Source organism: Salvelinus fontinalis, chromosome 10, assembly GCF_029448725.1.
Source record: "Salvelinus fontinalis isolate EN_2023a chromosome 10, ASM2944872v1, whole genome shotgun sequence".
Lineage (NCBI taxonomy): Eukaryota > Metazoa > Chordata > Actinopteri > Salmoniformes > Salmonidae > Salvelinus > Salvelinus fontinalis.
In genome coordinates this window covers 7,846,513-7,905,660 of record NC_074674.1, presented here as the reverse complement: position 1 = coordinate 7,905,660, position 59,148 = coordinate 7,846,513, and the positions used below count along the sequence as shown (strand labels likewise).

Below are 59,148 nucleotides of genomic sequence, written 5' to 3'. Positions count from 1 at the left end.
AAGAACACCATCCCAACCGTGAAGCACAGGGGTGGCAGCATCATGTTATGGGGGTGCTTTGCTCCAGGAGGGACTGCTGCACTTCACAAAATAGATGGCATCATGAGGTAGGAAAATTATGTGGATACATTTAAGCAATATCTCAAGACATCAGTCAGGAAGTTAAAGCTTGGTCGCAAATGGGTCTTCCAAATGGACAATGACCCCAAGCATACTTCCAAAGTTGTGGCAAAATGGCTTAAGGACAACAAAGTCAAGGTATTGGAGTGGCCATCACCAATCCCTGACCTCCACCCTATAGAAAATGTGTGGGCAGAACTGAAAAAGCGTGTGCGAGCAAGGAGGTCTACAAACCTGACTCAGTTACACCAGCTCTGTCAGGAGGAATGGGCCAAAATTCACCCAACTTATTGTGGGAAGCTTGTGGAAGGCTACCCAAAACATTTGACCCAAGTTAAACAATTTAAAGGCAATGCTACCAAATACTAATTGAGTTTATGTAAACTTCTGACCCATTGGGAATGTGATGAAGGAAAAAAAACTGAAATAAATCATTCTCTCTACTATTATTCTGACATTTCACATTATTCAAATAAAGTGGTGATCCTAACTGACCTAAGACAGGGAATTTTTACTTGGATTAAATGTCAGGAATAGTAATAGGTATATTGCCCTCTCTATCTTGTAACCTAGATTCATTACCAAAACGGCCCCACGGTTGGGTACTGTCCATTGTGTTAATACAGCGCAGCAGAAATTGGTCACAGATTTCAAAAGCACTCAATTAATTCTGCTTATATAATCACGCTATACCACAATAAACAAAGTTAAAATGTTGAGACTTTTGTAATATGTAGCCTGTTATCGCTGCTTTGTATCAGCACAATGGACAGCACCCTACCTCAAGGCTGTTCTGATAATGAATATAGGCTGCAAGATAGATAGGGCGTTTCACCTATTACAAACAGCCAGTATGAATGCAGCCGTACACACAGCTCTTACCAAAATAATGCAAACTAAATGCTAAAAGTAGTAGCCTAGTTATTCATGCATGCAAACGAAAATACTGAATAGCAGTTTGGTTTTGAATGTGGACAACTGCGAATGCGAACGAATGGAACAGAACAAAACAGTGGTACCAAGTAGAAGGCCTAAAACAAAATACCAGATTAATAAAGGCATTACAAAATCTATATTTATGCTAGTTTCATTAACAGTAAACAAATGCAGTAAACAAGAAGTGAATGGAGATCTAGACAACCAAAATATAGCCTACAGCCTACCATAGTGAGATGCAGCCTACTACAGTGAGATGCAGCCTACCACAGTGAGATGCAGTCTACTACAGTGAGATGCAGCCTACTACAGTGAGATGCAGCCTACAGCCTACTACAGTGAGATGCAGCCTACTACAGTGAGATGCAGTCTACTACAGTGAGATGCAGTCTACTACAGTGAGATACAGTCTACTACAGTGAGATGCAGCCTACTACAGTGAGATACAGCCTACTACAGTGAGATGCAGCCTACTACAGTGAGATGCAGCCTACTACAGTGAGATGCAGCCTACTACAGTGAGATGCAGCCTACTACAGTGAGATGCAGCCTACAGCCTAATACAGTGAGAAACAGCCTACAGCCTACTACAGTGAGATACAGCCTATTACAGTGAGATGCAGCCTACTACAGTGAGATGCAGCCTATTACAGTGAGATACAGCCTATTACAGTGAGATGCAGCCTACTACAGTGAGATGCAGCCTATTACAGTGAGATGCAGCCTACCACAGTGAGATGCAGCCTACCACAGTGAGATGCAGCCTACTAGTGAGATACAGCCTACAGTCTACTACAGTGAGATACAGCCTATTACAGTGAGATACAGCCTACTACAGTGAGATGCAGCCTACAGCCTACTACAGTGAGATGCAGCCTACTACAGTGAGATGCAGCCTACTACAGTGAGATGGGGCCTACTACAGTGAGATGCAGCCTACTACAGTGAGATACAGCCTACATCCTACTACAGTGAGATGCAGCCTACTACAGTGAGATGCAGCCTACAGCCTACTACAGTGAGATGCAGCCTACTACAGTGAGATGCAGTCTACTACAGTGAGATGCAGTCTACTACAGTGAGATGCAGTCTACTACAGTGAGATACAGTCTACTACAGTGAGATGCAGCCTACTACAGTGAGATGCAGCCTACAGCCTACTACAGTGAGATGCAGCCTACTACAGTGAGATGCAGTCTACTACAGTGAGATGCAGCCTACTACAGTGAGATGCAGCCTACAGCCTAATACAGTGAGAAACAGCCTACAGCCTACTACAGTGAGATACAGCCTATTACAGTGAGATGCAGCCTACTACAGTGAGATGCAGCCTATTACAGTGAGATACAGCCTACTACAGTGAGATGCAGCCTACTACAGTGAGATGCAGCCTACTACAGTGAGATGCAGCCTACTACAGTGAGATGCAGCCTACTACAGTGAGATGCAGTCTACTACAGTGAGATGCAGCCTACTACAGTGAGATACAGCCTACAGCCTACTACAGTGAGATGCAGCCTACTACAGTGAGATACAGCCTACAGCCTACTACAGTGAGATGCAGCCTACTACAGTGAGATACAGCCTACAGCCTACTACAGTGAGATGCAGCCTACTACAGTGAGATACAGCCTACAGCCTACTACAGTGAGATGCAGCCTACTACAGTGAGATACAGTCTACTACAGTGAGATACAGCCTACTACAGTGAGATACAGCCTACAGCCTACTACAGTGAGATGCAGCCTACTACAGTGAGATACAGCCTACAGCCTACTACAGTGAGATGCAGCCTACTACAGTGAGATGCAGCCTACTACAGTGAGATATAGCCTACTACAGTGAGATACAGTCTACTACAGTGAGATACAGCCTACAGTCTACTACAGTGAGATACAGTCTTCTACAGTGAGATACAGCCTACAGCCTACTACAGTGAGATGCAGCCTACTACAGTGAGATGCAGCCTATTACAGTGAGATACAGCCTACTACAGTGAGATGCAGCCTACTACAGTGAGATGCAGCCTACTACAGTGAGATGCAGCCTACTACAGTGAGATGGGGCCTACTACAGTGAGATGCAGCCTACTACAGTGAGATACAGCCTACATCCTACTACAGTGAGATGCAGCCTACTACAGTGAGATGCAGCCTACAGCCTACTACAGTGAGATGCAGCCTACTACAGTGAGATGCAGCCTACTACAGTGAGATGCAGCCTACTACAGTGAGATGCAGCCTACTACAGTGAGATGCAGCCTACTACAGTGAGATGCAGCCTACTACAGTGAGATGCAGCCTACAGCCTAATACAGTGAGATACAGCCTACAGCCTACTACAGTGAGATACAGCCTACTACAGTGAGATACAGCCTACTACAGTGAGATACAGCCTACTACCGTGAGATACAGCCTACAGCCTACTACAGTGAGATGCAGCCTACTACAGTGAGATGCAGCCTACTACAGTGAGATGCAGCCTACTACAGTGAGATGCAGCCTACTACAGTGAGATGCAGCCTACTACAGTGAGATGCAGCCTACTACAGTGAGATGCGGCCTACTACAGTGAGATACAGCCTACTACAGTGAGATACAGCCTACAGACTACTACAGTGAGATGCAGCCTACTACAGTGAGATGCAGCCTACTACAGTGAGATATAGCCTACTACAGTGAGATGCAGCCTACTACAGTGAGATGCAGCCTACTACAGTGAGATGCAGCCTACTACAGTGAGATGCAGCCTACTACAGTGAGATACAGTCTACTACAGTGAGATACAGCATACAATCTACTACAGTGAGATATAGCCTACTACAGTGAGATGCAGCCTACTACAGTGAGATACAGCCTACAGTCTACTACAGTGAGATACAATCTACTACAGTGAGATACAGCATACAGTCTACTACAGTGAGATATAGCCTACTACAGTGAGATACAGTCTACTACAGTGAGATACAGCCTAATACAGTGAGATACAGCCTGCTACAGTGAGATACAGTCTACTACAGTGAGATGCAGCCTAGTCTACTACAGTGAGATACAGCCTACTACAGTGAGATACAGCATACAGTCTACTACAGTGAGATACAGACTCCAGGCTACTTCAGTGAGATGCAGCCTACAGCATACTACATTGCAATACAGTCTGCTGTAGTGAGATACAGCCTACAACAGTGAGATACAGCCTACTACAGTGAGATACAGCCTACAACAGTGAGATACAGCCTACTACAGTGAGATGCAGCCTACAACAGTGAGATGCAGCCTACAACAGTGAGATACAGCCAACAGCCTACTACAGTGAGATGCAGCCTACAGCAGTGAGATACAGCCAACAGCCTACTACAGTGAGATACAGCCAACAGCCTACTACAATGAGATACAGCCTACAGCAGTGAGATACAGCCAACAGCCTACTACAGTGAGATACAGCCTACAGCCTACTACAGTGAGATACAGCCAACAGCCTACTACAGTGAGATACAGCCAACAGCAGTGAGATACAGCCAACAGCCTACTACAGTGAGATATAGCCTACTATGGTGAGATGCAGCCTACAGCCTACCACAGTGAGATGCAGTCTACGGCCTACTACAGTGAGATACAGCCTCCTACAGTGAGATACAGGCTACTGCAGTGAGATACAGGCTACTGCAGTGAGATACAGGCTACTGCAGTGAGATACACTCTACAGCCTCCTACAGTGAGATACAGCCATGCACAGCTGTCTTGACAAATAAATAGGCCTATCAGCATCATGAACAGCACCCTACACACTAAAGCAAGATTTTGATAAAAAAAAAAAAAAAAATCAGCTAAATTGTTATAATTTAGCCTTTTAAAAAGAGTTGCAGCTTCCTTGAACTTCCTGAGTAAATTGATCATTCCATTCGCCTCGAAGACCCCCCCCCCCCCCAAATGCCAGTTGGATTAGTTGAGCTTAGTTGTGATTTATTTAGTTGTTGTTTTTTAAAATTATTATTTTTTATTTTTTATTATTTTGCCCCAGGGGCCACATTCGGTCTTCAACTAGGTCCGGAGGGCCGCAAAGGAAATTGGTTCTATTTCATTGCAGTCAATTTGCAAAAAATAGTCCTCAATCCATTGTTTTTGGAATTTTCAATGCACCCTGACTGTTTATTATTAGCGAGATGGACAGTCAAGAAACTGTACACCTGCTCGTCGAACATCTCGTTCCAAAATCATGGGCATTAATATGGTGTTGGTCATCCCTTTGAAGCTATAACAGTCTCCACTCTTCTAGGAAGGCTTTCCACTAGATGTTGGAACATTGCTGCAGGGACTTGCTTCCATTCAGCCACAAGAGCATTAGTGAGGTTGGGCACTGATGTTGGGCGATCAGATCTGGCTCACAGTCGGCGTTCCAATTCTTCCCGAAGGTGATGGGGTTGAGGTCAGGGCTCTGTGCAGACAAGTGAAGTTCTTCCACACCGATCTTGACAAACTATTTCTGTATGGACCTCGCTTCGTGCATGGGGGCATTGTCATGCTGAAACAGGAAACAGCCTTCCCCAAACTGTTGCCACAAAGTTGGAAGCACAGAATCGTCTTGAATGTCATTGTATGCCGTTGCGTTAAGATTTCCCTTCACTGGAACTAAGGGGCCAGAACCATGAAAAACAGCCCCAGACCATTATTCCTCCTCCACCAAACTTTACAGTTGGCAGGTAGCGTTCTCCTGGCATCTGCCAAATCCTGATTAGTCCGACGGACTGCCAGGTGGTGACGCGTGATTCATCACTCCAGAAAACAAGTTTCCACTGCTCCAGAGTCCAATGGTAGCAAGCTTTACACCACTCCAGCTGACGCTTGGCATTGAGCATGGTGATCTTAGGCTTGTGTGCGGCTGCTCAACCATGAAAACCGATTTCATGAAGCTCCTGACAAACAGTTCTTGTGCTGACGTTGCTTCCAGGCGTAGTTTGGAACTCGGTAGTGAGCGTTACAACCAAGGACAGAAGACTTCAGCACTCGGCGGTCCCGTTCTGTGAGCTTGTGTGGCCTACCACTTCGCGGTCCTGTTCTGTGAGCTTGTGTGGCCTACCACTTCGCGGTCCCGTTCTGTGAGCTTGTGTGGCCTACCACTTCGCGGTCCCGTTCTGTGAGCTTGTGTGGCCTACCACTCCGCGGTCCCGTTCTGTGAGCTTGTGTGGCCTACCACTTCGCGGTCCCGTTCTGTGAGCTTGTGTGGCCTACCACTTCGCGGTCCCGTTCTGTGAGCTTGTGTGGCCTACCACTTCGCGGTCCCGTTCTGTGAGCTTGTGTGGCCTACCACTTTGCGGCTGAGCCGCTGTAGCTCCTAGACATTTCTACTTCACAGTAACAGCACTTACAGTTGACCGGGGCAGCTCTAGTAGGGCAGATATTTGACAACTGACTTGTTGAAAAGGTGGCCTCCTATGACGGTGCCACGTTGAAAGTCACTGAGCTCTTCAGTAAGGCCATTCTACTACTAAGGTTTGTCTATGGAGATGGCATGGCTGTGTGTTCGATTTTATACACCTGTCAGCAAGGGGTGTGGCTGAAATAGCCAAATCCACTAATTTGAAGGGATGTCCACATACTTTTGTATATAGTGTAGGTCCATTGACTGTGCACAGTGCTTATTAGCAAGCTGGACAATCAAGAAACTGTTTTTAATCATTTTAAAGTATACTGAGTTGGTCTCGCACCCCCCCCCCCCCCCCAAAAAAAAAAAAACATTTAAAGAAAAATACAAAATATATCTACTGCATGTTTTTGTTGTTGTACTGGACCCCTTTGTTTTGGGCTGTACGTTTGACACCCCTGGTTTAGAACATCATTCATAGTTCTCTCCTCCCTACACAGAGAAGAGCAGAAATCCACCAAAGAGGCTTTGGTTAAAGTCGTTATCATAGATTGCCATGCATGCGGGAAGGCTCACGTGCACCTGATCCCGTCTCCAGCTATAGAGCAACTGCATTAGATGGATACTCAAAACCAGCGTTTTCCTTCCATTCTGCATTAAACATTATTTTCTGATTATTCTTGGACATGCAGTCTCCTCACCATGGAGACTGCACAAGGTAAATCTGATGTAGTAGTCTCCTCTCACTGGTGCTGTCAAGAAACCTGCAACATAGAGAAAAGTAAAGAAATCACCACCGTCAGTCTCTTATAGACACTGAAGTAACCTAGTAAAATACTGCAGCAACAACCAGCCATAGGCGGGATTCAAACACTATGGCACCACAGCACCACCTTTTGGACAAAATGGACTCCTTTCCTTTGGATGAGCTACTTCTATACTCCTTAACATGCCTGCCAAACAGGGGCCTCCCGAGTGGCGCAGTGGTCTAAGGCACTGCATCACAGTTGCTAGCTCTGCCACTGGATCCTGGTTCGAGTCCAGGCTCTGTCTCAGTCAGCCGCGACCGGGAGACCCATGGGGGGCGGCGCACAGCTGTCCGGTTTAGGGGAGGGTTTGGCCGGCAGGGATGTCCTTGTCCCATTGCACTCTAGCGACTCCTGCGGTGGGCTGGGCGCATGCACGCTGAAATGGTCTCCAGGTGTATGGTGTTTCCTCCGACACATTGTGGTTGGCTTCCGGGTTAAGCTGGCATTGTGACAGGAAGCAGCGGCTTGGCTTGGTTGGGTTGTGTTTTGGAGGCATGCCTCTCCATACGGGAGTTGCGGTGATGAGACTATAACTATACTACTAATAGTTATAATTGGATACTGAGAAAAAGGGGCAAAAAAATGTGTTTTATTAAAAAACTCAAAATAAAACAGATCATGAAATACACTTTTGATGTATATTTTTCTTATGTTGACCAATTTAAAACGGGATCTTCTCCAGAACCACTGGATCGATTGGCACCACATTTAGTTTATAGCATCTATGGACCCACGTCTTTAAAGCACATTATTTTCCCAGACTGTTGTTCAAACATGGCAGCTATAAGTCATTGAGCTTGCATGCATGTTTTTCCCTGTCAAACATCGCCACCATGGGGTCAAACATAACCATACTCTACAGGTCAGCTAGACTCACATCCCAGAGCACGTGTGCCAAAGTCTAGGATGTTGAGTTGAACAGATTAAGATATCTAAATATGTGGAGGACCTGATTGTTCTTGAATATGTTGAATCAGGCCTTCATGGTCGAATTGACCAGCAAGGGGACCCTCAGCATTACGCAGACATGCCCTCACTGTGGCCATTCCTATAAATGGAACAGGAAGGACACTTCAATCAGGTTGGTGACATTTGACCTGGTCAAAGGTTGAAACAGTTTTCAGTTTTGTCCCAATTCACTTTCATAACCTAGCCTGGTGGACCCAGCTTGATTGCAGTGAGGGCAGTCTTGACTGTTTGGAAGAAATTTTGTTCTAATATGAATAACTATGTCTGATTTATTTTCATTTATGTGCCAGGTCACGCCCACTTAAAAAAAAAAATTGTCCATAGCTGCCATGTTATTTGAGGTACGAGCTTGGAAAATATTGCGTTTAGAGACCTTGGTCCATAGATGTTATACAGTGCATGCGGAAAGTATTCAGACCCTTTGACTTTTTCAACATTTTGTTACGTTACAGCCTTATTCTAAAATGTATTAAATTGTTGTTTTTTTCCTCATCAATCTACACACAAAACCCCATGATGACAAAACAAACAGAAACACCTTATTTACATAAGCATTCAGACCCTTTGCTATGAGACTCGAAACTGTTTCCATTGATCATACTTGAGATGTTTCTACAAATTGTTTGGAGTCCACCTGTGGTAAATTTAATTGATTGAACATGATTTGGAAAGGTAAACAGTTATCTGTATAAGATCCCACAGTTGACAGTGCATGTCAGAGCAAAAACCAAGCCATGAGGTGGAAGGAATAGTCTGTAGAGCTCTGAGACAGGATTGTGTCGAGGCACAGATCTGGGGAAGGGTACCAAAATATTTCCAAGTCCCCAAGAACACGTTGAAGAATCTCAAATCTAAAATATATTTAGATTTGTTTAACACTTTTTTGGTTACTACATGATTCCATATGTCTAATTCATAGTTTTGTATAAAATAGTAAAAAATAAAGAAAAACCTTCATCATTCTGAAATGACAAGCCAAAAAACTAGGCTAAATAATAGCTAACGGCAACAAATACAATTGGGTTTCTCTCAGCGTCGCTGCTTGAACCCCTAAGTATTCTCCCCGTGCCAGCATGTGGCCAGTTTAGTGTAGTCATTAGCCTACTTGTGGCTGGGTTGTAGCACTTGCCGATGTTGGTGAAGAAGTTACTGTACTTCAGAGTAGTGTCAGTGTTGAAGGGCCCGTATCAGTCAAATCAGCATAGAATGCCACCTTTGGTCTCTCTGAACACAAAATAGTAAACACTTTTTGATTTGTACTGGCAACTATGTTAGCATGAAGCACACAACCTGCACTATATACTAAAGCAAATAGTTCAATCTACATAGTAAGCACTTGAGGAAGGACTCGAGGCCTATTCTGAGAGAAAACAGCAATATGGTGAAGGATGGTGTTGTGTTGAGTCCATGTATATATTACCTGCATTCACACTCTTCAGCTCATCTACCTGGCTCTCACTAGCACTCAGTCGGTTGTCCAGGGCTGACAGTTCTGCTGCTCGGGCTGGAATAATGGGAAGAGTTTTTGTACTTTGTAAATTCATTTTAGAGCTTATAGAATTAATCAAATTCACTTTTTGTAATTTTAGTGCACAGTCGTTTTTTTAAAATTGTGTATGCATTGAAAATACACTGAAAACATCCAAAATACATCATCAATACAACTAAAGTCCACAATGTGAAGTAAAATGGTTTTGACATTGAGGTTAAAGGGGAACTGGACCCAGTGATTTAGCCTAGTTTTTTGGCTTGTTCCTCAAGAAATGCTGTTAGCCATGACAGAAGCCAAAGGTGAGTTGACTTGTGGGTGTGGTTTGACGTGGGTATTCCATCTGTCAGAACATTGCCTGCAGCTGTTTCCCCACAATCAATCACAACAACAACAACAACAAAAAGTCCTGCAGGTGGAGTTCAATAACTACAGGCAGATGTAGCGTGAGATGCCGGAGGAAGCTTTGAATTGGTCAGTAGCCGACAGAGTAATATGAGAAGAATTTAATTGATGAATTTATGGATATATTCTAAACTGAGTGTTTTGACAACTTTCAAATGTAGCATCAGGTTCATATAGAATAAACAACCCTTTACATAATACCATAGAAGCAGTATTCTGCTAAAAAAACAATGTACACCTTTCACCTTTCCTTATCAATCCCAGCCGATACAGATGCTGTACCTATCAGCATTTTGTGTGGTGGTAATGTGGCTACTTTGGCAAACATGTCAGAGTGGTCATAACTTCCTGTGTGGTGGTAATGGGGTAACCATGGTAACATGTCAGAGTGGTCATAACTTCCTGTGTGGTGGTAATGGGGTAACATGTCAGAGTGGTCATAACTTCCTGTGTGGTGGTAATGGGGTAACCATGGTAACATGTCAGAGTGGTCATAACTTCCTGTGTGGTGGTAATGGGGTAACATGTCAGAGTGGTCATAACTTCCTGTGTGGTGGTAATGGGGTAACCATGGTAACATGTCAGAGTGGTCATAACTTCCTGTGTGGTGGTAATGGGGTAACATGTCATAGTGGTCATATCTTCCTGTGTGTTGGTAATGGGGTTACCATGGTAACATGTCAGAGTGGTCATATCTTCCTGTGTGTTGTAATGGGGTTACCATGGTAACATGTCAGAGTGTTCATAGCTTCCTGTGTGGTGGTAATGGTGCAACAATGGTAACATGTCAGAGTGGTCATACCTTCCTGTGTGGTGATAATGAGGTTACCATGGTAACATGTCAGAGTGGTCATATCTTCCTGTGTGTTGCTAATGGGGTTACCATGGTAACATGTCAGAGTGTTCATACCTTCCTGTGTGGTGGTAATGGGGTTACCATGGTAACATGTTCATATATTCCTGTGTGGTGGTAATGGGGTTACCATAGTAACATGTTCATATATTCCTGTGTGGTGTACCATATACAACAGGAGTTCCCTGATCCTGATGCAGAATACACAGCCTCCCCGTATTGACTGATATCATTCAATTCAATAAAAAAAAAAAATACAATACAAGTAAAAGTTGTGTCTAGTAAAGATGGTATGCCAAGTACCAGGTTAGAGACATCAGTATCAAGCTTCTCTGTTAGTCTGGACTTCATCACATCGTCTTGCAAGTCTCCAAGTGCTGGCACCATCGAAGCATCTGTAGGCACATACACAGTCACTGTTCTATTACCAATGGCAGCTAGGGTAGGTGATATCTGACAGACAAACATATACCATGTTAAAAGTTTGAACAGGTCAGACTAAACCTACCTAATTCTGGGTCTCCCCGTCGACAACCGTTGGTGAGCAGGAAAGAGGTGAGACTGGAGGTAAGGTCTTTGCCAGCACCCCATTGATGGGCATAGCAGCATACATCAGCTCCTGGCCCTGCATCAAAGATACTGGTCAGACACACACACACACACCTAGCCTGGTGGACCCAGCTTGATCGCTGCGTTTACCATTCCAGTGAAATAGAATGGTAAACACAGCAATCAAGCTGGGTCCACCAGGCTAGGTTATGAAAGTGAATTGGGACAAAACTGAAAACTGTTTCAACCTTTGACCAGATCAAATGTCACCAACCTGATTGAAGTGTCCTTCCTGTTCCATTTATAGGAATGCCCACAGTGAGGGCATGTCTGCGTAATGCTGAGGGTCCCTTTGCTGGTCAATTCGACCATGAAGGCCTGATTCAAGCAGTCTCCTCTGAACAGTTGATGTTGAGATGTGTCTGTTACTTGAACTCTGTGAAGCATTTATTTGGGCTGCAATTTCTGAGGCTGGTAACTCTAATGAACTTATCCTCTGCAGCAGAGGTAACTCTGGGTCTTAATTTCCTGTGGGGGTCCTCACGAGAACCAGTTTCATCATAGCGCTTGATGGTTTTTGCAACTGCACTTGAAGAAACTTTCAAAGCTCTTGACATCTTCCGTATTGACTGACCTTCATGTCTTAAAGTAATGATCGACTGTCGTTTCTCTTTGCTTATTTGAGCTGTTCTTGCCATAATATGGACTTGGTCATTTCATGTATATTTCATGTATTTCATGTATATGGCTGCCACCCACCCATGTGCTACAACCCTGTAATTATAGTGCAGGGGGAACTGGGGAGAGAGGGTTGAGGGCTAAGGGGGGCAGGGAAGGGAGGGAAGGGGGAACGATTTATAGAGAGGGTCTTCTGGGTGGGGAGTGACCAATGGGTGGGCTTCCCTGTGTGTCCTTTTTTATTTAACATCCATAGGCTTATCAACACAAAAGAGAACAATTACATTTTTGTAAAACAACGGCAACACTAGCTCTTCTCTCATTGAATTGGAAAGGCCTTAATATTTCTATCACGACTTCCAGCTGTCTTGATATTCTAGCAAGAAACCATATTGATGTAGAAATGCTCCAAGGACAAACACCTGCTCCAAAAAGACACACATAGAATAGAGAACAAACGGGCTGCTTTTTCACCAGCCTTAAAAAAAACAAAGTGTGTAATTATAACGATACATAAGAAACTCAAAATCACCATCCTTGGTAAAGACGAAGACCAAGAAGGCAGAATCCCTTTCTTTGAATGTATCCATAATGTAAATAAAATGGCCTTTATGTATGTGTATACTCCAAATTAATATGATCCTATGTTTATTCTGTGGACAACATATTGCTATAATTAACTGAATTCCAACTGGTTATAGGACAGACATGAATGTCATTCTGGACATGCAGGACAGATCTAATAAGACCAATTATAATCTAAGGCTCTCCAACATGTACAGCAATATACTCTCTGATTAAAACCTCATTGATGCCTGGCGAGCTCATAACCCCAAAGCAAAAGGGTTCACGTTCTATTCAAACAGGAACCAAACATTACCCCCAATTGATTTCGTACCATCTACTCCTCATATGAGCCTCTGATCATCATACTTATTACTGCCAGATGTAAAACCCTGGTCCTCCAGCATTCCCAACAGTACACAGTTTCCCATCCCTGGTCCTCCAGTACCCCCAACACTACACAGTTTCCCAACCCGGGTTCTCCAGTACCCCCAACAGTACAGTTTCCCAACCCTGGTCCTCCAGTGCCCTTGACAAACACACCTCATTCAACTCATTGAGGGCTTAATGATTAGTTACAATAAAACTGTGCAATGTTGGGGGTACTGGAGGACCAGGGTTGGGAAACACAGTCCTAGAAGAGCCACAAGATGGAGCTTTAATGTTTCCTTACTATAAAATCATACTTTCTGTGAACAATTTTAAACTGAATTGAATGAATTCATAATGATTAACAGAAATTCAGTGGACGATCCTCTTATTTTAATGGGACACCATTAAATGTTTCATTAAAAACCATGCAGCTAGTTTTTTTCAAAGTCAAGACAGAACTAAATCTATTGATGAGAGAAAGCAGAATATGCCATCCATTGAGTTAGACTCAACCATTGTAATCGACCCAGTGGCTAAAAGCTTAGCAGTAATGATCAATTAGCAGATATTGCAACTATTGAATCTGAATCAGGTGAATTACTATCAGAACCCAAATTAAATCAACCAAAGAGTCTCCTGTTTCTATAAAGAACTGTATGCCTCTGAATGTAAATCCACACCGAGCCAGATAGAGTACTTTTAAAAGGATATAAGAACTCCTCTTCTCTCAACTTAGGAAGTCGGCTTGCTGGGTGGGAGCCTATGGATAACATGAAGAGCGGCAAATCACCTGGTTGTGACAGTATTTCTCCTGAGGTCCATTTAAAAATGTTGGAACCAATTAGGTCCACTGTTAATCATTTCAAACTAACACAGCCGTTCATAAAGGTTCATTTGGAAGGGATGTGAATACAGCATGAATTTCGAAAATGATGTCGTCCCGTCTTGAAACTTACCCAAATTGGTACTTCTGGACCAAAGCTGGTTTGTTAAAAACTATTATCCTCAGATAACCTGCGTCGTCTTTTACATATCTAACATGCTTCATCAGAAACCAACGCTCCATGGGCAGCTCTCTCTCTGGAAGCAGAAAAAGCTTTTGATAAACTAGAACGGTCATATCTTTGGTCAGATTTGAAACATATTGGACTTGGCTCCAATTTCATTAATGATTCTTCCACCCCTGAATGAATATATAGATACATTGGGTGTCTCCTAATGCCCTGGAAGAAGTGGTCTTCACTGATAGATCTCTTAACGTAAACTACGCTTTGATCATATTATTGCTCACACAATTCCTGTTTGGCGCAAAGTTGAAAAACAATGTAGCTGGGAATCGAAATGGCATGCTCATACTCCCAATTTTTCACAATAATGCTTTCTAATCTGGAGGCATCCCTTTTGCATCCCCCCCAATGACCCAAATGTGGAATCCGTAACCTTTCCGATATCATGGACACTAATGGTTTGAGAACATTCCAAGATTTGAAAGACACATACACATTACCATGTAACTCATTTTTTCTCTGTATTTACAACTTGGGTCAGCTATGTTGCAACACTCATTACTGAGTTCCAAGCTGCCTCTGGAAGCAACGTCAGCACAAGAACTGTTCATCGGGAGATTCATGAAATGGGTTTCCATGGCCCGAGCAGCCGCACGCACACAAGCCTAAGATCACCATGTGCAATGTGAAGCGTCGGAATGGTGTAAAGCTCGCCGCCATTGGACTCTGGAGCAGTGGAAATGTGTTCTCTGGAGTGATGAATCACGCATCACCATCTGGCAGTCCGACGGATGAATCTGGGTTTGGCGGATGCCAGGAGAACACTACCTGCCCCAATGCATAGTGCCAACTGTAAAGTTTGGTGGAGGAATAATGGTCTGGGGCTGTTTTTCAAGGTTCGGGCTAGGCCCCTTAGTTCCAGTGAAGGGAAATCTTAACGCTACAGCATACAATAGCATTCTAGACGATTGTGTGCTTCCAACTTTGTAGCAACAGTTTGGGGAAGGCTGTTTCCTGTTTCAGAAATGGTTTGTCGAGATCGTTGAGGAAGAACTTGACTGGCCTGCACAGAATACTAAACTCAACCTCATCAAACACCTTTGGGATGAAATGGAATGCCAACAGGGAGCTAGGCCTAATCGCCAAACAGCAGGGCCCGACCTCACGAATGCTCTTGTGGCTGAATGGAAGCAAGTCTCTGCAGCAACATTCCAACATCTAGTGGAAAGCCTTCCCAGAAGAGGCTGTTACAGCAGCAATGGGGGGGGGGGGGGGGGTCCTACTCCATATTATTGCCCATGATTTTGGAATGAGATATTTGACAAACATGTACATCAATACTCTACCTGCATTCACCCTCTCCTCCCTGTTTCTATTGGTAAGAATCATGTCTTTCTTCTCATCCAGCAAGAATAGCTGGATCTCTTCTCCCCTCTAGTGGAACATCAGAGTGTTACAGTGCAGACACAGTCATCCCCTCCCAAATCCCTCTCTACCCCTTCGCCCTAACCCTTTGATATAAGCAGTGTGGTAGTGGTGGTGATTTGCACCATTTCTTATTTCACCTTACAGATCTGCAAACATTGAAGTGTTTCACACTCAATTTGATTACCAATATCAGCAAAACACATTGATCATGAATCTAACTTGTTAGCCTAGAGTTGTACAGCTTAAGCACAAACATGTTTAAAGTACTTCATAAATATTTGATTGATGGATGCGGTCCTCTCCTGCTTCATTTGGACTCGCACTTCCTTTTACTATTACCATTGGTGACACCAATTCATCCCCAAAAATCAATCTGTGTTTGGTGTGGCTGCCAAGGGTACAGCAGGTAGCCTTGCGGTTAGAGGTGGAGGGTTGCTAGTTTGAATCCCGGGTCTGCCGGGGAAATAATCTGTCGGAAAGTGAGCTGCCTGCCGTTCTGCCATTGAGCAAGGCACTTAAACCCCCCCCCCCCCTCCCACAATAACAGCTCCGCACATCTCTCCTAAAACCTGTAGGTATGGGTCTTTCAGAGGGGTTGATAAAGACAGAAGTAAAATGTTAGTTGGATGTATAAGAAAATAAAAAAAATATTAAAAAAAAAAAATCGGTCTTCTCAAATGTATTCCAAACATCAACACAAGAAACATAAATCATTAGACAAGAGTTGTACAACTTCATGACTGTAACCATCAAGAACTGTGACAATACACGCAATGCTAGTGTATATTTGTTTTATAAGCAACAGCGAAGACCTTTGACAGCATTGATTCACTTATGACAAAAAGCAAAAAGAAACTGCACTCAAAACACTTAATCTCAGAAATCAGACATTGTGACTCGCTTTTGTTTGGCATGTCCCTCCCTGGCTGTGTCTTAATAGTGTTAGCTAGCTTCCTTCCCTTGTGTCCTTTCCTCTATGGCCACTGATCTGACAGGGCATGATAGGTGACAGCAACACAGAGGAAACCTCCACACGGAGGAAACCTCCACACGGAGGAAACCTCCACACGGAGGAAACCTCCACACGGAGGAAACCTCCACACGGAGGAAACCTCCACACGGAGGAAACCTCCACACCTCTATAAATTGACTAGCGGCAATGAAGGAACAGAATCAAGGTTGTGAAGAAGAAAAACACAGTCCAGTGTAGTGTTTTACAAAATCAGCCATAGTAGTAGCTCAAGGGCACATCGACAAATGTTTCACCTTGTCGGCTCAGGTACTTAAATCAACGACCTCGTCGGCCGTTTACTGGCCTAACTTAACCGCAAGGTTACTTGCCGCCCTCTAAAAAGGAAAAGAGGCAACGACAGAGTGTTGAGAGACAGCCATATAGTGCCTATTTCCCAAATGGCACCCTATTCCCCCTTGTATAGTGCACTACTTTTGACCCGAGCCTGATGCTGGCCCTGGTCAAACGTAGTGCACCATATAGGGAATAGGGTGCCACTTGGGACAGATATGGGTGATTACAGTAAACCTATAGATATGAAACAGTTCTGAGGTCATCTATGAAAACAAACAGTGAAAAACAAAAACAAACTGATGTGACACATCATCGGCCCTTTAAAACCGATGAACACATGAAAAAGGAGTAGTGCGAGAGAGGGAAAGGAGGATAGGGGTGAGAGGATGGAAAAAAGCAGGAATGGTTAAGTCAACAACAGTAAAGAGAGTTTCTAGCTTCAGATAAACAACAAAAGGAGTTAACATTATAAAACCCAACAACACTATTCTACACACATAAATAGGTATAACCATGAGAAATGAAAAACACATGTACACAACAGTTATGCTGAGAGTGCGCGTGTGATATCTTGCCATCCAAAACAACTCCATTTCGATTCAAACCTGACATCGGTTAAAGGAAAATTCTGACAACAGATCTGACAATAACTTATTTATGTTACAATAAAAATGACTAATAAATGTAGGGTTTAAATGTGATTTTGACACATGGTTTAAATACATGGCTGTGTGTCTCTGTACGTGCAGGTGTCTGCACCCACACAAATGCCAAACCAACCCCCAACCTTGAAAATGTTGCATAATCTGCCAAGCAGTGTTCTGTTAGTTAGGATATCTGACCATGTAAGACATGGCTCCCATTCAAAAACCACAGCAAAGGTTGGGTCCAGACCATTTCAACTCAGCAAATAGGCATTATAATCTTATTATATTTCTGTGAAATGGAATTGACCCCAACCCTTAACCATGAGTTACTACATCTAAAATCTACTTCCTTCACAAGCACAAGCCACCTTCTCTCTCTCAATTCTCCTCCTCCATATACAGAATGTCTTCCCTTCTTTTCTAGAGATGGAACCTTCCTCTGAGCTAAGCGCTGACAAGATGTCGTAGAAATCAGAAGAGAAATGGGCTTGTCTGCCAGCTAAACCCACCCCAGAGGTGTTGGATCTAAACCCACCCCAGAGGTGTTGGATCTAAACCCACCCCAGAGGTGTTGGATCTAAACCCACCCCAGAGGTGTTGGATCTAAACCCACCCCAGAGGTGTTGGATCTAAACCCACCCCAGAGGTGTTGGATCTAAACCCACCCCAGAGGTGTTGGATCTAAACCCACCCCAGAGGTGTTGGATCTAAACCCACCCCAGAGGTGTTGGATCTAAACCCACCCCAGAGGTGTTGGATCTAAACCCACCCCAGAGGTGTTGGATCTAAACCCACCCCAGAGGTGTTGGATCTAAACCCACCCCAGAGGTGTTGGATCTAAACCCACCCCAGAGGTGTTGGATCTAAACCCACCCCAGAGGTGTTGGATCTAAACCCACCCCAGAGGTGTTGGATCTAAACCCACCCCAGAGGTGTTGGATCTAAACCCACCCCAGAGGTGTTGGATCTAAACCCACCCCAGAGGTGTTGGATCTAAACCCACCGCAGAGGTGTTGGATCTAAACCCACCGCAGAGGTGTTGGATCTAAACCCACCGCAGAGGTGTTGGAGCTAAACCCACCCCAGGGGTGTTGGAGCTAAACCCACCCCAGAGGTGTTGGATCTAAACCCACCCCAGAGGTGTTGGATCTAAACCCACCCCAGAGGTGTTTGACAATCCAGGCAGGTCATCGTCACAAATGTCACCCTAAATGAACTAAATAGGGCACTGGTCAAAAGCAGTGCACTAAAACGGGAATAGGGTGCCTTTTGGGATGCTCCATAACAGGAACTAGTGAACGAGGGATTGCATATTTAATGTTTGTAACGTGAAGAAAACTCTTTAAAAAGCTAAGTTAAAAGCACGTCAACGATCTAAAATACTAAAAACAGAAAACCGTTGAAATGACAGTTTGAAATGATAATGGTTAGAAGGCATAATGTGATGCAGGACACATGTTGCTCTGGAGACGATCAGTTCGACCATGCTACAACAATAAAACGACTGAGTAAAGTAAGACATTAATCAGCGAAGGCAAAGTATCACACCTGAAGCCTGGTAGCTTGACAGACATGACCCTGGTCGCTGAGAGAGTATATTCTCCTAAAGGCACACTGTAGTGTAGAGTCAGTCATATAGGATAAAATACCTCAGTCAAATCTATGTCACACTCTACCAGGCATCCCTTTAAAAACCAAACATTGAAGTAAAATACATCCACAGAACATGCACACAGCACCGTCTGTGATAATATACACCCACAGGCAGTGTAACTAGGGCTGCATCAAATAAACCATAACGGAAAACTGGAAGGAAAACTTGTAGTGTTGTGATGTGTCATCTGAGGAAAACAAATCTTTCCAAAGCACAGTCTTTTCTGGAGTGTCACTGGGAGTGTGTGTGTCAGTGTGTGTGTGTGTCAGTGTGTGTGTGTGTCAGTGTGTGTGTGTGTGTCAGTGTGTGTGTGTGTCAGTGTGTGTGTGTGTCAGTGTGCTCCTTTTGTCAGGCACAAAACATAGATATATGCCAAGTAGGCATATCTTGGTATTAAGGAACAAGAGTCACAACCAATGTCCCGCCTCCCTGCGTGTCATCCAATGGCACTTAGCCTACCCCTGTTTCAATCCAATGGCGGTTGGATCACACTTCCTCAAAAAAAGCCATCTGAGCCATGTAGGCAGAGTTTCTCTGAAAGAACAAAGAACAAAAATGTTTGAGAAAGAGAAAAATAGCTGCTTTTTGAAATGCTAGTATTCACACACTAGCATTGCTGGGAATTAGCTTGCAAAAAAACTGAATAGCCTCCCGCGAGTCAGAAGAAAAATTCAATCTTACACTGTCGATTGTCTGTAGGCTTGGTCCTTATGCAGGGGGGAATTTGAGAGAGAAACATCTAATGTAACATATAATTTAATGGTTGTTGTAGACCCAAGCAGTTCCTCAGTGAACTGTGTTCCTCTCACCTTACCTCATGTCAAAGAAAAAGTCCCCCACAAGTTCTTGTTTTTTTGTGCAGGTATGTCGTACACGCGGGACTTTTGGAAAGTTTGTTAACTTATACGTTAGATGTATTTTTCTCCATTCCCCAGTAAGGACCAACCCTATGGACAATCGACAGTGTAAGATTAATATAATTTCTGGCTTGCGGATGATTATTCCGCTTTTATATTTTGAAAACAAATTCCTACCAAACATGTTTTACCCTTTGATTGTTAAGACATTTAAATTGTACATTTTAGTATAACCGAGGAAACAAACTGCTTTCCTATCAGATGCTATTTTGGGGCAGGTAGGGTGGTTCTAATATTACTATGGGGCAGGTAGGGTGGTTCTAATATTACTATGGGGCAGGTAGGGTGGTTCTTACATTACTATGGGGCAGGTAGGGTGGTTCTTACATTACTATGGGGCAGGTAGGGTGGTTCTAATATTACTATGGGGCAGGTAGGGTGGTTCTAATATTACTATGGGGCAGGTAGGGTGGTTCTTACATTACTATGGGGCAGGTAGGGTGGTTCTTACATTACTATGGGGCAGGTAGGGTGGTTCTAATATTACTATGGGGCAGGTAGGGTGGTTCTAATATTACTATGGGGCAGGTAGGGTGGTTCTAATATTACTATGGGGCAGGTAGGGTGGTTCTAATATTACTATGGGGCAGGTAGGGTGGTTCTAATATTACTATGGAGCAGGTAGGGTGGTTCTAATATTACTATGGGGCATGTAGGGCGGTTCTTACATTACTATGGGGCATGTAGGGCGGTTCAGGGGGGTAGCCGCGGGCCTCGTTGCGGAGGCTGTAGACCCCAGCTTGCTGCTGCTGCTCCTCCAGCTTCAGAGATTCAATCTCAGACTTGAGCTCCTTCAGTTGATCCTGCAGGTGTTTACTCTTCTCCACGTACTCTAGTCTGAGGGGGGGATGAGATAGCTTCGCAAGGTCACGAGAAAAGGGAACAACATTTTGCAAAGAAATGTGGTCCCGGGTGGCTCAGTTGGTAGAGCATGGCGCTTGCAACGCCAGGGTTGTGGGTTCATTTCCCACGGGGGGACCAGGGTTCAATTCCCACGGGGGGACCAGGATGAATATGTATGAACTTTCCAATTTGTAAGTCGCTCTGGATAAGAGCGTCTGCTAAATGATTTAAATGTAAATGTAAATGTCCCCTATTACCTATGTAGTGCACTACTTCAGACCACAGACCCTTGTCAAAATTAGTGCACTATTTAGGGAATATGATGCCATTTGGAGGGAACCCAGCTCACCTCTCCCTCTCTATCTCCATTGACAGTCTCTTCATATCAGAGTCTTTAAAGTCGATCCGCATCGATCCGGATCCCAGAGCTAGGTCTCCTCCCTCTGGGGGAGGAGGGGGGGTGGAGTAGGCCGCTATGAGCTGGAACACAGAAAGAACAAGAGGCGCCAGTTATAGGGGCCAGGAAAAAGGAAGGATGTGGTTTTGATAACCTCTGTTGTAAGACATGATCAATATGGTTATGGTGTGGAGTGTACTGAGTATGTTGTATTAGCTGTGATTGTGATAATGGTGAGCTCTAAAATGATGGTTCAGGTACCGGGTAAGATGTCTTGGTTAGGGTTATAGTTTTCTGTACCGGGTAAGACGTCTTGGTGATCTCCAGGAGTTTCTGCTTGGCTCTCCTCTCAGCATCCTTGGCCTCCGTAAGGTCCTGCTTCAGATGGTCCGCCTCCTTCGACCTGCAGAGAGGAACCGCTACTTACTGCGCATTGACTAGTCAGCGATGCACAAAATATACAGCAGAGCTGGGCTGACTTTTATAACCAAGAGCGGAAAGTGGATGTTTAAACTTCTCCACTGTTTCGGTCCTGCATCTATCACATTGGTGCATAATGAAGCACACCCTGAGCAGACACTGAGTGCATTGTCTTAGGTTAAGCTCATCTGAAATCTCTACCATTCCTCCTCCTGCGGCTATTTTAAGCTCATCTGAAATCTCTACCATTCCTCCTCCTGCGGCTATTTTAAGCTCATCTGAAATCTCTACCATTCCTCCTGCGGCTATTTTAAGCTCATCTGAAATCTCCACCATTCCTCCTGCGGCTATTTTAAGCTCATCTGCAATATCCACCATTCCTCCTGCGGCTATTTTAAGCTCATCTGCAATCCCTGCCGTTCCTCCTGCTGCTCGTGGCTACATTTGACCTTTACTACTACTTATCCTCTAAACTAAAACACTAATAATAATAACATGAACACTGACAGTAATATCTGTACCTCCTCTCTGACTGCTCCACCAGTTTGACGGCCAGCTGCTCTGCCTCTCTCATCTTCTGCTCCATCAGTCTCTTCTCCTCCTTGGTCTTGAGGGCGGTAGCCTCTATCCTCTGCCTTTCCTGCTCCGCCTCGGCAGCCTTGTGGGCTAACAGCTTGGCTTCCTCCTCGGCGATCTGGGCCTTCTCCGCCAGCAGATCTGCGGTCTCCTCTGAACGCAGCTACAAACAGACACAACACCTTCATAAGCAGACATAACACTTATAAACAGTTCATATACATTCCTAAGGAGACCCCGCTCTCATGGATCAGACGCCACCCTTACCAGCGCCTCATTGGCCAGCCGTGCCTCGTCCTGCAGCTGGAACAGCCGTCTCTCCATCTCCTCCTTCGCTCGCTCTGCCTCCTCCCTCATTTGCTTCTCCCGCGCAAGGATCTGACGCTCCACCTGCAGATGGACAGGCAGTTCAGCCAATCAGAGAACAGAAAATATCACTCGCAACCAATCAGAACGCTCTGCCTGCAAACGGATAGGCAGAACAGCTAATCAGAGAACAGACTGGCTAGCAACTGACATGAACAGTGTGCTATGTTCACAACATAGTATCTTCTTATTGAAAAATACTGGCAGCTATGTCTATACAGAAACACTGTATATCTTTGAAAACGACACAAATACAGGGGTGTGGTAGAGTGTCTGTGGATGTGTTGAGAGCGGACCTTCTTGCGAGCCTTCTCCTCCTTGGCCTGAGACTTCATCTGCTGTACCTCGATGGAGTCCACCTTCCTCCTCCTCATGAACAGGTCATGGTTCCCAATGCACAGCTGCAGAATCTGAACACACATACAGGCGCAGGCAAACACACACGGGTTAAAATGGGCTTTTACCAGATAAGAGGATAAAACTGGCACCAACTCTGACTTCCTACAAACAACAACAACCTACCAGTTTGTTGACTCTCAGTTGGGAGGAGTAGAATTTGAAAACATCTTTCTTCTTGTCCAGAGGTTTTATTGTGAACTGTACCAGGGGAGAGGACAAAGTTAATAACATGGTATCATCTGTGTAGTAGATGACCAGACCGCTGCGATCAGGTTTACTTCATGTAAAACATAAAAGTGAGCTTGTGAGAGTGGGCCGGTTTAATGTGGCTAGGTAGCCATAACACCAGAGATGTATTTTTAATTGGATGAAAATTAAATAAATAAATAATAGCAGATTCACCGTGGTTACCTCCTTCTCGCTGTAGGAGATGTTGCGGATGCCGCTCCAGGGGAAAGACTTGTTGGGGTTCAGTTTGCTGTTGGGGCTGTAAATATGAAGGCCCTGGGCATCGACACCCAGTAGCAGGTCTGTGTCTCGTTTATTTTGCTGTGGAGATATCACAATATAAAACATTCATACATGTACTATTCATTTATAAACTCATGCACGTCTGTGCCATGATTCATTTGCTGTGAAGATAACGTATTATAACATTCATACATGTACTATTAAGACACTGAACAAAAATATAAACGCTACATGTACCTGCTGGTCCCATAATAATAAAGCTAACATATGGAATTGTTTTAAGATGGTCATACCAAGGATCATTTCGCTATTTGATTTAGAATTTATGGACCCCTTAAGGTATAAAAAAACAAATATGTAAACATTTTTGGATGAAACATTGAATTTGGCCTTTATTGCCATTAGCCCTATTAGCTTCATAAACAACAAATAGTCCCCGAAAAAATCTACAGGAAGTTTGTTCTGAAGTGTCTGTCCTATATCTGAGAAACATAAGAATTATCAGGAAACACTATATTTATATATATATATATTTTTTTACATGTATTTAATTTTAGGCACTAAACTAACTCCGTATATACACACTACATGACCAAAAGTATGTGGACACCTGCTCGTCAAACATCTCATTCCAAAATGATGGGCATTAATATGGAGTTGCACCCCCCCCCCCCTCCGCTGGTATAACAGCCTCCATTCTTCTGGGAAGGCTTTCCACTAGATGTTGGAACATTGTTGTGAGGACATTCTTCCATTCAGCCACAAGGGCATTAGTGAGGTTGGGCACTGATGCTGGGCAATTAGGCCTGGCTCGCAGTTGACGTTCCAATTCATCCTAAAGGTGCTCGATGGGGTTGAGGTCTGGACTCTATGCAGGCCAATCAAGTTCTTCCAAACAGATCTTGACAAACCATTTCTGTATGGACCTCGCTTTGTGTACAGGAGGCATTGTCATGCGGAAACAGGAAAGGGCCTTCCTCAAACTGTTACCACAGAATCATCTAGAATGTCATTGTATGCTGTAGCATTAAGATTTCCCTTTACTGGAAAGAAGGGGCCTACCTCATCCACCAAACTTTACAGTTGGCAGTATGCATTAAGGCATCTGCCAAACCCAGATTGGTACGTCGGACTGCCAGATGGTGAAGCGTGATTCATCACTTCAGAGAATGCATTCCCACTGCTCCAGAGTCCAACGGCGGCGAGCTTCACACCACCCCAGCCGACGCTTGGCATTGTGTATGGTCATCTTAGCTTCTGTGCAGCTGCTCGGACATGGAAAACCATTTCATGAAGCTCCCGAAGAACAGTTCTTGTGCTGACGTTGCCGCCAGAGGCAGTTTGGAACTCTGTAGTGAGTGTTGCAACCGAGAACAGATTACTTTTACGCGCTACTCGCTTCAGCACTAGGCGGTCTTGCTCTGTGAGTTGTGTGGTCTACCACTTCGCGGCTGAGCCGTTGTTGCTCCTAGACGTTCCCACTTCACAGTAACAGCCCTCACAGTTGACCGGGGCAGCTCTAGTAGGGTAGAAATGTGACAAACTGACCTGTTGGAAAGGTGGCATCCTATGACAGTGCCACGTTGAAAGTCACTGAGCTCTTCAGTAAGGCCATTATATTGCCAAGGTTTGTCTGTGGAGATTGCATGGCTGTGTGCTCGATTTTATACACCTGTCAGCAAAGGGAGCGGCTGAAATAGCTAAATCCACTAATTTGAAGGCGTGTCCACATACTTTTGTATATATAGTTGACTTCCCTTCATTTGGAAGTAAGTGTTCATGTGAGACTCACCTTTCCACAGAGGGGTCATATTAGTGTGTAGCCCAAACTGTTCAGACGCTACAGACAGAAGTTGGCAGAAGAGGCTGTACCGACTTCAGACGAGTCCCGTGATGCTTGTAGGGGTCGTAGAGCAACACTGAGAACACCATCGTGTTCTTAAGACTCAACTTTCCACAGAGGGGTCATAATAGTTCAGGGTCATTATTACCATACGGAAACTATAGACTTTGTTTCGTGGTCTGACAAAACACCGCTCTAGCTAGCTCTGCCACCTTTCACCACAGATGTGGAAGGGCGATATCGGCAGATGACGTGGTTTGAGACGCAGCCCATGCAAAAAAAACATCTCTAGCTTAAACAGACAGGTGTGTATTATGTTAATTCGATTTCCAAAGGACCCTGGAAAAGGGTGCAACACCTAATTTCTAAGTATTTGAGAATTTACAAAAAAATGAGGCCCGAATCAACTACTTCTATTGGAAGTATGTCAAAATATTTTCTCACAATTTCCTATTAATAACGTAATACTTAAAAGTATTTTCAAAATACCTGGGTTAAATGCAAGGGAGTCTATTTCAGTCAGTGTATGAGTATTTTCAAATAATATCCAAAGTGTATTTCCAAATACATTACAATAGTCAACTACTTGTGTTTTCAAATAAAACACATCTTAATAGTTATTTCCAAATGTGTCAAAGTAATTGTAATACCATAGATAGTATTTGAACCCAGGGTCTGACGGAGTGCGTACATCAATACAAACCTTTGTTCTAGGGGATGGGCGAGCGAGGATAATGTAGAAGAGATAACTGGTATAATGCACCCAAAGTGTAGTTTAAATCAGACAAGGTTTCTTTGTCCAATCTTTGTCCAATAATTGGGGGTCAAACAGCAAAAAAACATATGACTGTAAAATACCTTCAACTGTATTGGGCTGCTGAAGGTTGTATCGGGCTGCTGAAGGCTGCGTTCTTATGTCCTTGAATGTAACACAGGCTATGTGTTTGTGTGATTTTATTGCATTCAGATGTGCCTGGCTTTATTGACAAAGTTCCTACGAAGATAAATAAAGGTCTAAATTAGTTTGCATAGTACACTGACAATGTGCCCTTGAGCAATGCACTTGACCCTAATTTGCACCAGTGGAACCGCATGGCTGACCCTGTAAAAACAACATTTCACTACACCTCTCCAGTGTATGTGACAAAATACATTTCTTAAATTCAACAAGGATGGGCAACTCCAGTCCTACTCCTGGCCTGATTGGTGTCACACATGTTCCCCCAGCCCTAGCCAAAACAGCTGATTAAACTAACTATTCTATACTGGAGATCGTGATTGGTTGATTATAAGACTCACGTGTCTGTCAGCTAAGGCTGGGCAAATTAGGCCAGTGAGTTGCCTGCAGCCCATTCCTGTTACACAATATGAAATCACCAGAGGGTAACAAACTACTGTCTGATTGAAAGGTGTAAGAAACGTGGTGGAAACTCCCTCTATCCCATGCCTTCACCAATCCAATTATTTTAAATTTGTGCGAAGTAGTGAACGAGTGTACACTTCAGGAGAAAGGAGATATTATTGGGATGCAACCAAAGTAAGAGAGAAGTGTTTGACTGAAGGAGTAACTCACAGTGATGGCAAAGTAGCTGACTCCATACATGTCCAGGTCCTGAGCTATCTTCAGGTAGTCCATCTCAGCCTCATCCCTGTGAACAGCACACATACCAAACACATCAATCATTAGACAACACCGTCTCTGGCCCAGCAACAAGTCAATGGGTCATGTAGTTCTGTATCTATGGGAGAAACATCCGACTCGTCTGGTACTGGTAGATATTGCTCTATAGCTGTGTTTCTCAACTCCGGTGTTCCAGTAACCCCAACAGTAGACATTGTTGCCATAGAACCACCCCCCGGATTCTATCAATCAACTAATCATAAAGCCCTTGACAAGTTGAATCAGGGCCATGTTCAGCAGCCAAACATTATTGAACTTTGCAGATAGAAATGCCATGAATGGCGCAGACGTGAGTCCTTATTCTACATGTCAGAGATACATGTTAGTTCTACATAACATTTCTGTCTGAACGTTCCAAAACGCGGTGTGCTGCCGAACGCTCCTCAGGCGCGTTTGTCCTGGGCTACAACAATAATGTGAACCGCTGGGAGAACTTCAGGACCGGAGATGAGAAACTCTCTGCTTCTCTATAAGTGTAGTAGTAGCTGCGTCAGCTGGTCTCACCTGGCGATGCCTCTGTGCTCTGCGTACCAGGCTGTGATCTTCTCCTCCCACATGTCTGCAGTCATCTGGTACTGCATCAGAACCTGTGGAAACAAACAAATAACATGATCTCACACACATCAAAAGATGACCACATACACAAATATCACACACACTTATTTTTCCATAGTGGTATTACTTACTCTTTTAGGTAGGAGCTCATCCTGGGCTAAGAACCCCGGCTTGTGAAAGTTTGGTTCATAGTCCCCATACTGTAGGAGAGAAAAATACATTCATGTAGATGACAGCTTTCGAAATCTACATCTGGAGAAGCCTTGAAAACCCAGCCCATATATTAATATCAAGACAGGATATTCACACTGAAAAAGCCTTTCCTTACCTTGGCTTGAACAGCGTACGACGCCAACAGGACAGAGGCTTCAGGAGAACAGAAAATCTCCTCGTCTAATATTTGCTTTTTCACCTAGAGGTAATTAGACATTAACCCATCCCGTTCTCAGCAGAGACACTGGGTAGTCTGAGAACAGTCGGCACGACAAGACTCCTCAGGACAATTAAGCTACAGTAGTAAAGTCAGAATATAAAAGAGCTGAATCCCAACTTGATATATATACACTAGAGGTTGACCGATTAATTAGGAATGATTTCAAGTGTTCATAACAAATCGGTAATCGGCCATTTTGGACGCGGATTATATTGCAATCCACGAGGAAACTGCGTGGCAGGCTGAACACCTGTTACGTGAGTGAGCCTGCCACGCGAGTGCAGCGTCAAAAGGACCTTGTGGCTGCAAGGAGCCAAGATAAGTTGCTAGCTAGCATTAAACTTACCTTATACAAAACAATCAATCTTCACATAATCACTAGTTAAATACACATGGTTGATGATATTACAGGGTTAACTAGCTTGTCTTGCGTTGCATATAATCAATGCAGTGCCTGTTAATTTATCATCGAATCAAAGCCTACTTCAACTTTAGCAAAAGCTCATTGCTGAAAAAAAGCACAATCATTGAACAAATGTACCTAACCATAAACATCAACCCCTTTCTTAAAATCAACACACAGAAGTATATATTTATTAAACCTGCAAATTTTGTTAAAACAAATTAATGTTAGCAGGCAATATTAACTAGGGAAATTGTGTCACTTCTCTTGCGTTCAGTGCAAACAGAGTCAGGGTATATGCAACAGCTTGGGACGCCTGGCTTGTTGCGAACTAATTTTCCAGAATTATGACATAACATCGAAGGTTGTGCAACGTAACAGCAATATTTAGACTTCGGGTTGCCACCCGTTCGGAACGGCTCCGTATTTCACTGAAAGAATAAACGTTTTGTTTTCGAAAAGATAGTTTACAGATTTGACCATATTAATGACCAAAGGCTCGTATTTCTGTCTGTTATTATATTATAATTAAGTAAAATGATTTTATATTTGATAGAGCAGTCTGACAGAGCAGTGGTAGGCAGCAGCAGGCTCGTAAGCATTCATTCAAAGAGCACTTCAATGCGTTTGCCAGCAGCTCTTAGCAATGCTTGAAGAACTGCGATGTTTATGACTTCATGCCTATCAACTCCCAAGATTAGGCTGGCAATACTAAAGTGCCTATAAGAACATTCAATAGTCAAAGGTATATGAAATACAAATGGTATTATTCCTATAATAACTACAACCTAAAAGGACCGACTGACCCATGTTCAACTGCTGTTCACATGGAACCCTTCTCCACTTCAACCTTCAAAGTTCTCGTTTGAATATTTGCTATCTTTCTGAAAATTATCCGCCGCAATTGTTGCAACCCCTATTACTAGCCTGTTCAGCCTCTCTTTCGTATCATCTGAGATCCCCAAAGATTGGAAAGCTGCTTCAGTCATCCCCCTCTTCAAAGGGGGAGACACTCTAAATCCAAACTGTTACAGACCTATATCTTTCCTACCCTGCCTTTCTACAAGTCTTCGAAAGCCAAGTTCACAAACAGATCACGAACCATTTCGAATCCAACCGTACCTTCTCCGCTATGCAATCTGGTTTCCGAGCTGGTCGTGGGTGCACCTCAGCCACACTCAAGGTCCTAAACGATATCATAACCGCCATCGACAGGAGACAATGCTGTGCAGCCATCATCGACCTGGTCAATGCTTTCGACTCTCTCAATCACCGCATTCTTATGGGCAGACTCAAACGCCTTGGTTTCTCAAATGACTGCCTCGTCTGGTTCACCAACTACTTCTCAGATAGAGGTCAGTGTGTCAAATCAGAGGGCCTGTGGTCCGGACCTCTGGCAGTCTATGGGGGTGCCACAGGGTTCAATTCTAGGGCTGACTTTTCTCTGTATACATCAATAATGTTGCTCTTGCTGCTGGTGATTCTCTGATCCACCTCTACGCAGACGACAGCATTGTGTCTACTTCTGGCCCTTCTTTGGACACTGTGTTAACAAACCTCCAGACAAGCTTCAATGCCATACAACACTCCTTCCGTGGCCTCCAACTGCTCTTAAATGCAAGTAAAACTAAATGCATCCTCTTCAACCAATTTCTGCCCGCACCTGACCGCCCGTCTAGCATCACTACTCGGTACGGTTCTGACTTAGAATATGTGGATAACTACAAATACTTAGGTGTCTGGTTAGACTGTAAACTCTCCTTCCAGACTCACATTAAGCATCTCCAATCCAAAATTAAATCTAGAATCAGCTTTCTATTTCGCAACAAAGCATCCTTCACTAATGCTGCTAAACATACCATCCTACCAATCCTCGACTTTGGCAATGTAATTTACAAAATAGCCTCCAACACTCTACTCAGCAAACTGGATGCAGTCTATCACAGTGCCATCCGTTTTGTCACCAAAGCCCCATATACTACCCACCACTGCAACCTGTATGCTCTCATTGGCGGGCCCTCACTTCATATTCGTCGCAAAACCAACTGGCTCCAGGGCATCTATAAGTCTTTGCTAAGTAAAGCCCCGCCTTATCTCAGCTCACTGGTCACCATAGCAGCACCCACCTGTAGCACGCGCTCCAGCAGGCCTATTTCACTGGTCATCCCCAAAGCCAACTCCCCTTTTGGCCACCTTTCCTTCCAGTTCTCTGCTGCCAATGACTGGAACGAATTGCAAAAATCACTGAAGCTGGAGTCTTATATCTCCCTCACTAGCTTTAAGCATCAGCTATCAGAGCAGCTTACTGAACATTGCACCTGTACACAGCCCACCCAACTACCTCATCCCCATATTGTTATTCATTTTTTGCTCCTTTGCACTCCAGTATCTCTACTCGCACATTCATCTTCTGCACATCTATCATTCCTGTGTTAATGCTAAATTGTAATTATTTCGCCAGTACGGCCTATTTATTGCCTTACCGCCCTAATCTTACTACATTTGCACACACTGTATATAGGTTTTTCTATTGTGTTATTGACTGTACATTTGTTTATCCCATGTGTAATTCTGTGTTTGTGTCACACTGCTGTGCTTTATCTTGGCCAGGTCGCAGTTGTAAATGAGAACTTATTCTCAACCGGCCTACCTGGTTAAATAAAGGGTAAATAAAAAATACAACTTCTTAACTGGGAATATTGAACCACCAGCTTTTATATGTTGTCATGTTCTGAGCTAGGAACTTAAACGTTAGCTTTTTTTTTTTTTACATGGCACTTTTACTTTCTTCTCCAACCCTGTGTTTTTGCATTATTTAAACCAAATTGAACATGTTACATTATTTATTTGAGACTAAATAGATTATATTGATGCATTATACTAAGTTAAAATAAGTGTTAATTTTTCATTCAGTATTGTTGTAATTGTCATTATTACAAATCCATATATAAAAATTGGCTGATAATCGGTATCAGCTTTTTTTGGTCCTCCAATAATCGGTATCGGTGTTGAAAAATCCTAATCTGTCGACCTCTAATATATACACAAATAATCAACATCAAAGCATTGTTAGATTCCTGGATTCCCTAACAAGAGTTGAAATACAGTTGTTTTACCTGCAGGAAGAAGAGGTGTTGTGTGATTTCCTGCACCAGCTCTTCTTCTACCTTCTCTGGGAAGAACTTGGCCAGGAAGTGAAATGTTATCGGCGAGTCTTTAGGGACCTCTTGATCCAAGACCTGCATACACACAAAAAAAATCTATACTGTTAGGCAATGACACATCTTGTTTTTTTCCCATTATCTTGCTTTCTCTCCATCTTTCCTTCTCTCCCATCAAGACCTATCCCCTCCTCTTGCCCTACTCCCCTCACTCACCCGTTTCTCTGTCTTCAGCCATGCATAGGTGTCCTTCACTGTGTACCGGAGCCCAAAGAACCAGGTTTCTCTCAGACCCACTGTCCGACACACCAGATCAAACAGATCCTTACCTTTCCATTTCACCTGAGAGATGGGGGGCAAAGGAGACAGAGAATATAATTATTCGTACAGTTTTCTAACATGACAATGATGAGGGAGGAAGGGGGAGCGCGAGCATTCAAGACTACTATTTCAGCTACTGTTTCTGTTTGTTGTACACACCAAAATGTAATGTCATTACAATAAGGCAAAAGTACATTACCTCACAACTAAACTCCATTTCAGCATCCATAGTGATGACTTTGACCTTAAAAGTCTTTGGTTGTTTCTTTTTTAATCCTAAAATCGACATTTTGGGGGCCTCGGAGATTGGTGATATACCTGTAGAAGGGGAAAACACCACCAAATACATGTCAATCATTATTCCATCAACAACTTTATGGTTTATTAGCCCAGATTCAGGCCCACATCCCCTTTCCCAAATTAGCGTTCACGCGAGAATTTGGTTCTGGTTTCCAAGATGATCCTGTCTTGATCGCTACAAGAACTAATTTTTGTGTTCTGAATATTTTATATCAATATATAATAAGAAAAAGATACCCACTCTCAAACAAAGTAAAGAAAATGGTCTAGCGTAGCTAGTTAAATTAGTTAGATTCTTGTGAATCTAACTTTACACTCTTGTTGTGAGCATCCTTTATGAGCATCTAACGTAACTACTGTTAGCTAGTTAACGTTAGTTAGCAAACATTATTTCTCACTCACAGTTTGTCCCAGCTTTATAGAGTTCATTAACTACAGGGTGTCAACATTGCTATTCCTTCAAATATAATTATTCACAACATGAATTGCTTTGCTATTTTTTTTTTTTACACATGCGCAAAGTAAGGTAGCCAGTGTTTGGTCTAACTAAACTAGCAAAATGGCTTTCTAACTGTAGTCAGAAGAAACGATTAAAAACGTCTAAACCCTTTTGTGTCATATCTGCTAGCTTTAGAAAAAGTGAATTAAATGTAGCTAAGCCTTTACCTTAGAAAAAAAGTAACTCACGTTACTAGACTAGGCCGAGTCCCAGGAATAAACTGCTCCAACTCCTGCCGTACAAGAGTCAAAAGGAAAGGCTGAGATTTGTCTGGGAAAGCCACCGAACCTTTCGAAGCTAGCTAACAGTAACGTTATTGGCTACAATAACACGAACAAGTTTTACGCCACGAAAGCGGACCAAAACAAGTTGTGGGACGGGCGAAACTTTCTCCAAACATCCATAATGACAAAATAAAAGAAAAAACTGCCAATTCGACAACTTTGTACAGAAGGAGCTTTTAAAAGGGAACGGTAAAACCGATTACTAGCTAGCTAAACGCTCATAATATATGGACGTGAATTACAACGTAGCTAAACTATGAATTCTCATATACGCGTGCACTAGCAGAGATCCGTTTGAGGAGATGGGAATCATATTAACGCCCATTGTGTGCGTTTCCCCTGCATCGTCAATGGGCTACGCGGTGCACTCTGGGGAAATGTGAGTTTTCCATTTAAGGAGAGAATGGGAGTCAATTGCGTGCTAGCGCGACAACCAAACATTAGCATGATTTTCGTGAACAGGAAGTACAACATTACAAATATTTTTCGAGATGTGAGATAACTAACTTGTTTTCTGTAATATGGAATAGTGTTGGAATCGCGAAAATACGTACTTTTGAGGAAAATATGCAGATTTATCGACTCATACCCTGACTGAGACGGGATTATGTTAGCAACTGCGTGACGCACCATGACAACGTGAACGCGATTGGTCCAACAGTCTGCTGGGTGGGTGGTATACGTTTCGCTATTCAATGCCCAATTCGATTCCTATCTCCTTTCTCTAATGTCTCTAGTACTTGGAATGCGATTCCTATCTCCTCTCTTTCTCTGATATGGCGTGTACTTGGACTTGGTGGTCACCTGCCACAGTCACAAACCCCGCCCATTTCTACAATTTTCTTCTTAAAATTTGGATTTTATACCTAACCTTATCCAGACGGTTAACCGTATGCCTAACAATAACTCTTAATACTCCAAATCACATTTTTGTTTTTATATATTTTACTATATAGTTGAAACACTTGTTGGACTCCCGTTTGCATTGCGTGTGTGCGTCACAGCTGTGCCATCCCAAAGTCATTCCAGTTTTCTAGTGTAGCTAGCTAAGTAATCTGGTAAGTAAAAACATGAGTGATAACAGTAAATAAAATTAGATGCATGGTTAGTCTTGCGCCATTGAATGACCTCAGATAGCCTACACCAGTACAGAAGCGGGCTGTTTCCTCATCTTTCCTCATGCTTTTGACATGCTTAGTTGTAGTCTTTGATGTTGTATGTGCTGATCATGCATTGGGGGAATCAAACAATGACTTCCCTAATCTATAGATCAAACCGTTTTTAAGGCTCAAATTGAAATAGCTGTTTTGAAATTACTTGAATGTTCTATAGGTCGTTAACAATAAAACGTCACAATACTGTGCAGAGCGTTCGATTTGTCTGCTTGGGAGGCAAGGAGAACCCCAGTTCCGCTAAAACCATTGGCAAATACATGTTTTGGCTTTAATATCGTCAACTCTTGAGCATAGTCAGAAATACAAATTAACGGTTATTCCACATTTAGCTCTATCACCAGAGTTATACAGCAAGTAGCTAAGTGCATATTTTTCATGACGAGTAAAAAGCAATTTTGTAGATACGTGTGATATTTTATCCACTTGGCATGTACTGTAACGTTAGCTAGTTATCTATGCAAACGTATCATTTACTGTAGCTTGCTTTTTCAGATTAGGCGTTTGGAAAGAGTCCTCAACCTCGTGGTAAAGTTGTCATTCTGACTACTGCCATCACCACTATTTGATGGCAAGCAAATCAAACAATATTTGGTCATCTAGTTTTACCACTGAAAATGAACTTGTTAACTAGCGACATTGACGTAGTCTTCTATTACCTATCTTGACAATTTGACGTGGTCCATCAATCAATGTTGTCTATCCTGCCTGTCAGCAGCAATCGTGATTAAACACTATTAAAAACAATGTTATAAAGTTGGTTGGTTACATTAGCTAACTTCTCTAGGTAGGCATGGCTACGTTGGTTAGAGAAAAAAGTACATTAGGTCTACTTACCACTCACTATATGTTAAGCCAACTGTACAAAGTTTCTACCGGTAGCTTGCAAAGTAAACGTGTCAGCTAAGGGACAGTTAGAAATTTGCTGGGTGGGGGTCTAACTCTTTTCTTTATTTTTGCATTGGGGAGTTAAAACAATAAACATATAATGGACACAGGAGGGGAGTGCATTTTCCCCCATTTTGCAAGTTTTACTATATAATGTCTTCCATATAGCCACATTTTCTCATCTGCTTGCGTCTCCCATATAAAGGTGTTTGGTATTTCCACAATCTTACTATACAACAGATCAGTATTGTCTACCAGTCAACTGTCTATCCTGCCCTCTGTCCATAGTGACTGTAGTAGTAGGTGGAGCATATATACATTTTTTATTAGTAACATGGCCAAATACAACAGGTGTAGACCTTACAGTGAAATGTTTACTTACGAGCCACTAACCAACAATGCAGTTTAAAAAAAATAAGGATAAGAATAATCAATAAAAGTAACAAATAATTAAAGAGCAGCAGTAAAATAACAACAGCGAGATTATATACAGGGGAGTACTGGTACAGAGTCAATGTGTGGGGGAACTGGTTAGTTGAGGTAATATGTACATGTAGGTAGAGTTATTAAAGTGACTGCATAGATGATAACAACAGAGTAGTAACTGTAAAAGAGGGGGAGGGGCATTGCAAATAGTCTAGGTAGCCATTTGACTAGATATTCAGGAGTCTTATGGCTTGGGGGTAGGAGCTGTTTAGAAGCCTATTGGACCTAGACTTGGCGTTCCGGTAGCGCTTGCCGTGCGCTAGCAGAGATAACAGTCTATGACTAGGTTGGCTGGAGTCTTTGACAGTTTTTAGGGCCTACCTCTGACACCGCCTCGTATAGAGGTCCTGGATGACAGGAAGCTTATCCCCAGTGATTTACTGGGCCGTTCGCACTACCCTCTGTTGTGCCTTGCGGTCGGAGGCAGAGCTGTTGCCATACCAGGCAGTGATGCAACCAGTCCTGATGCTCACGATGGTGCAGCTGTAGAACCTTTTGAGGATCCATGCCAAATCTTTTCAGTCTCCTGAGGGGGAATAGGTTTTGTCATGCCCTCTTAATGACTGTCTTGGTGTGTTTGGACCATGTTAGTTTGTTGGTGATGTGGACAGCAAGGAACTTGAAGCTCTCAACCTACTCTGCTACAGCCCTGTCGACGAGAATGGGAGTGTGCTCTGTCCTCTGGGGGTGGCCCGTCAGGAAGTCCAGGATCCAGTTGCAGAGGGAGGTGTTTAGTCCCAGGGTCCTTAGCTTAGATATTTGGGCACTATGGTGTTGAATGCTAAGCTGTAGTCAATGAACAGCATTCTCACACAGGTGTTCTTTTTGTCCAGGTGGGAAAGGGCAGTGTGGAGTGCAATAGAGAGAGCATCATCTGTTGGGGAGGTATGTAAATTGTAGTGGGTCTAGGGTTTCTGGGATAATGGTGTTGATTTGAGCCATTACCATCCTTTCAAAGCACTTCATGGCTACAGATGTGAGTGCCACGGGTCAGTAGTCATTTAGGCAGGTTACCTTCGTGTTCTTGGGCACAGGCACTGGTGGTCTGCTTAAAACATGTTGGTATTACAGACTCGGACAGGGAGAGGTTGTAAATGTCAGTGAAGACACTTGCTAGTTGGTCAGCGCATGCTCGCAGTACATGTCCTGGTAATCTGTCTGGCCCCGCGGCCTTGTGAATGTTGACCTGTTTAAAGGTATTACATTGGCTGCAGAGAGTGTGATCACACAATCTTCTGGAACAGCTGGTGCTCTCATGCATGTTTCAGTGTTATTTTCATCGAGGCGAGCATAGAAGTAGTTTAGCTCGTCTGGTAGGCTCGTGTCACTGTGCAGCTCTCGGCTGTGCTTCTCTTTGTAGTCTGTAATGGTTTGCAAGCCCTGCCACATCTGACGAGCGTCAGAGCATGTGTGGTACGATTTGATCTTAGTCTACCCATCAAACTGTCTATCCTGCCCTCTAGCCATAGTGACAATAGTGGTAGTTAAATCATTTGTACAGATCTGCAATATGTTAACTAACAATCATACCACACATAAAACAATTCAAATCTGTACCAATTTTCTATATAAATTCACAAGATAGAGGAATAGCTGATAGGCAGCGGAGAGGCCAGATGCGTCATTGCGCATAAAAGAGCAGTGAAGACATGCAGCTCAAAAATCTCCCCTATTGATCTTGTTGATGGATAATAAAATTATCCTACCTAGACTATCCTACAACGCCATAATCAATGAATAATTGCATTATTGTTTTCAAATAAGTACAGTTCTACTATAGGCCGTAAACTGCAGTGAAAGTTTTATTTGAATAAATGCTCAAAAGCCCTGTATTTTGAATGTTTCATTCCATTTGGGTCAGTTGTGGGTCTACTCTGGACAGATTACAGAAAGGCACAGTAGCAGGCTAGTCTGGCTGTATTTTTACTTCTAATACTGATGCGCTGTCTGTTGCCGATCATCATTCTCCCAAGTCGACACATAGGCCTATGCCGCTGGGTTCTTGGGGACCCTCAATGCTGCAGAAATGTTTTGGTACGCTTCCCCAGATCTCTGCCTTGACACAATACTGTCTCGGAGCTCTACCGACAATTCCTTCGACCTCGTGGTTTGGTTTTTGCTCTGACATGCACTGTCAATTGTGGGACCTTATATATACAGGTGTGTGCCTTTCCAAAATCATGTCCAATCAATGGAATTTTCCACAGGTGGACTCCAATCAAGTTGTAGGAACATCTCAAGGATGATCAATCGAAACAGTTTGCGCCTGAGCTCAATTTCACGTCTCATAGCAAAAGGTCTGAATACTTTTGTAAATACATTTATTTTATTTTTTATCTAAAAACTGTTTTCGACTTCGTCATTATGGGGTATTTTGTGTAGATTGTTGAGAGAAAATATATATTTAGTACATTTTAGAATAAGGCTGTAACGTAACAAAATGTGGATAAAGTCAAGGGGTCTAAATACTTTCTGAAGGCACTGCAAATTTGATTAAATTATAGATATAGCATCAAAATGTAGAAAATGTGATTTCCCCCTAGCTGATCATTGTCTGCAGCCTTCTCTGATCGTAGTGTAATGAGACAGGCAGAGATAGTGAGCTCGTTCATGGTGGTTGGCGAACACTAACCCTTCTGGCCCTTTAGCCTTGCGTGTCATCGACTGTGCCACAAAACCATGCTAAAGTGGTAAGGTCGATATCCCCATTTATAAACACAGGGTTACTACAGTTATTTTTGTTTATGCTGGTAATAATTATTTTTGAGTTATTTTTAATAGGGGGAGGGTCATATGAAAATATATGTAACTTTGGGGATGGGGTCGAATTTTTTTTAATGACACCTCGAGTTGGACCAGCCGAACGCTCTGCTCCTTATTGTGACGTTTTATTGACAACGACCTATTTTGATAGCCCTGACATAATAAGGTCAATCAAATCGTTACCTTTGGTGTCTTGGGCCAAGGTTAGTATTCTGAATGCATGACATTGATTACAGAATTTTCTCCCACCAAAAGGATTGACAAGAATCTAGAATGTCATATAGAACATTTGAGGACGTGAAGGACGTCATTCTATCAGCCCACAAAAACACAGACGCCGGGGATAAAGTCGGCTTTTACAACACCTGGGCAGAGAACTATGACCAGGTAGGATCATTACTGTAGGCTACGTCTCAAATGGCATCCTATTTCCCATATACGGTAGTGAATGACTTGTTATGACCTGAGGTCTAAGTGGCATTGGTCAAAAGAAGTATGGTGCACTAAAGGGGGAGACAAGGGTGTCATTTGAGATTTGCCTGAAATCCAACAGCTTGTCAATGTAATGCGTTAGGCCTACTGCTCCACTAGATGGACCGTCCACTTATCTACTGTCACTGGAGGGCCGGAAACCCCCGCAGACCCGCGAGGATTGGGTTCCACGAGCTCTGGGGGCCCATGTGCCTGTCATCTCACACCTGCACTACATGACCAAAAGTCAAACATCTCATTCCAAAATCATGGGCATTAATATAGAGTTGGTCCCCCCTTTGATGCTATAACAACCTCCACTCACTCTGGGAAGGTCTTCCACTAGATGTTGGAACGTTGCTGCGGGGAATTGCTTCCATTCAGCCACAAGAGCTTTAGTGAGGTTGGGCACTGATGTTGGGCGATTAGGCGTTGCTCGCAGTCGTCATTCCAATTCATCCCAAAGGTGTTTGATGGGGTTGAGGTCAGAGCTCTGTGCAGTCCAGTCAAGTTCTTCCACACTGATTTTGACAAACCATTCCTGTATGGACCTCGCTTTGTGCACAGGGGGCATTGTCATGTGAAACAGGAAAGGGCCTTCCCCAAACTGTTGCCACAGTTGGAAGCACAGAATCGTCTAGAATGTCATTGTATGCTGTAGCATTAAGATTTCCCTTCACTTAAACTTAGGGGCCTAGCCCGAACCATGAAAAACAGCCCCAGACCATTATTCCTCCTCCAACAAACTTTACAGTTGGCACTATGCAATGTGACAGGTAACGTTCTCCTGGCATCTGCCAAACCGATTAGTCCGTCGGACTGCCAGATGGTGAAGCGTGATTCATCACTCCAGAGAACACGTTTCCATTGCTCCAGAGTCCAATGGCAGTGAGCTTTACACCACTCCAGTCGACGCTTGGCATTGCCAATGGTGATCGTAGGCTTGTGTGCTTGGCCATGGAAACCGATTTCATGAAGCTCCTGACAAACAGTTCTTGTGCTGACGTTGTTTCCAGAGGCAGTTTGGAACTCGATAGTGAGTGTTGCAACCGAGGACTGATGATTTTTATACACTACGTTCTTCAGCACTGATGGCCTCTGACGTTCTGTGAGCTTGTGTGACCTACCACTTTGCGGCTGAGCCGTTGTTGCTCCTAGACATATCCACTTTACAAAAACAGCACTTACAGTTGACCAGGGCAGCTCTAGCAGGGCAGAAACTATACGAGCTGACTTGTTTGAAAGGTGGCCTCCTATGACAGTGCCACGTTGAAAGTCACTGAGCTCTGCAGTAAGGCCATTCTACTACCAATGTTTGTCTATGGCGATTGCATGGCCATGTGCTCGATTTTTATACACCTGTCAGCGACGGGTGTGGCTGAAATAGCTGAATCCACTAATTTGAAGAGGTGTCCACATACTTTTGTATGTCTTTCTATACATGTTTTTAAAGAAATCATTCTGACAGTATCCCTCTTTTTTTACTATCCACATGTTGCAAGTGTTTTGCTGTCCAATCTACATGGTAGTGGGTGAGGAAAACAGACTATATATAGTTGTCATGCATCTAATTAGCCATTTCTCAGTGGCACCGGCGGCAGTCCACCTTGGCATCCTAACCTATTTCGCTATCAATTTCAAAAAAAAGTTAGGGGAATCAGGTCGGACTCCGATGGAGAAAAAGTTCATTGCTCAACGTGGATCAACGAAAGGCAAGTGGTGCCTGAAGACAAAGCAAAAAAGCTTTATCTGAAGCTACCAACTCGTTCTCCACTTACAAAACACCATCACAGGTGGAAGCTAGTAGACCTACTGATGCAGCCCCCCAGTCCAGACTGACCTCACTGCTCTAGCCCGGCAATGACACTGGCCTCCTCTAATTCCTCCCATCAAGAATAGTTTGGTATTTTATTAAGATCCCCATTTAGCTGTTGAAAAAGCAGCAGCTGTTCTTCCTGGGGTCCACACAAAACATGAAACATGACATAATACAGAACATCTAATAGACAAGAACCGCTCAAGGACGGCATTACATATATATTTTTAAAAGGCACACACAGCCTACATATCACTGCATACACACAAACTATCAAGGTCAAATAGTGCCTCAGTTTCAGTGCCTCTAGTGAGAGTGCCAGCCATCCTCCTCCTCTCCCAGAAAACCAAGATGATGACTGCAATGTACCCAGTGCCGCTCATGAGTAACCCCCCCCCCCCCCCTATATATAGCTATAGATAGACAGGCTAATCGACTAAACTGCGTTGTCTTCATAATGGAACATCCCCTAGTTAGCTACTGTTTTGACAGTGGACTGATTGTATTACTTGGCATTAATTGACTGGTTTTATGCAGCACAAACTTTCTATCCAAGTTGCGAGAGAGCGCGAGGATGGCTAAGTTAGGCTGTAGGACAGTTGTGTATTCTTAAAAATCTATTGGTTACTGATTAGTATGCGCTGGCATCAAATTCATTTTACAATCTGCAATGTTTGAATTTCCCACTTTTAATGACGAAACCAGTAGTGTAGCTAAATACATTATTGCCAGCAGACAGCATTCAACATAGCAGCATCGCGACACCGTAGGCCTGTAGCTTCATGAAACAAAAATGACAACCTAATAAAAATAAACATGTATCAATTAAAGCAAAGCTATAGGCTAACGCGTATCCATCAAAGGAAGGCTATAGGCTGACGTGTATCCGTTAAAGCAAGGCTATAGGCTAACGCGTATCCGTTAAAGCAAGGCTATAGGCTAACGCGTAACACCACGTAGTCTGATAGACAGCCGCGTAGACGTCGCAATTTCAGAGCTCTGGACATCAATCGGTAGTCTATACTTTGAGTGGCTGGCGCATTAGATGTATTCATTTTTTTTTAGGGAGGGGAGGGGTCCAGAGAGACTAGGCTACTCCAGTGTCTACTGTGTATAACTGTGTGTATGTTAACTCCACCGCAGGACGTGGGTCTTCTGGACTATCGTGCCCCGAGTCTGGCGGCAAACTGCCTGTCCCCCTGTTTCCATGGCGACCGGGTGACAGCAGTGATTCTGGACGTGGCCTGTGGCACTGGATTGGTCGCAGCACAGGTGAGCCTCACTAAATCACACCCCGACACCTATGGTAAAATGTCAGGTAGCTTTAACCTCTACCCGGATACACAGTTTTGCACAGTACACAGGATGGCGTGTAGCTTTAGAGTGAGTGATGACTTCTGTGATTTTGTGTCTGTCTGATACTCAGCTGAAGAGAATGGGCTTCAGGCATTTTGTGGGCGTTGATGGGAGCAAAGGCATGTTGGAACTGGCCAATAAGACGGGCCTCTACCAGGACCTCAAGCAATGCATGCTGGGAGACGAACCACTTCCTGTCCAAGCTGGTACCACTGAACTTTGTATAACTGATCATGTTCATAATAGTCATAATAATCTGTCTGAAGCAATAAGACATTACTAGACCATTATATTTATTCTGACATAAATACTGGCAGACTTTCATGCGTTACCATGGGAGATTACATTACAAACATGCAGGGAGATTAGATTAGACATGCTTTACCCTAGGAGATTACATTACAAACATGCAGGGAGATTAGATTAGACATGCTTTACCATGGGAGATTACATTACAAACATGCAGGGAGATTAGATTAGACATGCTTTACCCTAGGAGATTACATTTCAAACATGCAGGGAGATTAGATTAGACATGCTTTACCATGGGAGATTACATTACAAACATGCAGGGAGATTAGATTAGACATGCTTTACCCTAGGAGATTACATTTCAAACATGCAGGGAGATTAGATTAGACATGCTTTACCATGGGAGATTACATTACAAACATGCAGGGCGATTAGATTAGACATGCTTTACCCTAGGAGATTACATTTCAAACATGCAGGGAGATTAGATTAGACATGCTTTACCCTGGGAGATTACATTACAAACAAATGCAGGGAAAGAAAAGCAACTTGGTGAAAAAGAGTTTACAGTTTCTCATTGTCTCCTCTTCACCCTCTGTCTCTTTCCCCCTCCTCCTCACCCTCCTCCTTCTCCCTCCTCTCTAATCCCCCTCTGCCTCCTCATCCCCCGGAACTCGTCGTCCTTCTCCTCTACCCTCCTGCAGGGCAGTTTGATGTGGTAGTGATTGTTGGGGCGCTAAGCGACGGCCAGGTGCCAGTGAGAGTCATCAGAGAGTTGTGCCAGGCCACCAAACCAGGTCACATGACTGTTTTTAATTGGACAAAATATACTGTAAATAATATAATACTTTATAAAGCGGGTAGTTTGGGTTCTGAAAGCCGTGATATGTCAGATAATATACCACTGGTATGATGCAAAATTACTTGTTTACTCTTCTAGTTGCTTTGGTAACCAGGTTTGTGGTATATGGCCAATATAACACGGCTAAGGGCTGTATAAGAATGGCCATATACCACACCTCCTCGAGCATTATTGCTTAAGTATACTATTCAGTAATAATACTGAAATACACGCACTTGTTCTATATACACAACAGTTCAAAAGTTTGGGGTCACTCAGAAATGTCCTTGTTTTTGAAAGAAAAGATTTTTGTTTTGAGACTGGTGTTTTGTGGGTACTATTTAATGAAGCTGCCAGTTGAGGACTTGTGAGGCGTCTGTTTCTCAAACTAGACACTCTAATGTACTTGTCCTCTTGCTCAGTTGTGCACCGGGGCCTCACTATCCTCTCTATTCTGGTTAGAGCCAGTTTGAGCTGTTCTGTGAAGGGAGTTGTACACAGTGTCGTATGAGATTTTCAGTTTCTTGGCAATTTCTCGCATGGAATAGCCTTCATTTCTCAGTTTCTGGCCATTTTGAGCCTGTAATCGAACCCACAAATACTGATGCTCCAGATACTCTAGTCAAAAGAAGGACAGTTTTATTGCTTCTTTAATCAGAACAACAGTTTTCAGCTGTGCTAACATAATTGCAAAAGGGTTTTCTAATGATCAATTAGACTTTTAAAATGATATACTTGGATTAGCTAACACAACGTGTCATTGGAACACAGGCGTGATGGTTGCTGATAATGGGCCTCTGTACGCTGTAGAAAAGGCCCATGGAGTTGGTGGAATAATCCTTTAATTCATGGCCACTTACTCAGCTGGGCCAGAGCGCTTTAATTAGGTCAGGTGGCAATGACCGACAGATCTCATCCACATAAAAGGAGGAAAACGGCATCGCCTGATCTCGCTGCTTTCTCTTCCTTAACTCCGTCTGGTCCAGAAGTTCTGTGCGTCCATGAATCCACGTAAGTCCACCGACTCTGTTACCTTTCATCTGAACTATCTGTTGCGAGTGGGAGAGTGGGCTATCAGTTATTGTTTATAGTTGTTATCGCGGAGCGCGGCTAGGAGTGCACGCTTCAAACATATTGTGTAATGTGAATTGTAAATGATCATACGGATCCTCATAGGCCAATTATGCAATCGATATGTTTAATATGTAATTAAATTAATTCCATGTACACATGAAGACCAATAGAAAGGATGAAATGAGAAATGTCATTGTTTGCTAACTGATCGACTTTGATATCAAACTAAAGGAGATTATAGATTTAATGACCATTCACTGTTTGTATTTATTTCATGATTTATGTGAAATAGTTAAGAGCCTAAATGACTCACAGGTGATTACTATTGACTTCTTAATTAACTGGATTCATGAGTTCCCTAATTATGTTAATAATGAATGATTGTTATGATTTGATCTTTGTGATTATGAATTTGATTGGATACGTGTTATTTTGTTTCCTTTGTTATGCAGCACAGACTACTCAGTAAATATACCACTTTATGGTTAAAGGAATTCCTGCCTCAGTCTCATCCATTCTTCTGTCACCTGACACGTGACCACCTGTCCACCTTCACTGTCAGTCATCCTACCTGTCCAGCTACCCACATAGATTCCACTAATCTTTCAGTACGCCTATGTAGATATTAGATTAAAAATCAGACGTACCCAGCTACAATAGTAATTTACAACATTAACAATGTCTACAATGTATTTCTGATCAATTTGATGTTATTTTAATGGGCAAAAAATGTGCTTTTCTTTCAAAAACAAGGTCATTTCTAAGTGACCCCAAACTTTTGAACGGTAGTGTGTATGGAACAAGTAACAATGGAGATCTACAAACAGCCAGATAGTGTATTTTTAAACAGAAAGAGACAGAAACAAACTCCCACCATGCCTCACTTTTACCCCTTCCAGGTGGTTACGTCTGCATGACAACCAGAGGTAACCATGACAACCTGGAGTACAAGGCAGCGCTGGAGCATGAGCTGGAGCTGATGGAGGGGGCGGGGCTCTGGGGTCACGTGGCGATCACGGAGGTGGATGAGTGGGAGAAAGCCGTAGCGGAGCCGGAGAAGGGGTACATACCTGGAGTGGTGTATGTTTACAGGAAGTCATCACAGTGACATTATCACAAACACTTGCACAGGTTTTTTCCCCCAAAATAATTTCCATGTAAATAATTTGTCCATGTAAATGGACAATAAAGTATATTGTATCACATTGACCTCATCACAGTAACAGACCTGTACAGGCCATAACAGTGACATCACGGTAACACCCCTGTACAGTAAGACACTTGTACAGGCCATAACAGTGACATCGCTGTAACACCCCTGTACAGTAACACACCTGTACAGTCTGTGACAGTGGCGCCCTCCATTGGCATTGAGCGGCCATCTTTGAAGGCAGCTACTATTCCAAAGATAAAGATGCCTAGAAAATGCTTATCCAATAGAAAGCCCCTCAATCACGCTTGTAGACAATGTTATGGCGACGTTAGCCAGTGAAGATCATCCACAGAAAAATGTAATCAGGTCTAACGGTCGTGTTGCTCCCCGAACTGTGCCATTTTAGCTAGTGGCCATTACAGAGTGTCTATATACCAAAAATTGAATGAATCTGAGTTGCGTTTCATGAGAAGAAGAATTTTAAAGTAATTTAGCATTAGCTTTATGCTAGCCCTTTTTTGTCAAACTTCAAAGACCTGTGTTGTCTTTGGAGATATCAACAACAAACGTATTTAATTATGATCAATAATGTACGAATTGTATTTGATCGTTTGGCTGATAGAACAAAATAGCCTGGATTTATAGGCATCAAAGTTTGTGAGAAGTCGTCGTCAGACAAGCCAGTTGTATCTTCAGAAGTTGTAGTAGAGTCGTCGTCAGACAAGCCAGTTGCAGCTTCAGAAGTTGCACAAGTAAAGTTTGCGTGAGTAATGCAGAGTAATTCTGGAGGTGGACATGGTGACATGTAGATGCAAGTCAGACAATTTTGTGTCCCCAAAATGCAACATACATTGAAAGTTGGTGATCAATGGAATCGGGTCAGAGCATTTATTTTGTATCATTGTTAATAATGTTTCTTGAACTATTTGTAATCGTATACTGTCTATATGGTTTTTGGTTGTTTGTTTATTTTTCATAAGGTAGTCATTTATGAGCCTTTAGTTGTTGTGATTATCATGTATGTCTATTGTCTTTATTGGTGTTTAAACTCAACCAACTCAAATCATCAAATCAAATGTTTTTATAAAGCCCTTTTTTACATCAGCTGATGTCACAAAGTGCTTATACAGAAACCCAGCCTAAAACCCCAAACAGCAAGCAATGTAGAAGCACGGTGGCTAGGAAAAACTCACTAGAAAGGCAGGAACCTAGGAACAAACTTAGAGAGGAATCAGACTCTGAGGGGTGGCCAGTCCTCTTCTGGCTGTGTCCGGTGGAGATTATAACAGTACATGGCCAAGATGTTCAAACGTTCATAGATGACCAGCAGGGTCAAATAATAATCACAGTGGTTGTAGAGGGTGCAAAAGGTCAGCACCTCCGGAGTAAATGTCAGTTGGCTTTTCATAGCCGATCATTCAGAGTTAGAGACAGCAGGTGCCGTAGAGAGAGAGAGTTGAAAACAACAGGTCAGGGTTCCATAGCTGCAGGCAGAACAGTTGGAACTGGAGCAGCAGCACGACCAGGTGGACCGGGGGCAGCCAGGAGTCAATCAGGCCAGGTATTCTTGAGGCATGGTTCTAGGGCCCAGGTCCTCCGAGAGGGAGAGAGAGAATTAGAGGGAGCACTCAATGTGTGTTGCACCTCAATGTTGGTAACGCAATTGGAGATGCCAAAGTGGAAATAGTCCACCCACACACTGGAAGAAGTTCCTGATAGCAGAGATAAATTGGCGAAGCAAGAGGTTTTACTCCGGCCAAAATCTGTCCATGACAATAAGCCCACTAAATGAGGTCAATGAGTTTCAAATTTGATTGACAAAAAAATGGAATTGCTATTTTGCTTATTTTATCAAATATAAGTTTTGTAGTGGTTAGGTTGTTACGCAACTTTCCCAAAAAAATACTTTATATCGGAGTTGTACCTGTTGTCATAGAGATAAATAGAGGACTGATCATGGATATAACCCATTTTAGCATGGACATTGCCATTGAGGGCTTCCACCATTTTTAAAATTAGTCAACTGGGTGGGGATTCTGGGCGGCAGGTAGCCTAGCGGTTAAGAGTGTTGGGCCAGTAACCTAAATGTCTCTGGTTAGAATCCCAGAGCCAACTTGGTGATAAACCTGTCGATGTGCCCTTGAGCAAGGCACTTAACCCTAATTGCTCCCGTTAGTCGCTCTGGATAAGAGCATCTGCTAAACAACTCAAATGTAAATGTATAAAAAAAATATATAAAAACGCAACAATTTCTAAGATCTTACTGAGCTATATTTGAAATTAGGAAATCAGTCAATTGAAATATATTCATTAGGCCCTAATCTATGGATTTCACAACACTGGGAATACAGATATGCATCTGTTGGTCACAGATACCTTTAAAAAACAAGTAGGGGTGTGGATCAGGAAACCAGTCAGTATCTCGTGTGACAACCATTTGCCTCGTGCAGCGCGACACATCGCCTTCGCTTAGAGGTGATCAGGCTGTTGATTGTGCCCTGTGGAATGTTGTCCCACTCCTCTTCAATGGCTGTGCGAAGTTGCTGGACATTGGCGGGAACTGGAATAAGCTGTCGTACACGTCAATCCAGAGCATCCCAAACCTGCTCAATGGGTGACGTGTCTGATGAGTGTGCAGGCCATGGAAGAACTGGGACATTTTCAGGTTCCAGGAATTGTGTGCAGATCTTTCCGAAATGGGGCCGTGCATTATCATGCTGAAACATGAGGTGATGGCGGCGGATGAATGGGCCTCAGGATCTTGTCACGGTATATCTGTGCATTCAAATTGCCATCGATAAAATGCAACTGTGTTCGTTGTCCGTAGCTTATAGAGCCCGTTCTGTGTTTTCAAACATTTGTACACGAGGGCGATGCGGGCTTGTTGGTAGGAGAACAAGGGGGAGTTCTTATAGAACCCTGCAAAAAAAGCCTCTATTTACATGTTGCTTATGAGAGCATTTCACACTACTTTTGGATTATAATTGGATGTTAAGGCTCATAATGTCCTGCTTCATATAATGGTTGTGTCATCATTGCAAATCAATTGCATTATACTTCAACACTTTAACAATTAAAATGGCTAACTTTTGCTACAGCCTATATTAATGAGTGTTAGCATTCTAGCTAACAACTGCTACATTCTAAATAGTTATTTAGCAAATCACAACCAAATATAATCTGTTCAAGCAGGAATGAAAACATTTGAGAACGTTTGAGAACCCAAAAAGTTATTTTATTTAGAAGTAATAAAAAGGTACATCTAGGCGATGTTGAATGTGCGCAGATGGCGATGGCTCTCTTACTACCGCCAAGAGTCACGAGCATCTGTGCATAACGTCAGTGTGTCGTGTAATGGAAAAGGGTCAATGCCTGCCCATTCCATAACCCTACCGCCACCATGGGGCACTCTGTTCACAACGTTGACATCAGGAAACCGTTCGCCCACACGACGCCATACGCATGGTCTGCGGTTGTGAGGCCGGTTGGACGTACTGCCAAATTCTAATTTCTTATGGTAAAGAAATGAACATTCAATTCTCTGGCAACAGCTCTGGTAGACATTCCTGCAGTCAGCATGCCAGTTGCATCTCTGGCATTGTGTTGTGTGACAAAACTGCACATTTTAGAGTGGTCTTTTATTGTCTCCAGAACAAGGTGCACCTGTGTAATGATCATGCACACAATTTGATAGAAATTAACTTTTTGTTGGTATGGAAAATGTCTGGGGTCTTTTATTTCAGCTCATGAAACATGGAACCAACACTTGACAACTCCTATGATGTATGTGTTTGGGTAAAATGTACATTTTTGTTTTATTCTGTAAATTACTGACAACATTTCTCCCAAATTCCCCCCCAAAATATTTTAATTTAGAGCATTTATTTGCAGAAAATGACAAATGCAAAGATGCAGTGTTGTCAGTCCTCGAATAATGCAAAGAAAATAAGTTCATATTCATTTTTAAACAACACAATACTAATAATGTTTTAACCTAGGAAGAGTTCAGAAATCAATATTTGGTGAAATAACCCTGATTTTCTATCACAGCTTTCATGAGTCTTGGCATGCCCTCCACCAGTCTTTCACATTGATGTTGGGTGACTTTATGCCACTCCTGGCGCCAAAAATCAAGCAGCTCAGCTTTGTTTGATGGCTTGTGACCATCCATCTTCCTCTTGATCACATTCCAATAATTTTTTCTCTCATCAATCCACACACAATACCCCATAACAACAAAACAAAAAACAGGTTTTTATACATTTTTGCAAATGTATATCTAAAAATACAAAAAACTCAAATAGTTTATTTACTGAATGCTGTCCGTGGCATTAACTATTTATATTCACCTTCTCTAAATTATTACACTTCCTGATGGCGGTGCATTTGTCTTGGTTGCTGAGGAGAGGAGGGAGAGGTGAAGGAGTAGAGGAGAGGCAAAGAGAATAAATACTCTTTTAATGCCCACAGGGGAAAGTTGTTTGCTCCAGCTAAGCCATATACAGACACAACAATAGACATACACACACAATAAAAATGCTGCACACACATAGTGCCTTGCGAAAGTATTCACCCCCTTGGCATTTTTCCTATTTTGTTACCTTACAACCTGGAATTAAAATAGATTTTTGGGGGATTTTGTATCATTTGATTTACACAACATGCCTACCACTTTGAAAATGCAAAATATTTATTGTGAAACAAACAAGAAATAAGACAAAAAAAACAGAACTTGAGCGTGCATAACTGTTCACCCCCAAAGTCAATACTTTGTAGAGCCACCTTTTTGTAGCAATTACATCTGCAAGTCTCTTGGGATATGTCTCTTGGGATAAGCTTGGCACATCTACCCACTGGGATTTTTGCCCATTCTTCAAGGCAAAACTGCTCCAGCTCCTTCAAGTTGGATGGGTTCCGCTGGTGTACAGCATTCTTTAAGTCATACCACATATTCTCAATTGGATTGAGGTCTGGGCTTTGACTGGGCCATTACAAGACATTTAAATGTTTCCCCTTAAACCACTCGAGTGTTGCTTTAGCAGTATGCTTAGGGTCATTGTCCTGCTGGAAGGTGAACCTCATCCCAGTCTCAAATCTCTGGAAAACTGAAACAGGTTTCCCTCAAGAATTTCCGTGTATTTAGCGCCATCCATCATTCCTTCAATTCTGACCAGTTTCCCAGTCCCTGACGATGTAAAAACATCCCCACAGCATGATGCTGCCACCCCCATGCTTCTCTGTGGGGATGGTATTCTCGGGGTGATGAGAGGTGTTGGGTTTGTGCCAGACATAGCGTTTTCCTTGATGGCCAAAAAGCTCAATTTTAGTCTCATCTGACCAGATTACCTTCTTCCATATGTTTGGGCAGTCTCCCACATGCCTTTTGGCAAACACCAAAAGTGTTTGCTTATTTTTTTCTCTAAGCGATGGCTTTTTTTCTGGCCACACGTACAGCTTAAATTGGTCCTATTGCCAGATACTCCAATCTCCACTGTGGAGCTTTGCAGCTCCTTCAGGGTTATCTTTGGTCGCTTTGTTGCCTCTCTGATTAAAGCCCTCCCTTGCCTGGTCTGTGAGTTTTGGTGGGCGGCCTTCTCTTGGCAGGTTTGTTGTGGTGCCATATTTTTTAAATTTTTTAATAATGGATTTAATGGTGCTCCGTGGGATGTTCAAAGTTTCGGATATTTTTTTTATAACCCAACCCTGATCTGTACTTCTCCACAACTTTGTCCCTGACCTGTTTTGAGCTCCTTGGTCTTCATGGTGCCGCTTGCTTGGTGGTGTTGCAGACTCTGGGGCCTTTCAGAACAGGTGTGTATATACACTGAGATCATGTGACGGATCATGTGACACTTAGATTGCACACAGGTGGACTTTATTTAATTAATTATGTGACTTCTGAAGGTAATTGGTTGCACCAGATCTTATTTAGGGGCTTCATAGCAAAGGGGGTGAATACATATGCACGCACCACTTTTCCATTTAGAATTTTTTGAAACTTGTTATTTTTTTCACTTCACTTCACCAATTTGGACTATTTTGAATGTCCATTACATGAAATCCAAATAAAAATCTATTTAAATTACAGTTTGTAATACAACAAAATAGGAAAAACGCCAATGGGGTGAATACTTTTGCAAGGCACTGTATCCCTGAAAAAAACAAGTGCAGAGTTAGAATGGAGTTACAGAGTAACAGAGAACCTCACATAAACCTCTGTGCTGCACGTCAACAATTACATGTGGTTCTGTCATAGGTTGACTAACCTAATGTAGCAGGCGTAGTTAGACACCTGTATTTTTCAAGGGAAAATGAAGTTAGTTTGAAAATACTATATCCCTGAAAACAGGTAACATCTGCTTTCTGCCAACGCCGCTAAGGCTGTAGGTTGACAGGAGGAAATGGAGGCAATGGGGCTAATGCAGCTATTTGAAGCTAATGGTGCATAGCACATACGTAGAGATAGAAAGACGACTCATCTCTATTTCACAGAAGTTCATTTTGTTCTTATTTTGTGTTTGAAGAAAAGCATAAAGCTAATATTGGTGATTTACCGCCACCTGCAGTGCTGGAGTCCTGAACCAAATCTCGTCATTCATTTATTGTGGCCACTAGAAAGCAGTGATATAGCTTAAAGCCATAACAAACCAAGACAATGCTCTGATCCTTAGCTGATCACTCCCAACCCATAGGAATCCCCACCCAATTGACTACTTTCATATCATTAATGTTAATTGTGGTGTCTTCATTGGTGTTTAAATTCAACTTGCCAGTTACCAGCTCAATCCTTCGAACTCAATGTGTATTGCAACTCTATTCGAGGTGCCACCGCAAAAATAGTCCACCTACACATTGGCAGAAGTTCCCTGAACAAACATGTTCAAACCTGTGGCATGCTCAAACCCTGTGGGCTGTTGTGGGTGAAGTATTCAAAGGGGCCACACCTCTTGAAGGTTTCTTGAAGCAGTGTGAACAGCCTTCCATAAACCCTTTGTACAGCTGCTGCACCTCAACATCTAGACTTCCGGAACAATCCCTCTCCTTCTGGGCCAAACACAACCTCTGAATAGCTTTCTACCGTGTTCGTATCCTTCCTGACGAATCAGACAGTCAGAGGACTGAGAAGGATGCAGAATGGCAGCTCCAACTACAACATTTGAAGATGTGACGGACTCCCTTCTGTCAGCTAGCAATATTGCGAAGGTCGGGGATACAGTCAACTTCTACAACACCTGGGCAGACAACTATGATCAGGTAGTGAAATGATTCTAATTCATGTACTCTTATTGTACAGACTTCTTATTGATGACTGCTTACTGTGATCACTATGGCTTTTAAAATGAACCTCTTTGGCTGACAAGGTCAATTGTAAACAAGCAATTGTGTGTATAACCGAAACATACTACATGTGGGCTGTTGACTGTATATTCAATAACAGGATCATGCATTTCTGGACTTTTACAGGCCGAGTAGTGTCTGCAAAATGCCTGTCCTGTTTCCATAGTGACGGGGAGACAGCTATGGTTCTGGACTTGGCCTGTGGTACCGGAATGGTCGCAACACTGGTAAAACGCAAAACCACACTCACTATGTTAGAACAGGAGGAGGGTGATTGACATCACCTCAATTCAAACATATCTTCTTCCCACTAGCGGAATAACTTGTATTGCAGCTTTGAAGTGAGTGAGGACGTCTGTGATTTTGTGTCTGCCTGATACTCAGCTGAAGAGAATGGGCTTCAGGCATTTTGTGGGCGTTGACTGGAGCAAAGGCATGCTGAAACTGGCCAATAAAACGGGGCTCTACCAGGACCTCAAGCAATGCATGCTGGGAGACTAACCACTTCATAACCAAGCTGGTACCACAGAACTTTGAACTTTATATAATTTATAATATTGATCATGATCAGCTAAAATCTTTGAATTGAAACAGTGGCACACAGAGAAGGAAGGGAGCTTCCCTGATGTGCCCTTTCATTATATTCCTCTCTCATCCTCTTGTCACATGCTTTTCCCACTCAGAAGTGAGAGCTATGGAATTTTCCTTCCAAATGATCCTATTCACTTTTCAAAGGGGCATTCTGCAGTTGCTAAATTTTTTGAATTCAGTCAGAAGAGCATGTCCTCTGGCAGTGAGGCCTCTCCTTACTGCTTCTTCAAACATCTTTCAGTACCTTCTCTCATCATCCTCCTGCCATTCTCTGGGCCACAGGCAACTTTAGGGTTGCTGTGGTCTCGCAGGATCTTGACTCTCTCACTCTCTCATTTCTCTCTCTTTCGTTACTCTCTCTCTTTCATTTCTCTTTAATTTCTCTCTCTCGTTCCTCTCTCTCGACCACTCCCGGCAGGTGTGTTTGATGTGGAGGTGATCGTCTGAGCTATGGCTCATGGTTAGGCACCTGTGAGTGTCGTCTGAGAGCTGTGTGAGGCCCTTAAACAAGTCAAATTTATTTATATAGCCCTTCTTACATCAGCTGATATCTCAAAGTGCTGTACAGAAACCCAGCCTAAAACCCCAAACAGCAAGCAATTCAGGAAAAACTCCCTAGAAAGGCCAAAACCTAGGAAGAAACCTAGAGAGGAACCAGGCTATGAGGGGTGGCCAGTCCTCTTCTGGCTGTGGCTGGTGGAGATTATAACAGAACATGGCTAAGATGTTCAAATGTTCATAAATGACCAGCATGGTCAAATAATAATAATCACAGTAGTTGTCGAGGATGCAGCAAGTCAGCACCTCAGGAGTAATTGTTAGTTGGCTTTTCATAGCCGATCATTAAGAGTATCTCTCTGGCCCCGGACAGGGCCAAACAGGAAGGATATAACCCCACCCACTTTGCCAAAGCACAGCCCCCACACCACTAGAGGGATATCTTCAACCACCAACTTACCATCCTGAGACAAGGCCGAGTATAGCCCACAAAGATCTCCGCCACGGCACAACCCAAGGGGGTGCGCCAACCTAGGTGAGATTCCTCATTATACTTTACTCATTCTTCTGATTTGTACTGTAGGCTTTATGCTGGAGCTAAATAGACAGATGGAACAATGCCAGTAGAAATCAAAAGAAAACTCACGTCTCTCTCGTTACGTTGTGTTGGCAACGGTCATCAAAATTGTTAAAAGGTTTTAAAAACAATTATAGTAAATACAACGGTTGGACAATGTATGAAGATACTCCAAACTTTAAGAATTGTTTAAATCCATCAGACATTGAGTGAATTATTGCACATAAAACACGTGATCCCTCTGTCTTCCGTCTGTCTTTCATAAATACTCGCTATAACATGGAGATATGGCCGTGTGGGAACACTAAACCCTAATCCTGTGTATCAATTGAACCTTTTGATTAAAAAAAAAACAATGTTTTTCTCGCTGATATGAAAGATAAGGTCCTTGTGCTTCCACAACCGTGCCGCAAGCGATGCGTGTTAATGTTCAGGCCGAGCGTCGGTGATCTAAACAGAACTCCCCCGTACAGAAGACGCCTTCGTCCAATGACTCTTATGTATAATGTGATGGAACTCAGAGTCACGATCAAGGGCTAGGACAGATAATGAATTGAGTTCAGTGATTTAGCGGAGAATTCAGCTTTTCAATGTATTGTCAAATGCAAATGTTTCTTAGAATGCACTCATGTACAGTATTGTCTAATGGTATCATTTTTTTTTTTTTTTATGGTTTAAGGTCGCTCCTACCAGGTGGCGTGGCGAGAATCTGTCTCCTCACCACGCGCTCTCACCACTGGTGTCCCCCAGGGCTCTGTTCTAGGCCCTCTCCTATTCTCGCTATACACCAAGTCACTTGGCTCTGTCATAACCTCACATGGTCTCTCCTATCATTGCTATGCAGACGACACACAATTAATCTTCTCCTTTCCCCCTTCTGATGACCAGGTGGCGAATCGCATCTCTGCATGTCTGGCAGACATATCAGTGTGGATGACGGATCACCACCTCAAGCTGAACCTCGACAAGACGGAGCTGCTCTTCCTCCCGGGGAAGGACTGCCCGTTCCATGATCTCGCCATCACGGTTGACAACTCCATTGTGTCCTCCTCCCAGAGCGATAAGAACATTGGCGTGATCCTGGACAACACCCTGTCGTTCTCAACTAACATCAAGGCGGTGGCCGTTCCTGTAGGTTCATGCTCTACAACATCCGCAGAGTACGACCCTGCCTCACACAGGAAGCGGCGCAGGTCCTAATCCAGGCACTTGTCATCTCCCGTCTGGATTACTGCAACTCGCTGTTGGCTGGGCTCCCTGCCTGTGCCATTAAACCCCTACAACTCATCCAGAACGCCGCAGCCCGTCTGGTGTTCAACCTTCCCAAGTTCTCTCACGTCACCCCGCTCCTCCGCTCTCTCCACTGGCTTCCAGTTGAAGCTCGCATCCGCTACAAGACCATGGTGCTTGCCTACGGAGCTGTGAGGGGAACGGCACCTCAGTACCTTCAGGCTCTGATCAGGCCCTACACCCAAACAAGGGCACTGCCTTTCATCCACCTCTGGCCTGCTCGCCTCCCTACCACTGAGGAAGTACAGTTCCCGCTCAGCCCAGTCAAAACTGTTCGCTGCTCTGGCACCCCAATGGTGGAACAAACTCCCTCACGACGCCAGGACAGCGGAGTCAATCACCACCTTCCGGAGACACCTGAAACCCCACCTCTTCAAGGAATACCTAGGATAGGATAAAGCAATCCTTCTGCGCCCCCCCCCCCCCCCCTTAAAAGATTTAGATGCACTATTGTAAAGTGGCTGTTCCACTGGATGTCATAAGGTGAATGCACCAATTTGTAAGTCGCTCTGGATAAGAGCGTCTGCTAAATGACTTAAATGTAAAATGTAAATGTAAAATAAAGAAAATGTTGCTTAATTTGCATAAATACACTAGGTGTAAGTTAACATAAAGGGAGGAACAAGGCTGTAACCCCTGAAAAACATGCTCTTTGTTGGCCTGTCTGTGCTGTCTAGACTGCCTCTTTAATTACTGCTGTTACTTTCTGTTGCACAATTCAACAAGTGTGTCAATAGCAGGATACTCTCAGATGATTTGCCTTTATTTAATCAGGGAGTCACCATGGAGACCAAAGTCACTTTTAAGATACAATATGGAACAAATAAAATATAGCACAACACATATTGAACATATATATTTTTTTCTTCTAAATGTCTGGTAATTTATTAAAAAACTAAAACAGAATTACCTTATTTACATACAGTTCCAGTCAAAAGTTTGGACACACCTACTCATTCCAGGGTTTTTCTTTATTTTTTACTTTCTCCTACATTGTAGAAAAATAGTGAAGACATCCCAACTATGAAATAACACATATGGAATCATGTAGTAACCAAAAATGTGTTATATAAAATATATTTTGATTTGTTTTTGAGATTCTTCAAAGTAGCCACCCTTTGGCTTAATGACAGCTTTGCACACTCTTGGCATTGGAAGTAGGGCTCGTTCACCTAAGCACCGATTGTGATTACAGCATTCCCAAGAGTCGAGATCAGATATACAGTAGAAATATACTGTGCAGACATCAAGATCTTCTGAATGTCCAGATGAAAAACCATCAGAAGATCTGACATTCTTGTCTCATGGCCTGATTACCACCTAACCTGGGCTGCGTCAGAATGGGCGTACTCCTTATTTAGTATGTCACGCCATGGGGACGAATTGTAAAACTCACTATATACTGTATATTCTGTGTCACTGCCGTCTCTTTCCTGCCAAGTCATGCAGCGTGATCACTCGATGGCCTGTGGAGTACAGAGGTTGAGCCTGATTTTTTTGGGGGGGTCTGGTGATGGCAGTCTTCTGCATTTTGAGTTGTTCGGACATCAAGGACCACCATACCTGGGAAGTCACACGTGTTGATGGCAACATTGTCAAAGCACGGAGCTCTTGGAAGACCTGTGAAAGCCGAAAGCTCTGAAGAACTGAAGTGTCAAGAGCATGATCCTGACTCCTTTGAGAAGCTTCCATCATATTTGCGCAATGCTCAACACTTGATCAATAGAGCTATATCATTGTAGGCGGAAGTTGCATATTGTTTGGAATATGTGCATTAGCTGAAGCCCACATAATTCAAGAAGAAAACATTGCTCTTACTACTGTAATCCATTTCATGCTCTCTGGACTGTGTCCTCAATGCTTCCAGCTGGGCGGCCAATGGCCTCTCAAACAACCAGCATGAGCTGTCAGTGGCTGATGGTCAGATGTGGGAGTTCGGGAACTGTCTCTACATTGGCTGGGTGGCTGCAATCTCACTTGTCCTGGGAGGGGCATGCTGGTTAATATGCCACTTTGGACTTTAATCTTACATCTATTAAAGCATGCTTCGATTCGTTTTAATTATGTTCAGTCTATTAACAGTAAAATACATGTTGTCGGTGATGTAAACCTGCCAAGTACCGCAATACCTCGGAAGTCAAATGGGTTCATGGCAACATTGTCAAAGCACGGAGCTTTTGGAAGACCTCTGGAATAGAAAGCTCCGGAGAACTTTGTACAGAATGTGTTTTTGAGAAAGATTAGATTTGTACTACTTTGGTAACAGTTAATGTACTATCCAGCAAATCAGTTAAATACTTCACCAAAACCCTATTTATTTTTCTCTGAGTTTCAATTAGTTAGATTGCTTCATGTATTTTAGCCTCTTATATTGATATATAATTTATCAAATATGGAGTACTTGTTTTTAATTTCCTTCCATCAATTCCAATAGTTTGCGGCAGTTACTTTTTGTCAGTTTAAAATCTACCCAGTCTGTCAGATGGTTCTTATTCATAAATGTAACAACACTGCAAAAAACATTTTTTAAATCATCAATGTTATTAGATTTAAATCATATGGTGTTGCTTTAAGTCATCTCTTCTGTCCTTTTATTTCTGGTTAAAATGTAAAACAAGTAGCTGAATGTCATAACATTACTCTGGTGCACTATGTTTGAATTCATTTGCAGTTAAGTGTCTTTCCAATTTTACGTTGTTAATGTTTGAAAATGTATCTCATCTCTCAAAAGACCACAACAACAACATGTTTTAAAGTCTACATCAGATAAGTGAATACAGTTGATACTGTACATTCATAGAGGACATATTTTATCTTATCTAACACCATTCATACAGAGTTATACCATATCATACCTTCTTTTTACAGGTTCAATTTGAAAGGGGTAGGGGTGGCTAAAATATATATATTTTTTTTACCCCTTCTGACTAGGATGGCAAAAATCCGGTAACTTTCCTAAAACGCCCAGGTTTTCCAAATATCCTGGTTGGAGGGTTCCGGGTTTCCTGCTTATTCCCTCTTGATATCAGGAATCCACTACACAGGATCTCTGGAAAACATGGGAATTTTGAGAAAGTGAATTTTGCAACACTACCTTTTGACACTGAAATCCTAACTCTATGAAGGGGTAGCTCACCCAAATGAACGTTTGTCAATGAAGGGGTAGCTCACCCAGATGAATGTTTGTCAATGAAGGGGTAGCTCACCCAAATGAATGTTTGTCAATGAAGGGGTAGCTCACCCAAATGAATGTTTGTCAATGAAGGGGTAGCTCACCCAAATGAATGTTTGTCAATGAAGGGGTAGCTCACCCAAATGAATGTTTGTCAATGAAGGGGTAGCTCACCCAAATGAATGTTTGTCAATGAAGGGGTAGCTCACCCAAATGAATGTTTGTCAATGAAGGGGTAGCTCACCCAAATGAATGTTTGTCAATGAAGGGGTAGCTCACCCAAATGAATGTTTGTCAATGAAGGGGTAGCTCACCCAAATGAATGTTTGTCAATGAAGGGGTAGCTCACCCAAATGAATGTTTGTCAATGAAGGGGTAGCTCACCCAAATGAAT

At 43.0% G+C, this 59,148-nt stretch overlaps 2 protein-coding genes across 6 annotated transcripts; one reads left to right on the top strand and one right to left on the bottom strand.

The window, feature by feature from the left end:
- Positions 1–16,311: 16,311 nt before the first annotated feature.
- Positions 16,312–33,356, bottom strand: nf2b (NF2, moesin-ezrin-radixin like (MERLIN) tumor suppressor b). Of its 5 annotated transcripts, none has more exons than XM_055935608.1 (17): positions 32,900–33,356; positions 32,133–32,251; positions 31,829–31,954; positions 31,568–31,690; positions 27,944–28,027; positions 27,747–27,815; positions 27,565–27,647; positions 26,953–27,028; positions 23,468–23,614; positions 23,189–23,263; positions 22,963–23,076; positions 22,568–22,690; positions 22,246–22,463; positions 21,566–21,707; positions 21,257–21,387; positions 20,733–20,901; positions 16,312–19,681 (listed from the first exon to the last, which is right to left on the bottom strand). In XM_055935608.1, exons 2-17 carry the CDS (start codon positions 32,220–32,222, stop codon positions 19,634–19,636), a joined length of 1,818 nt encoding a protein of 605 aa, XP_055791583.1. In that variant the 5' UTR covers positions 32,223–32,251; positions 32,900–33,356; the 3' UTR covers positions 16,312–19,633. The 5 variants fall into 5 exon arrangements, with proteins under 5 accessions (XP_055791583.1, XP_055791584.1, XP_055791585.1 ...); XM_055935609.1 differs by having other exon boundaries at positions 32,921–33,356; XM_055935610.1 differs by having other exon boundaries at positions 23,477–23,614; positions 32,900–33,355.
- A 472-nt stretch (positions 33,357–33,828) lies between these two features.
- Positions 33,829–46,392, top strand: mettl27 (methyltransferase like 27). Its single transcript, XM_055935614.1, has 6 exons — positions 33,829–34,074; positions 38,581–38,712; positions 41,756–41,884; positions 42,039–42,174; positions 42,925–43,017; positions 45,035–46,392. Exons 2-6 carry the CDS (start codon positions 38,599–38,601, stop codon positions 45,241–45,243), a joined length of 681 nt encoding a protein of 226 aa, XP_055791589.1. The 5' UTR covers positions 33,829–34,074; positions 38,581–38,598; the 3' UTR covers positions 45,244–46,392.
- Positions 46,393–59,148: the final 12,756 nt, after the last annotated feature.

What these genes read in the sequence shown, in the direction of transcription:
- nf2b (XM_055935608.1), bottom strand. Translation starts at nt 32,222, where the DNA reads ATGTCGATTTTAGGATTAAAAAAGAAACAACCAAAGACTTTTAAGGTC. An exon ending in GGCTGAAGACAGAGAAACGG is followed by an intron (nt 31,691 to 31,828) that starts GTGAGTGAGGGG and finishes GTGTGTATGCAG; the next exon opens with GTCTTGGATCAAGAGGTCCC. An exon ending in TCAGCTACTTTGCCATCACT is followed by an intron (nt 23,615 to 26,952) that starts GTGAGTTACTCC and finishes ATATCTCCACAG; the next exon opens with CAAAATAAACGAGACACAGA.
- mettl27 (XM_055935614.1), top strand. Translation starts at nt 38,599, where the DNA reads ATGTCATATAGAACATTTGAGGACGTGAAGGACGTCATTCTATCAGCC. An exon ending in GGGCAGAGAACTATGACCAG is followed by an intron (nt 38,713 to 41,755) that starts GTAGGATCATTA and finishes ACTCCACCGCAG; the next exon opens with GACGTGGGTCTTCTGGACTA. An exon ending in ACCACTTCCTGTCCAAGCTG is followed by an intron (nt 42,175 to 42,924) that starts GTACCACTGAAC and finishes ACCCTCCTGCAG; the next exon opens with GGCAGTTTGATGTGGTAGTG.